We start from the raw sequence: 60,948 nt of genomic DNA on the forward strand, positions 1-60,948 counted from the left end.
CTGAGATGGTACAAAATGGCTGCGCCCGTTATATATAATAGCCGTCACATTTAACCGTTTTATTAATTAACTACACGATTATACTTGTTGATATTAAGCAATAATGTGCATTATATATCGTTGAATATGCATACCATGCCAAATGCCTTAATTGTCCCTTCCTTTAAGAACACGCTCTTGGTTGGAGCCAGTACCGGGCTGCGAACCTTGTACCTACCAGCCTGTAGTCCGATGGCTTAACCACTGCGCCACCGAGACCGGTATACTGCTAACGTGTGAGGTTGGCTTTTGTTGTGGTTGTTGTTGGTGGTGGTGGTGGTATTTTTTAAGTTGTTGTTTGGAGGCGATTGTTTGTTTGTTTGTTGTTGTTTTGTTTTTGTTTTTGTTTTTGTTTGTTGGTTTGTTTGTGTGGGGTTTTTTTTACATGCAATTTTGATTTTGTTAATGGTTTCGCCGTTTCGATTTTAAATATACAGTGAAACCAGTATGCTGTAGTAATTCATTCAAGATCTTGTAATATGATAATATCATCTGTATAATGACCTAAATTATAAACCTGATCCACTGTCTGACCGTCCGGAAGTCCGTCTGTATAATCTGTCATTGCAGCTCCAGCTCTACCACTAAGCTACTTCATATTTTAGTACATATATACTGTAGACATATAGACATGTACATTTGTCTACATATACTGTAGAGGAGGCAGGACGTATCCCAGTGGTTAAGCGTACTCCTGATGCGCGGTCGGTTTCTGATCGATCTCTGTCGGTGGGCCCATTGGGCTATTTCACCAGTGCACCACGACTGTATGTTGTATGTGCTATCCTGTCTGAAGGATGGTGCATATAAAAGATCTCTTGCTACTAATGGGGAAATGCTCTAGTGGTGTCGTTAAACAAAACAAACTTTTATATGCTGTAGACTTGTACATATAATGAAGACATGCCGTCACGCATATAGACCTGCGATGCAACGTGTCAAGTGACTGTCACATTTCACACTATGTCGGTGTGATTTCTGTAGCCAGTTAGAGTGGTGGTGCATTGCATGGTTATGCTTCTCGGCCTTTAGGCGTACAGGTTTCTCTACTCTCTTTTTTTTTTTTTTTTTTTTTTGGGGGGGGGGGGGGGGGGGGGGTGGAGTGGGTGACGTGGGGGTGTGCTGATTTTAAACGAAAATGTCCAAATATGAATAACAAAGTATATATCATATTTGCATTCCGACCAAACAGATGTGTGTATGGTTTCAAATGAATCACAACGCCTAAATGTTTTGTTTGTTTGTTTTTTTTTTGTTTTTTTAAAGCATAGATTACAACTAATATTATGAGTAGAATGATAGAAATATATGGACATTGTTAAAGGTTTCAGGCCAGCTTATATTGCCCGAATGACTCCATCGTTTTTGCCCGAATGTGAAGATTTGTTCCATCACTGGGTGGGGGTGGAGTAGGGGAGTTGACTCGATCCAGTAGGTACAGGCTACGTGTAAACCATACAAAACACCATGCAATGCTCACAGGTGTTTTTGTTATATGAATGAGGACAGAAAATGGTTTAACAGCACATTTTGAACTATTGTTATTTAGAGTCTAGCTCAGCTAAAGGTGGATTCAAGAGTGGGAGGTCAAGGACGAACCGTTTCTTCTTTAAAGTATTTAAATCTACTTTTTTTTCTGGGTTTGTTTTTTACACGTACCTTTTTTAAAACGAGGTTTGTTATAGACGAGACACTAGATAGTGATATATATAGAATCAACCACTATTTTATAGACGAGACACTAGATAGTGATATACATAGAATCAACCACTATTTTGCCAAATACCCATTCGACTCTGTGTTGTGCGGAGATACAGTCCTGATCACGTATTACGCTTTTGTCGTTCAGATTGTGACCGTTGCGATCGATTCTACAACTCGGGACCATCATATCTCATGGGTTCCGTCTCAACCAGTATACCAAATACCGTGGTATGTGATGTCCTGTCTGTGGGAAAATGCGTGTAAAAGATCCCTGTCTGCTAATGAACAAATGTCTCGGGTTTCCTACAAGTAAAAAACTACTAAATGTTTGACATCCAATAGCCGATGATTAATAAATAAATTTGTTCTATTGGTGTCGTTGAACAAAAACAAACTTTAATTTTCCATAGGCTGCAGCCCCTGATATATACGAACAGCTATTGCTGCTCATTAATAATGGGCTGGAGTAGATTATACGCGGGTTCACTGAGATGAGGTCAATCACATGAGAAGGGTAGATAATAATTATTTTATGTCTGGTAGCGCCGCCTTTTTTCTCTTTTTTTCTTCTTTTTTTTCAATATGTACATACGCCTACTTGGTTTAAATACAAATCTGAACGAAGAAGAAGAAGGTTTAAATAATAATAATAATAATAATAATAATAAAACTGTTTTAAAGTGTGCCCCTTCCACTTATATAGATTTTCCCCAAAATGGAAGCTCGGGCATGGAACTTATACTTTTTGCAGGTGGTGAGTCTACTTGAAACTATTTATATGTAAGTTGTAGTGAATGCACCTGAAAATAAGTGGAATTTTTTTTTGTTCGTCGTAAGCATGGGGTCGAAACAACTCGACCCGGATCCGCGCCTAAAGCCGGTATTACTAGAGGGACGACCCGCGCATTAACCACCTTTCATCAGGGCGGCTTCTGTTTAACGTTCGTATTTGTAATTACGATAATGATGATATCTGAGATGTCTCCCACCACAAATCGTCCTTCACAAACTGTGGCCGGCAGCACATCAAAGGTCTCGTCACGTACACTACAGCCTAACCACGGGCTCGTTAATGCTGCTCAATTGTCTTTAACTAGTGTACTGGAGGACTTCCGGATTTCTCCCATTATCTTTATCCTCTCGTGTGATTGTTACTTGCTTCCATTAAAAAAGAGGTTCATTGGAAGCAAAACAATTTTGTCTATGCAAAACCTAAGCACTTTATCAAATGTCATGGTATGTGTTATCCTGAATGACTTAATCCAAATGTCTCAACTAGGAATCAGCAATTTTTAATTGCATGAGACGTGGTCTCTTGTAGCACTTATTATGACATATAACAGTTTGTATCCACCAGAGAATATTAGTAGAGCTGCAACTGTAAACACGGTAAACAACACGAGATGGCGAGACGGACGGATGAAGAGTTGGACTGAAATATCACATACGGTGCCCCTATTAATGGCACTCATGGCACCCACTATAAAGGTGTGTTAAATCAAGGCATATACAAATGGAATGGCTCCAGAATTGCGGACATGTCGGGGTTTTTTCACGTCCGAAGTAGTGTCCCAGGACTGGTATTGTAAAGGTCATGATAAATCGTGTGCTCCCATCCCCCAAAACATAAAAAACGACAAACCACCCCCAAAAGAAAACAAAGCAAAAAAAAACAACAACAAAAACAACAACAACAAAAACGCACAACACAGCACAACACCACACAATACAACACATCACAACTAAAAAAACAAAAAAAAAAACAAAAAAAAAAAAACGGTACACGTCTTTACTGATTAATAACTTGTAAATTATTTATACCACAATAATATGATTTTGCACCTAATATATGGATATCGTACATTCATGGCAAACGTCCATGTAGCCGACGTGACAAAATCAAAATTGCATGTTAAAATATGTAATACCAGAAAGCTCATTATAGTTTAACTTTTAAGTTTACATTTTCTTTAAAAACATGATCATGTGACCTGAGTCTCTTGTTGATCCGGTGTTTTTAATCTTCATAGATAGTGTAGAGAATTAATCTTCAACCGTCTTCAAAACATTCCATCAATATTTGTTTTGCTCCCAATCCTCCCCCCCCCCCCCCCCCCCCCTTTTTGTAAAGCAAGGTACAATGCTAGCTTTGTCAGCCTCACTGAACACCATTTTGGAAAATCCTGGGAATGATCTGTACTGTCAGAGATTTTCAGTGAAATTAAGTCGAAACATAATCTGACGGGCCATTTGCATTTTACAGGTGACATTTGACTAACAGGTGTCATCACAACGAGTCATTGGTCGCTGTGCATAAGACATGTACCAACCTCTATAAATTAGGTTTGTTTAACAACACCACTAGAACACATTGATTCATTTATCATCGGCTATTGGATGTCAAACATTTGGTAATTTTGACATATAGTCTTAGAGAGGAAACCCGCTACATCTGTTCCATTAGTAGCAATATATGTGTTATATGCACCATCCCACAGACAGGATAACACATACCACGGCTTTTGATATACCAGTCCTGTGCACCAACCGCTGTGCACAAGACATGCACCAACGTGCATGTGAATCCGGCATTACATCATTTGACACACAATTTTGATTCTGTCATTATTTGTAAGGCATTGCACCTGCATGCTTGAAATTTTTACCACAAATTGGTAATACCATGTGCAAAATATTATTATCCTAGTGTAATTCCTTTCCAAGTGTTTTAATCAGTAAAAAGGAATACAGTTTATTTGGGGTCAACCGACATACTGTCTATACGAAAATGCATATAAAATAACTATCGCGTGCCTGGGTGGCTGTCTGTGTATCCACTGGTGTAGGAAGCGCGGGGGGGGGGGGGGGGGGGGGGGGGGGGGGGGGGGGGGGAGAGAGAGATTTTTTGTAAATATAAAAGTGCCCCCCCCCCCACACACACAATTTTTGGCACCTTCCTACGCCATTGCTGTCTTTCCATCCATCCATCCGTCTATCCCTCTCTCCCCCCCCTCTCTCTCTCTCTCTCTCTCTCTCTCTCTCTCTCTCTCTCTCTCTCTCTCTCTCTCTCTCTCTCTCTCTCTCTCTCTCTCTCTCTCTCTCATCCTGTCATATTAAACCAGCCGCGTGGGGGTGGGGTGGGGTGAGGGTGTGTTATTCGAGGATCAATTCAAGCGTATTTCCTTTTTATAAAAAAAACAAAAACTATTTTTCCGGGAAAACATTAATCGACCCAAGAAACTTTGCTGGCAATAGTCTAGACCCCACCCCAACCACCGCATAAATTCCTGCACACGCGCCTGTAAACAACGAACAGCCGTAATTTAAAATGTGCTGAGGTGTTGTTAAACAAACATTCTGTTTCTTTCCTTTGTTACACACAGTGCTCTCTATATTATGTTCTCCCATGGCAGGATGATTTGCCACGAGATGAGCAGCTTGTCTACAAGTAAGTACACAGGTAAGTACACAGGTAAGTCGGCGTTAGCACGAGACATATTGGATGAATATTTGTAGTCCGCTGTGAATACCGCGGCCGCCCTGGAGGCAGGTGTAACGCGGAATACTTCCTTCACGTTTCTTGTACAGCTTCGTCAGCGACGTCGTGCATGCACCATTCCTTCATCTCCTCTTTTTATGTTAGCACCACCGCCATGTGACAGTCGGCACACAACTACGACACGCATGTAACAAGAATTTCAAAATAAGCAGGTGCACTGTTAGCAAAAGAGAAGAAAAAAACCCCGTAACTTCGTGATCTCAGTGGATATGGGTTTTTTTAATTTAAATTTATTTATTTTTAAAAATTTGCGTTCTCCGCTTAGCTACGAACTTTGTAAACTGGCTAACGAAGAACGCAAAGTTTCGTTTAAAAACCCCACAATACCCGAGTTCATTAGTCACCAATACAGAATTATCTTTTACATTGCAATCATAGTTTAAAAGAACGGACGTTCACATTATCAAAATGCTCAAGGGCTAATGGAGATTTTTAATAAGAGGGTCATTTAATTTTAAATTTTGTCACTGGTAGACTTTCAAATTTTCAGTGTTGAATTTTTAATTAATTTTTTAATATGAAATAAAATTTTAATTTTGCGAAACATATCTTTATTAGTTTGTTAAAACAGTCCAAAGGATCAGTATCGCGTTTCAGAACATGATCCAATCAAAACCCTAGAAGAGATACTTTCAAATAAGACCACGTGTCAAAACTACTAAATGCTTGACATTCAACAGCCTGTGATTAATTAATTAATGTGCTCTAGTGGTGTCATAAACAAAACAAACTTTTTTAAAATTTTCAGTGTTAAATCTCTATTTAAATTTTAACAAATTGAATAAAAAATTTAAAAACCCAGAAACATTCCAAATTCTCTCTCTATTAATTTGTATAGACTGTTCCAGAGAATCGTAATACCATGTTTTGGAACTATTCTAACAAAACTCTAACCCTGAATTTAAAATTTAAATAGAGATTTAAATTTTTAAATTTTCATTTTATTTTTGTTTTTGTTTTTAAATTCAAAAACTCTAAATTTCGAAAATATCTCTCTATTAGTTTGTAGAGACTGTTCAAGAGAATAATTGTTCCAAGTTCCAGAACAATACAATGAAAACTCTAGGAGAAGAGTGGGAAAGGTTGATAGATGGACGACGAACGGATGCTGGACAAACCGGTATTAAAACAGCTCTACTGAAAACGTCATAGTGGAGCTAAAAAGAAAATGGTAACTATTTTACACTTGAAAAATCCTGTGGGTCCCCTTATGAATGTACTACATGTACAGGACAAATTGAACTCAATTCCATTCCCATATATCTGGTGAATTGTATCATTCCAAAGTATATCATTGGTGTTGATATAGGCGTATATAATCCAGTTATAAAAGATAATTGTTTTTCTATCTGAAGGTATATTATGTCTTAACCACTGATGATAAAACATGCTTATGGACTAAATATGAAGTATATATACAGGAACATGATATTCATCCACATTCACTGTAATTGAAAGAAAGAATGACAATGACGTCATAAATCCGAAACATTTTAAATCAGTTTTATGACTAAGTGAATCTACCTCGAGTAGCCTAGTGGAGCAATTACAATGCGGTCAAATATGTAAATACAACAAGATTAAATATTAAAATTACATAATAATTAGCCAGCGGGTTTATGTCTACATTTGAGACGTGTCTATCGAACATGAAATGTTTTGTGGTTTGTGAATACGAAATGTAACTGTTCAAAGTAAGCCTTTTGAAGTATCATTTGTGAAACGTCTCTGCCTGGATTTAGACGCGGTGTGGTCAGGAACGGCAAACACAACACCACGACGACCACGCGTTGTCGTCGAGTTACGAGCTCTTCAGCCAAAAAGATGAGTAAGTCTTGTATATGACCGCGAGACATCGCCCGCGCTAAGGATTGACCACGTAGCCAAACAAATTGGACAGGCGGTTAGTTGCCCGGCTCGTAGAGATTTAACAGTTGGTAGCAAGTCCTTGAACAAATCGCTGTCGCTTGTTAATGCCTGACGCTGTGTCGCCAATTGTCGGGAGATCGGGGTCTGGTATAAAAACGGTGTTAACGAGCGGGAACACACACAATAGATACTTTAGTGTGGATACACAAATCAGCGCGAGGTGCATTGTAAGTCATTGTGATTATTGGAAACATTTGTTGTCTAAATTTATTAGGCAGATCAATATGTTTGTTACGTATACGTTTGGCTAGTAATAGTTCACATATTAACTTATTAATCATGACAATATTACATATTATTCTGTATATATTTGATTAAATAGTAATGTTTAATATGTTAATTTATTATGTATGTAAATACTATTTATTGCATATTATTTTATACATATTATTAATTAGTAATATTTGATATATGAACTTTTTAAATCATAGCAATGTTATATAAATTTATTAGTTAGTAATGTTTAATATGAGAATTTAGTATACATGTGAATATCTTTTAGTTTTATAATATTTTATATGTATTACTTAATCATACTGCATATTCGTATACAACTAATAATTAGTGTTGTTTGATATATGAACTTATTAGTTAGTAAAACTGTGGTATGTAAACAGTTCAAGTATTATACTCTATCAATATTTCTTTTGACATGCATGTTATTTTTTTTTGAGGATTTGTTTCATATGTACTGAAAGGAGTATTTAAAAGAAAATTATACAATGCCATGTTTATTATTTTGGAGGACTGTTTAATAATAAGTTGATTATTGTAAATCATAAAAATAAAATGGCTGATATCTTTTTGTATTAGAATTTTAACGCGCCTTTGGAAATATGAGCATGTATGATCAGAGGTATCACTGTTGTATTTTTGTCTATTTAATTGTTTCTAATTGCAGACATCAACATGATCCTTCTATGATGTAACGTTACACTTGAAAGAGGAATCAGCTGAGTTATCAACTATTTCAACACTGATTTGTTTTGAAACGTATGTGTTGGTATTTGAATGAAAGGTTGATCAGATATAAACAACTGTTCAGAATATTGAAGACTTCCTGAATGAAACAAGCTCTTCGAAGTTTCTACGAAACAGTTTTACTGTTTTGACGAAATCATTTGTGGATATTTATAATCGAATCGCCAACCATTTGATTCCAATCAGAGGACAGCTTCAACATGTGATGTGAAATGTCGTTCAGTTGAAAACAATTTCGTTCAGTTGACAACAATTTCGTTCAGTTTCTAAGAATTTCGTCTTTGTGTAGTAAGAATTGCACGTTTATGTTGCCAAGGATTCGACAAGGAATAATACTCGATTCATCGAACAAGCAAGGCAATGGCAAAAATTGTGGGACACAATGTCAAATGGCTGGTAAGATATTATTTCTTTTAGTTTTAACACTCTCATACATAAGATCTAGAAAACAAACCAGTAAAGCTTGCATCAAAGCTTATGTTCATTAAATATGTTACTTAAAAATTAAATAGTATCATGTGTTGGTGGGGGCAGAGACACCGATTTAGTTGTTATAGCTTCTGAAATTCATGTACACGAAAAACAAAAGACGATTAAACAGAAGTTGTTGTATTGGTAACAGCCTTTGCAAACCGGATGCATTACTGAAGTGTTCACACGGTTTTATAGTGCATTGATACAAGTTTGTTGGGAATATATTAGGTTGTACTCACCCTACTAGTATCATCTTTTACTTGCATAGCTGTGCATTAGCACAGGTTACAAAATCTTCATTACTGATACAATCAGTTCAACAGTGTGTTAAAATGTGTCCACTTACGACAGGTGTCCGTTAAATGGAAGCCAGTCCATAGTATGTTAAATTATGTGAGAGTATTGTAAGTTTGTACAAAATATGAACGACAAATCCGTTGTCGCAATCAAAAATCGTTTCTCTGCACAAAACAGAGTCACGGGGAAGGATTGACAAATTCGTGGCTCCTTCCCCGGAGCACTGTCATGTGCTTTGTCTACAGGAGGACTGCCACTCCCCAGGATGGTACATCAGTTTATTTGGGCATATTGGTACTAAGGTGGAATGTTAGACAGATGGCTGGTTAATGCAGTTTAGTTCGCACTATATTAAGCTGGGAGTACAAGTAGGTTGAATCCCAATAGACAGACCCATTAGATAGATGAACTTAAAGACGTTATCTCGCAATTTTCCACCGTTGACCATTTGAACTGGACTGGCCTCGATGGCGTCATGGTTAGGCCATCGGTCTACAGGCTGGTAGGTACTGGGTTCGGATCCCTGTCGAGGCATGGGATTTTTAATCTAGATACCGACTCCAAACCCTGAGTGAGTGCTCCGCAAGGCTCAATGGATAGGTGTAAATCACTTGCACCGACCAGTGATCTATAACTGGTTCAACAAAGGCTATGGTTTGTGCTATCCTTGCTGCCTGTCGTAAAAGAGTAGCCTATGTGGCGACAGCGGGCTTCCTTTAAAAAACAGTGTTAGAATTACCATATGTTTGACGTCCAATAGCCAATGATAAGATAAAAAATCAATGTGCTATAGTGGCGTCGTTAAATAAAACAAACTTTACTTTTATTTGAACTGGCGGCAATGTTAAATGTACGCGATGATGTTTCTGCCTCCTTCCGAACATCGAGGTTAAACCTAAAATGCTCTAATTTCTCATCTTCACTTTGGCCACAAATAGAAAACAAGTTTGTCAATATTTGTTGAAGATACTACGATTTAAAACGTAATAGATCATGTGTACGTTTTACAACGTAGGTACTACATTATGTGTACATTTTACACACAGGTAATAGATCATGTGTACGTTATACACGTAGGTACTACAGGTAATAGATCATGTGTATGTGTACATTTTACACACAGGTAATAGATCATGTGTACGTTATAAGTAGGTACTACATTATGTGTACATTTTACACACAGGTAATAGATCATGTGTACGTTTTACACGTAGGTACTACATTATGTGTACATTTTACACACAGGTAATAGATCATGTGTACGTTATGTAGGTACTACATTATGTGTACATTTTATACACAGGTAATAGATCATGATGTGTACATTTTACACACAGGTAATAGATCATGTGTACGTTATACAAGTAGGTACTACTTATGTGTACATTTTACACACAGGTAATAGATCATGTGTACGTTATACAAGTAGGTACTACATTATGTGTACATTTTACACACAGGTAATAGATCATGTGTACGTTATACAAGTAGGTACTACATTATGTGTACATTTTACACACAGGTAATAGATCATGTGTACGTTATACAAGTAGGTACTACATTATGTGTACATTTTACACACAGGTAATAGATCATGTGTACGTTATACAAGTAGGTACTACATTATGTGTACATTTTACACACAGGTAATAGATCATGTGTACGTTATACAAGTAGGTACTACATTATGTGTACATTTTACACACAGGTAATAGATCATGTGTACGTTATACAAGTAGGTACTACATTATGTGTACATTTTACACACAGGTAATAGATCATGTGTACGTTATACAAGTAGGTACTACATTATGTGTACATTTTACACACAGGTAATAGATCATGTGTACGTTATACAAGTAGGTACTACATTATGTGTACATTTTACACACAGGTAATAGATCATGTGTACGTTATACAAGTAGGTACTACATTATGTGTACATTTTACACACAGGTAATAGATCATGTGTACGTTTTACACGTAGGTACTACATTATGTGTACATTTTACACACAGGTAATAGATCATGTGTACGTTATACAAGTAGGTACTACATTATGTGTACATTTTACACACAGGTAATAGATCATGTGTACGTTATACAAGTAGGTACTACATTATGTGTACATTTTACACACAGGTAATAGATCATGTGTACGTTATACAAGTAGGTACTACATTATGTGTACATTTTACACACAGGTAATAGATCATGTGTACGTTATACAAGTAGGTACTACATTATGTGTACATTTTACACACAGGTAATAGATCATGTGTACGTTTTACACGTAGGTACTACATTATGTGTACATTTTACACACAGGTAATAGATCATGTGTACGTTATACAAGTAGGTACTACATTATGTGTACATTTTACACACAGGTAATAGATCATGTGTACGTTATACAAGTAGGTACTACATTATGTGTACATTTTACACACAGGTAATAGATCATGTGTACGTTACATACAGGTAATAGTAGGTACTACATTATGTGTACATTTTACACACAGGTAATAGATCATGTGTACGTTATACAAGTAGGTACTACATTATGTGTACATTTTACACACAGGTAATAGATCATGTGTACGTTATACACGTTATACAAGTAGGTACTACATTATGTGTACATTTTACACACAGGTAATAGATCATGTGTACTACGTAGGTACTACATTATGTGTACATTTTACACACAGGTAATAGATCATGTGTACGTTTTACACGTAGGTACTACATTATGTGTACATTTTACACACAGGTAATAGATCATGTGTACGTTATACAAGTAGGTACTACATTATGTGTACATTTTACACACAGGTAATAGATCATGTGTACGTTATACAAGTAGGTACTACATTATGTGTACATTTTACACACAGGTAATAGATCATGTGTACGTTTTACACGTAGGTACTACATTATGTGTACATTTTACACACAGGTAATAGATCATGTGTACGTTATACAAGTAGGTACTACATTATGTGTACATTTTACACACAGGTAATAGATCATGTGTACGTTATACACGTAGGTACTACATATGTGTATGTGTACATTTTACACACAGGTAATAGATCATGTGTACGTTATACGTAGGTACTACATTATGTGTACATTTTACACACAGGTAATAGATCATGTGTACGTTTTACACGTAGGTACTACATTATGTGTACATTTTATACACAGGTAATAGATCATGATGTGTACATTTTACACACAGGTAATAGATCATGTGTACGTTTTACAAGTAGGTACTACATTATGTGTACATTTTACACACAGGTAATAGATCATGTGTACGTTATACAAGTAGGTACTACATTATGTGTACATTTTACACACAGGTAATAGATCATGTGTACGTTATACAAGTAGGTACTACATTATGTGTACATTTTACACACAGGTAATAGATCATGTGTACGTTATACAAGTAGGTACTACATTATGTGTACATTTTACACACAGGTAATAGATCATGTGTACGTTATACAAGTAGGTACTACTACATTTTACACACAGGTAATAGATCATGTGTACATTTTACACACAGGTAATAGATCATGTGTACGTTATACAAGTAGGTACTACATTATGTGTACATTTTACACACAGGTAATAGATCATGTGTACGTTATACAAGTAGGTACTACATTATGTGTACATTTTACACACAGGTAATAGATCATGTGTACGTTATACACAGGTAATAGTAGGTACTAAGTAGGTATTATGTGTACATTTTACACACAGGTAATAGATCATGTGTACGTTATACAAGTAGGTACTACATTATGTGTACATTTTACACACAGGTAATAGATCATGTGTACGTTATACAAGTAGGTACTACTACCTGATGTGTACATTTTACACACAGGTAATAGATCATGTGTACGTTATACACGTAGGTACTACATTATGTGTACATTTTACACACAGGTAATAGATCATGTGTACGTTATACAAGTAGGTACTACTACCTGATGTGTACATTTTACACACAGGTAATAGATCATGTGTACGTTATACACGTAGGTACTACATTATGTGTACATTTTACACACAGGTAATAGATCATGTGTACGTTATACACGTAGGTACTACATTATGTGTACATTTTACACACAGGTAATAGATCATGTGTACGTTATACAAGTAGGTACTACATTATGTGTACATTTTACACACAGGTAATAGATCATGTGTACGTTATACAAGTAGGTACTACATTATGTGTACATTTTACACACAGGTAATAGATCATGTGTATGTGTACTACATTATGTTACATTTTACACACAGGTAATAGATCATGTGTACGTTATACACGTAGGTACTACATTATGTGTACATTTTACACACAGGTAATAGATCATGTGTACGTTTTACACGTAGGTACTACATTATGTGTACATTTTACACACAGGTAATAGATCATGTGTACGTTATACAAGTAGGTACTACATTATGTGTACATTTTACACACAGGTAATAGATCATGTGTACGTTATACAGTAGGTATGGTACATTTTACAGGTAATAGATCATGTGTACGTTTTACACGTAGGTACTACATTATGTGTACATTTTACACACAGGTAATAGATCATGTGTACGTTATACAAGTAGGTACTACATTATGTGTACATTTTACACACAGGTAATAGATCATGTGTACGTTATACAAGTAGGTACTACATTATGTGTACATTTTACACACAGGTAATAGATCATGTGTACGTTATACACGTAGGTACTACATTATGTGTACATTTTACACACAGGTAATAGATCATGTGTACGTTATACAAGTAGGTACTACTACCTGATGTGTACATTTTACACACAGGTAATAGATCATGTGTACGTTATACAAGTAGGTACTACTACCTGATGTGTACATTTTACACACAGGTAATAGATCATGTGTACGTTATACACGTAGGTACTACATTATGTGTACATTTTACACACAGGTAATAGATCATGTGTACGTTATACAAGTAGGTACTACTACCTGATGTGTACATTTTACACACAGGTAATAGATCATGTGTACGTTATACACGTAGGTACTACATTATGTGTACATTTTACACACAGGTAATAGATCATGTGTACGTTATACACGTAGGTACTACATTATGTGTACATTTTACACACAGGTAATAGATCATGTGTACGTTATACAAGTAGGTACTACTACCTTATGTGTACATTTTACACACAGGTAATAGATCATGTGTACGTTATACACGTAGGTACTACATTATGTGTACATTTTACACACAGGTAATAGATCATGTGTACGTTATACACGTAGGTACTACATTATGTGTACATTTTACACACAGGTAATAGATCATGTGTACGTTATACAAGTAGGTACTACTACATTTTACACACAGGTAATAGATCATGTGTACGTTATACAAGTAGGTACTACATTATGTGTACATTTTACACACAGGTAATAGATCATGTGTACGTTATACACGTAGGTACTACATTATGTGTACATTTTACACACAGGTAATAGATCATGTGTACGTTATACAAGTAGGTACTACATTTTACACACAGGTAATAGATCATGTGTGTACATTTTACACACAGGTAATAGATCATGTGTACGTTATACACGTAGGTACTACATTATGTGTACATTTTACACACAGGTAATAGATCATGTGTACGTTATACAAGTAGGTACTACAGGTACTACAGGTATGTGATGTGTACGTTTTACAAGTAGGTACATTACACACAGGTAATAGATCATGTGTATACAAGTAGGTACATTGTTACACACAGGTAATAGATCATGTGTACGTTTTACACGTAGGTACTACATTATGTGTACATTTTACACACAGGTAATAGATCATGTGTACGTTATACAAGTAGGTACTACATTATGTGTACATTTTACACACAGGTAATAGATCATGTGTACGTTATACAAGTAGGTACTACATTATGTGTACATTTTACACACAGGTAATAGATCATGTGTACGTTATACAAGTAGGTACTACATTATGTGTACATTTTACACACAGGTAATAGATCATGTGTACGTTATACAAGTAGGTACTACATTATGTGTACATTTTACACACAGGTAATAGATCATGTGTACGTTATACAAGTAGGTACTACTACCTGATGTGTACATTTTACACACAGGTAATAGATCATGTGTACGTTATACAAGTAGGTACTACATTATGTGTACATTTTACACACAGGTAATAGATCATGTGTACGTTATACACGTAGGTACTACATTATGTGTACATTTTACACACAGGTAATAGATCATGTGTACGTTATACAAGTAGGTACTACTATTATGTGTACATTTTACACACAGGTAATAGATCATGTGTACGTTATACAAGTAGGTACTACATTATGTGTACATTTTACACACAGGTAATAGATCATGTGTACGTTATACAAGTAGGTACTACATTATGTGTACATTTTACACACAGGTAATAGATCATGTGTACGTTATACAAGTAGGTACTACATTATGTGTACATTTTACACACAGGTAATAGATCATGTGTACGTTTTACACGTAGGTACTACATTATGTGTACATTTTACACACAGGTAATAGATCATGTGTACGTACATTTTACACAGGTAATAGATAGGTACTACATTATGTGTACATTTTACACACAGGTAATAGATCATGTGTATTATGTGTACATTTTACACACAGGTAATAGATCATGTGTACGCTTTACACGTAGGTACTACATTATGTGTACATTTTACACACAGGTAATAGATCATGTGTACGTTATACAAGTAGGTACTACATTATGTGTACATTTTACACACAGGTAATAGATCATGTGTACGTTTTACACGTAGGTACTACATTATGTGTACATTTTACACACATTATGTGTACATTTTACACAGTAATAGATCATGTGTACGTTATACAAGTAGGTACTACTACAAGTAGGTACTACATTATGTGTACATTTTACACACATGTGTACGTACAAGTAGGTACTATCATGTGTACATTTTACACACAGGTAATAGATCATGTGTACGTTATACACGTAGGTACTACATTATGTGTACATTTTACACACAGGTAATAGATCATGTGTACGTTATACAAGTAGGTACTACATTATGTGTACATTTTACACACAGGTAATAGATCATGTGTACGTTATACAAGTAGGTACTACTACCTGATGTGTACATTTTACACACAGGTAATAGATCATGTGTACGTTATACAAGTAGGTACTACATTATGTGTACATTTTACACACAGGTAATAGATCATGTGTACGTTTTACACGTAGGTACTACATTATGTGTACATTTTACACACAGGTAATAGATCATGTGTACGTTATACAAGTAGGTACTACATTATGTGTACATTTTACACACAGGTAATAGATCATGTGTACGTTATACAAGTAGGTACTACATTATGTGTACATTTTACACACAGGTAATAGATCATGTGTACGTTATACAAGTAGGTACTACATTATGTGTACATTTTACACACAGGTAATAGATCATGTGTACGTTATACAAGTAGGTACTACTATGTGATGTGTACATTTTACACACAGGTAATAGATCATGTGTACGTTTTACACGTAGGTACTACATTATGTGTACATTTTACACACAGGTAATAGATCATGTGTACGTTATACAAGTAGGTACTACTACCTGATGTGTACATTTTACACACAGGTAATAGATCATGTGTACATTATGTAGGTATTTGATAATGTGTACGTTCTACCTGTAGGTACTTGATAATGTGTACGTTCTATATTATGTTTTTATTTGATAATATGTACGTTCTATATTATATAGGTATTTGATAATGTGTACGTTCTATATTATGTAGGTACTTGATAATGTGTACGTTCTACCTGTAGGTACTTGATAATGTGTACGTTCTATATTATGTAGGTATTTGATAATGTGTACGTTCTGCCTGTAGGTACTTGATAATGTGTTCGTTCTATATTATGTATGTATTTGATAATGTGTACGTTTTATATTATGTAGGTACTTGATAATGTGTATGTTCTATATTATGTAGGTATTAGATAATGTGTACGTTCTGCCTGTAGGTACTTAATAATGTGTACTTCTATATTATGTAGGTACTTGATAATGTGTACGTTCTATATTATGTAGGTACTTGATAATGTGTACGTTCTGTATTATGTAGGTATTTGATAATGTGTACGTTCTATATTATGTAGGTACTTGATAATGTTTACGTTCTATATTTTGTAGGTGTTTGATAATGTGTACGTTCTACCTGTAGGTACTTGATAATGTGTACGTTCTATATTATGTAGGTATTTGATAATATGTACGTTCTATATTATATAGGTATTTGATAATGTGTACGTTCTATATTATGTAGGTACTTGATAATGTGTATGTTCCATATTATGTAGGTATTAGATAATGTGTACGTTCTGCCTGTAGGTACTTAATAATGTGTACGTTCTATATTATGTAGGTACTTGACAATGTGTACATTCTACCTGTAGGTACTTGATAATGTGTGCGTTCTATATTATGTAGGTATTTGATAATGTGTATGTTCTATATTATGTAAGTATTTGATAATGTGTACATTCTGCCTGTAGGTACTTGATAATGTGTACGTTCTATATTTTGTAGGTACTTGATAATGTGTACGTTCTATATTATGTAGGTATTTGATAATGTGTACCTCTAAATTATGTAGGTATTTGGTCATGTGTACGTTCTATATTATATAGGTATTTGATAATGTGTACGTTCTATATTATGTAGGTATTTGATAATGTATACGTTCTGCCTGTAGGTACTTGATAATGTGTACATTCTATATTATGTAGGTACTTGATAATGTGTACGTTCTATATTATGTAGGTATTTGATAATGTGTACGTTCTGCCTGTAGGTACTTGATAATGTGTACATTCTATATTATGTAGGTATTAGATAATGTGTACGTTCTGCCTGTAGGTACTTGATAATGTGTACGTTCTACCTGTAGGTACTTGATAATGTGTACGTTCTGCCTGTAGGTACTTGATAATGTATACGTTCTATATTATGTAGGTATTTGATAATGTGTACGTTCTGCCTGTAGGTACTTGATAATGTGTACGTTCTATATTATGTAGGTACTTGATAATGTGTACGTTCTGCCTGTAGGTATTTGATAATGTGATCGTTCTACCTGTGGGTACTTGATAATGTGTACGTTCTGCCTGTAGGTACTTGATAATGTGTACGTTCTATATTATGTAGGTACTTGATAATGTGTACGTTCTGCATGTAGGTATCTGATGTGTACGTTCTACCTGTAGGTACTTGATAATTTGTACGTTCTACCTGTAGGTACTTGAACATGTGTACGTTCTACCTGTAGGTACTTGATAATGTGTACATTATACCTGTAGGTACTTGATAATGTGTACGTTCTACCTGTAGGTACTTGAACATGTGTACGTTCTACCTGTAGGTACTTGATAATGTGTACGTTCTACCTGTAGGTACTTGATAATGTGTACGTTCTACCTGTAGGTACTTGATAATGTGTACCTTGTTGGTGGCGCCGCACCTGGCGAATCTTCTCTACATTGTGTGGAACACACCGTTCATCAGCTCCGCTTGGAAGCGACAGATGCCTAATTCTACTCATATTTACCTGGTGAGTAGTAGTAGTAGTAGTGGTAGTAGTAGTAGTAATAGTAGTAGTAGTATTTAGTAGTAGATCGGTAGTAGTAGTAGTAGTAGTAGTAGTAGTAGTAGTAGTATTAGTAGTAGTAGTAGTAGTAGTAGTAGTAGTAGTAGCAGCAGCAGACAGGATTCGAACTAGGAAATAAAATATGGCCTTTTTTTGTTTTGTTTTTTTAATAGCAGTCCAAAAGAAATATGATCTGCTAAGAAAAACGTTGGTTTGGGGTGAGGGGAGGGTTTGGTATAGTGCGTGAAAAATAAGGTCCTATAAGGTATATTTTAGAGCATTATGGAATTAAAATATAACAGATTCATAATCTAAATAACAGATGACATAATCGAACATACATCTGTCTCTTGAAAACATGGCCAGTGATACTGCTATAATGTTAGTAGGTGATTTTCTGTTTCACTTGCTAGGTCTAAAATACGGATTGCTTTTGGGTTTTGGCAGGCCACTATTTCGAGCCCTGTAGTAGCAATATTAGTAATAGCAGTAGTATTAGTAGTAGTAGTAGTAGCAGCAGTAATAGTAATAGTAATAGTAGTAGTAGTAGTAGTAGTAGTAGTAGTAGTAGTAATAGTAGTAGTAGTAGTAGCAGTAGTATTAGTAATAGTAGTAGTAGTAGTAGTAGTACGGTTAGAAGTAGTATTACTTAGTAGTATAGTAGTGGTAATACTTGGTCGAGGTGTAGTAGTAGCAGCGGTAGTAGTAATATTAGTTATACTACTAGTAGTATTAGTAGTAGGAAGAGGAGGAGGAGGAATGGGAAGGAATGGGAGGAGGGGTAACTAACAGTATGTACTACATTCTTTATTTGTGTTATTCAGGGGTTGATAAGTAGCGTTATTGAAGGTGTCGCTGCGACTATATTCACCACGGAATTGTCGTCGGTGTTACCAGAGACGGTGCTGTTGTTCCTGCCAGCAGCGGTGTTTACAATCCCCCTGATCGTGAATGCTGCCCAGCAACTTAGGGTAGGTGTATGTTATTATTATTTAAAGATTTGAAGCCAGAACCAGTTCCCTAAATAAAATTTAAAAAAAATTCTCATTTGTTGTGCTGAAACGAGTGTTTCCTCATGTCTGCCAGTATTTCGATATCGGTTTTAACGCAGACATACTTTTTAAATTATAAGATTTCAATAGTACTATGTCTTGATATTGTAAGTTGTATATGAGTGTGCCTCGTGATAGACAATAAACAAAATCTGGCCCAGAAGTAACACTAACTTACAACTCAATAATGTTAAAGGGACATACCCTAGTTTTTAAACACTAAGGTAATCACACTTTACTTAGATTTTATGGTTTAGATTATCAATTTCCATACATTCGAAGTGTTTTTGGTCATCCTGGTGGTTTTAATATCACAAAATGCATTTCTTATATTTTTAAAAACGTACGTGCGTCTGAGAAGACAGTTATGGAGTCGAGTTTTAGTCCATTTTTAGAGGGTATTTCACCATTTCAAAGTCATAGACTCATGTTTCACTCAGTTGTAACGTTATCCAAATGTGTTTCAGGTTTGTAGATTAATTAAACTTAGTGTTAATTTTCACGGGTTGAAACTAGAGTATGTTCCTTTAATGAATTTAAATGACGATATGACCGTACCTAGCTGGGTAGTTGCACTCCAGCAAATTACGTAAAAGGGCCCTTTCTATTTTGAAAGTAGCCTACTCCTTTTTATCTATCTGGAGAACTGGAGAAGATAATTCATTACTGTGCCCCTATTCTTTTCGTACTGCCATCCTACATAGTTCAGGCTAAATGCGACACCGTGTTCTATCACTGGTGTTAATGTAATAATGTGCATTCTTTTGTAGAAGAAGTCTGTCTCCAAATCCGGTACCAGCTACAATCCCTTCCGCCATTTTATCGTAACGATGGTTTGTACGTACACAGTGATCGCCCCTGCAACCGCTTCGGCTGTGATATTTCTGTGGTCTCCCTTCAACATGAATCTAGGTCAGTGCATGGCGTTGCCGCTGGTCCTGTTGTTGCTGTCCACCGCGTGGACTCCCAGCATCCAGAAGCTGACCACGTGCTCAACCGTATCGTCACGACGCAACTGGAAGGCGTCCTTGACCTACGCCGCGGTGAAGATTTTCATCACACCACTCACCGTGTTTGGAATAATGGTCTTCAAGATCACGGCATTTCGTGAGGATATGGTGCTTTTCATAAAATCAGGAATATCTGACATTTCGGATACTCGCATCTGGGTACCTGTGTTGTTGTGTATGTTCTCTGGTTTCGTGGCTCTGATGGTGATGAACATTGCGTCAAAGGTCGCCCTGACCATCCCTGGTATGCTCCTGCCATCGTTTCTCTCTCCTCTTCTCGCGTTTGGAGCAGCCACTGTAATATGGGGCGACGTGGAGTCGCTGTCAGTGTGGGAACTGTCGGGAGATGACCACGCTAGCTGGCTGGCGGCTGGACTCGTGGGTTTAGCGTGGCTGCTGCCGTTTGTAACTCCCAGTCTGAGTATTATCAAAACGCCCACATATTTATTAAGGCCTTTTGCAGAAAACTTCTTTGGCTTCCATTGGAATCAAATGTTTCTTGAGCAGTCTATAATGCTGAACTTTTTCCACGAGGGGATCAGATCTAATGGTTATGCTACCAAATCGTCTGTTAACAGAAATCGCAAAACCGTTTTCATTTGTACGACGATGTTCAGAGAGACGTACGCCGAAATGACTCGTTATGTTCAAAGCTTGAAAAAAGTGTATTCATCTGACCAGTTTTGTGATGTTTCTATGGAAACACATATTTTCATGGACAGTGCTTTTGCTGAGAATGAACTGAACAGTTACGCCAACCAGCTCTTGTCTATTTTGCTTACCATTTTGGAATTGCCCTTTTCTAGCCTGCTCTGTTATAAAACGCCATATGGCTGCCAGGTTGTGTCCGTGTACAAACAGCAGTACCTCATCTACGTCCATATGAAAAACACCGACCAGTTCAAAGCGAAGAAGAGATGGAGCCAAGTCATGTACATGAATTACATTTTAAAATACAGATGCAACTTGCCTTCCACGTTGTACGACAACAACAAAGTCGGCACAGAGATTCCTGAGAATTTTGATTCCTTTCTTGAAGGACTCAGAGCTGTTGATAAAGACCGAATACAGAAAGAATCGGCGAGACAGTTCCACTCCAAACACAGCAGGGCAGAAATGGGATTTGTTACTAACGATCAGCAATATGAGATGTCTTACGATAGTGGAAGCGAGATATCAACGGAGGCATCAGATGCGTATACAGTTTCTCGAGACAGCAGCGGCTCATACAACACCAGCGAGGCCAACGACAGTGACGACTCAGACCTGTTCTACTACCAGACATGCAAGGATCGTGGACGACATGCTAAACCTTCTGCAGCAGACGACCACCTGATGATAAGGAAGATAATCAACACGGAGATCGCGAACAACAGGGACAGGGTGGAGAAAAAGACGTCACTGCCACCCGGAGTATTTTATTTCAACCCAAAGAGTATTGTGCACGGCCACTGGAGGAAGCACAGGTCCAGCGTCTACGCCGGGAACAAAATGGAGCAGACGACATTGTTTACAATCCCAGAGCAGACAACTTGCAAGGCTGACGACGTGTACATCCTGGCCACTGACGCAGACACGCAGTTCAACGCCAAGAGTGTGCGCGCGCTCTTTGACCTGTGCGAGAAGGACCGGTCTCTGGGGGCAGCTTGTGGTCGCACGATTCCCACTGGTGTCGCCAATCCTATCGTCTGGTATCAGAAGTTCGAATATTCAAAAGGTAAGTCGTTTTGAAGGTTGTCGCAATTCTTACTGACATTGTTAGGGGTCGTAATTAAGTAGTTTTAGAATCTTGACTGAAGATTTGTATGACCATTGAGTCTCATCAAGTGTGTAAAAATATTACGTCGCCATTTGAATATTTTCGGAATATTTTCTTTGACACTGAAAATGGTCAGGTAACTTTCATAACATTGTGTAATTAAAGCCTTTATTTTGTCTTCATATATGTCAAATTTCATTTACATAAACTTCAATGACATTTTCTGACTTCATTTTACAACTTATTTTGCAGTATATCAGTTCTTTCATATATATATATATATATATATATATATATATATATATATATATATATATATATATATATATATATATATATATATATATAAAAGAGTTCACAATATTATTTGTTTCGACTCTTTCAGATAGCACTACAAACATGAATTTCATTTTAATATTTTTTTCTTTAGATTTTTGGTTGGTCAAGGCATCACAAAATATCATTGGCTCTGTGACCTGTTGCCCGGGGTGTTTTAGTCTGTATCGAGGTCAGGCCCTTTATGACATCATGAACACGTTCTCAGAACCTAGCATGTCGGCGTTTGATGCACTAGTTAAAGATCACGGTAAATACGTCAAATTGATTTTATTATGGCAATAATATAACACCATGGAGAGTTATACTTTTGACAGTTATCGGTTTTTTTTTTTTTTTTTAGTTTAGTTTAGTTTTTTTTTTGTTTTTTTTTTGGTATTGGGTTTTTTGTTGTTGTTTTTTGTTGTTGTTGTTGTTGTTTGTTTTTTTGTGTTGTGTTTTGCGGGGGTGTTCTTGCGTTTCCATTTAGACCTTGGCTTTATGCCATTTTATTCCATCAAAACTTAGTTACACACAGACACACACACACACATATACACGCACGCACATATACACAGACACACACACATATACACAGACACACATATATATACACACACACACACACACACACACATACACGCACGCACATATACACTTTAAATATTTATTATAAATGCATACATGTATATATGTATTCGTTTCTATGACTGTTTTATTGTACCATTAAATGATGTTTCTTAAATATTTAGAAATAAGTAATATTCTACATTCTGTGCGTGTATGGATTAGTTTATATGTGACAGAGTTATCTCAAAATACAGTTGTATATAATTTTTCCGAGATATATATTACAGCTAGCTGTTGGGTTAACTAATGATCAAGACTATACTTTTAATACAGAGCTTTCCTTTGTATGTCTGTTAGGTGAAGACCGCTGGCTGTGTACCTTGATGATGATGCGAGGGTGGAAACTGGAGTACATCGACCACTGTCGGAACTCCACCCACTGCCCTGAGCTGTTCACTGAGTTTCTACGACAACGTCGTCGGTGGGTGCTCTCCGAATTGTCTAACATGGCGCTCATCTTCCAGCACCTCGTCACCCTCATCAGAAACAACGCCAACTTCTCCGTCATTTTCATCCTGTCCTTGCTGCAGATGTTCCTCTGGGTCCTCGTGTCGCCGTCCACGACGCTGTTCATCCTGAGCCTGTCCTACGAGATCCTGTTCGGCGTGCCCGTGTTGGTTGCGATCCCCGTGACCCATGCCGCGCTGCTTTGTTACGCTGTCGTCTGCTGCGTGGGAAGCAGACGAACACAGAACTCCGTGACGCTAGTCTTTCTCGCAGTGATCGCTCTGCTCATGCTCTCTGTTGGAGCAGCGTTCATCAAGTACGTCGTCGACTCCATTCAAGAAGGTACGCTCGCTAGCTTATGCAATTATCCACATGGTAATCTTCAAACTCATGTACATAACAAAACGTGGTCGGTACACATATCAATATATACATGATATTGTCTTCAGCGGTGATTTTGATTGATTCATTGATTTCAACTTATTTTCGTGCTTATATCCAATTAAGGTTCAAGCACGCTATCCTGAGCACACACATCAGCTATCTGGGCTCTCTGTCCAAGACAGTGAGTTAGTTGTTAGTGGTTAGTCAGGGGATTTTGAAGATGCTCTAGCCTTGGTCCAAGCCATTGGTCAGGCTAGAGACGGGGCCCAGGGTGGATATGTCCGAACCTTGATTCAGAGTTGGAGTTTTAGAAGATAAACTTTTAGAGACCAGACTCAATCTCTAATGACGTCACACGCATGCAATTTCTATGGCGTTGCCATGACGTTACTGTCTCAGACTATTCGAGTCTCGAGTCTAAGACTTTAAAAGTTTTATAAGCACCAGGCCAGGAACCGGGGAGAAATGGAGGGGGGGGGGGGGGTGCTGATAACGAACCATATATAACATTTGATGGGGTTTAAGTTGCTATCATTTGTATGTAAAGAAAACAGATATTAAATGGATATTAAAGCAAAATTAATTTTCGTAAGGTTTATCATGGTTAACACAATTATAGCAGTAAGAAGATATGTTTTGTAAATGACACCACATATATTTTTTGTGACATCAACCGTTAATATGTACGTTGCATATAGAGTGAAACCTCTAAAGACCGGACCCTCTGTACAGGACGTTTTACAAAGTCCCTTGTTAAAAACCGGTACAGAACTTAACCTCTCTAAACTGGATCCCTCTTAAAACCGGACATTTGTCTTGGTCCCAAGGATGTTCGTTTTAGAGGGGTTTCACTGTAATTAACTGTTGTGTGACTTTCAGATATGATCCAGGGCGAGTTCCAGTTCAAGCCCTACTTCCTGGTGCTGCTCCTGGTTAGCGGCACGATCTACGCGGCGCTCGTGCACCCCGGGGAGTGGCAGAACCTCGTGTACGGCGTCGCCTACGCCTTCATGTTCCCCGCCATGTTCGTCATCCTTCCTGTCTACTCCGTGGCCAACATGGTCGACCAGTCCTGGGGAACTCGCGAAAAGGTACCTAGAACTTTTACCACCAGCCTCGGTGGTCTAGTGGTTAAGCTATCAGACTTTGGGGTGTAAGGTACTGGGTTCTTATGTCAGTGCAAGCTCCCTCCGAGCTATAACGGCAAGGATACTTATAGAAATTATGCCATTTGGTGTTGTTTGTTATTGTTTTTTGTTTGTTTGTTGTTTGTTTTTGTTTAAATGTGAAATGAATAAAGAGAAAATAAAAAATGCTAATGATGACACCAAAAGAATAAAGGTTCACGATCATGAATAATGAATGAATGACTATTTAACAACACCCCAGAACAAACAAAACATCGGCTGTTGATTGTCAAACTAAAGTAAATACATGATTGAATGAAGTGATTTCCAAATCAATATAAAAATTCATAAATTAAATTACAATAAATAACAGTGTAAAAAGACTGTTCATGAAGGAAGTGATTTCCAAATCAATAAAAACATTCACGAATTAAATTATAACACTGTAAAAGAGACTACCCATTCCATACATTTTAGAACATTTCATACACGGTTTCAAACCAAACGCATAAATGTCACTAATCTGTCGGTGTTGTTTTTTCCAGGCAACTCGTTTAGGTGATTATTGGTGCGGAAGCATAAATGCCGAAAAAGGTAAGTTTATGCAGGTCGAATTTTTTAGTTACATTCTGTTGTTGTTGTTGTTGTTGATTTGGATGATGTGTGTAGTAGGGATGAAATCAGTGTGATAAAAGCATAATGAGAGAATGTGTACAAAAATACTTAAAGACAAACAGAAAGCAAGTAAAAGCATCTGCATCATTGTGATGTTTGGTTTTCAAAAATGGTAAATGTATAAAATGGTGATGAATGTTTTTCATGATTGCCTGGGTTGTTAGGATGGGTTTTTGGTCTATATATATTTGATGTATTACACTGTGTGCAATTAAGCATGACTGGGGTTTTATTTCAGAGATGTGTATTTTTAGGATGGTGTGTGTAGGTTGGGTTTTTCTTTTCTAAAATCATTAACAAAATGTCTTTCAGATTCAGAAAAAATTGAAACCGAAGCCGCTCGTCTGCCAGTGCTGACCCCTAAGACGTCAGTCGCCAAGTCTGAGCTGCAATTCTGGGAGAGTCTCAAGTCGTCGCTACTCGGCACAACCGTCAACTGCGGCAGGGAGACAGAGTGGCTGCACCACAGTCTGACAAAACTGAGAAACAAATGCATCACGCTCACCTTGCTTCTCAACACTGTGTGGCTCGGCGTTCTCTCCTGTCTGTACCTCTTTGCAAACACTGACATAATATGTTACGTTGTGGCTGGTGTATTCAGCTTTTCGCTGGTGGTACAACTCGTTGGGTTGACATCGTACAAAATAGACAATTGCTTACGTCGTCATATTATACGAAAAGTAGGTTCTAGTCATCAAATATGGGTCAAAGAAAGACACTAAACCTAGGTTGTATCGTTTTTGTTAAATCACTGTTCATTGTGTCTGTGATTTCATTTGAAGACGCAACAAGATTTTGATCCTGCATATTTACTGGTTCGAGTTACAAGGTCATTATCAAACCAGGAAAAACGTGATCTGATTGGCGTCATTAGTTTCAGTAGGTAGCGTTTAGGTCCATGCATGGAATGAATCATGAGTGGTGTTATCCCGGATGTACTAAAGAATAAAAGCGTTGAACATAAAACCAAGGTTAATACCTTATGTGATTGATGCTCCGGTCGATGGTTCATTTCATCGAGTTTAAGGCTGGTGGGTATCGGGTTCGTATCCTAGTTCAGACCCCTACCCCAGTGTGCACAGCTGAGTATGATGTGCAAAGGCGGCTACACACATCGCTCCTGGACAGAAGGCCCGGATAGCTGTATCAGTGTACTTGAATCGTGGTTGGACATATGCATGTAAACAAATTAAACGAAAAAGGAAGGCTTGGTGTCCAGAAATAAGACTAGGAATGCTCCCTTTTCGACGACTGTTATTGATGACACGGGATATTATCCGTTTAACAGCCACAGAAATATTTAATCCGAATTTTTATTTAGTTCATGACAGAAATGAAAAGTATTTCCCATTAGCTTATTTATGTAAAATGGCGTCTTCATCGTGACTTTCAGTATTACATTTTGCTCAAATTAAAATGTATCGCCGTTTGTTCCAAAAACAAAAGTAATATACAAGAATATTATGCTAGCAAATAATATAAGGGCAATATTAGTATATAACAATACTGTGCTATAATATATACATTACAATCAGCGTTGTAGCTTTTTATTGTGCTCTTGTAGTGTTTGTAGTAAACAATAACTTGGGGTCGGGGGAGAGGAGGCTGTTTAATCCCAGTTGTACATTTTAAATTATGGTTATTGTCGAGAAAATAATCCAATGATTGTGTGGGATCGATTAAATTGTCTTTATTTATCACAAATAGATGTAAAAATAGCAAGGTGTGGCATATATAACTTCGATAAAGCATTTTAAGAGAGCATCAAAAGACACGTGAAGACTCGAACAAGACTATTTAAGAGATAATTATTATTTTTAATTTGCTATGACTTCATCAAAATACTCCCTTAGACTTCGTTTTTTATTGATACGATTTCGAATGTGACGACTTCGTAAAACTATTTATTAAAGGGACATTCCCGAGTTTGCTGCATTGTTAGATGTTTCCGACTAATAAAATATTTCTACGATTAAACTTACATATTAAATATATTTTCTTGTTTAGAATATCAGTGTCTGTATGTTCAATGTGTTTCTGGTCATCTTAATATTTGTAAGAAGCCCAAACTGGATTTTGTCTTCAAATAATTTCGTACGTACGAACAAATATATTTTAAGAACTAAAATGAAATTTAACCTAGTACAAATATTAGAACGATCAGAAACACGTTTAATATACATCCACTAATATTTTATGCAGAAAAATATATTTGATATGTAATTACACTCGTTAAAAAGTCTCTGTTTGTCGATAACATCTTAAAACTTGCTGCAAACTCAGGAATTTCCCTTTAATGTATTTACATGTGTTTAACTTGTTGAATAAAATAAATATGGGAACTAATCTGGTATTGAAAAGTGCGTCTGTTTTGTTTTTGTTTTTTTAGATTGGTTATTTATTTATTATTTTGTTTGTGCTCTTTTGTCTAAGGGAAAGTGCATATAAAAGTTAGGGCTCATTTACAATGGATGCAGTGAGTAAACGCGGTACGGCCACAAAAAAAAAAATACACCGTTTCCAAAGCATGGGAGCATTCACACTATGCGTGCGTTCTCAAACCGCATGTGGCCTGGCGCAACAGAATAACACACAGCTTTTGTCTGTCATAATTACATGAAGCAAACGTTATTTAATAATAACAACCAAGCGCAACAGGTAACGTATAACGACCAAAAAAAACCCCAACAAACCGTTCATTGCAACTATGTAGTGAGATACTTACTTTCACAAACCATAACATCAATTGATCAATAGAATAATGTACACGCTCTTTGAATTTTTGATACAAATAATGTACCGTACACACAAAACGTATAAATGTAAGCATTGATTACTCTACTTTTAAAATGTTTAATTAAAAAATGCATTGCATTGAGCTTAATTATTGCGGCCGAAACGCAGCTGGTGTAAATGCTTCGAACTCAAACAGCAACCGCAACAACCGCAGGATTGGACCACACTCACGCGCCGTATACAATGTAAACGAACTTAACTGTTGGTTTTAACCGATAAATACATATTTAATCTATATACTAGTACATATAGGCTTGAAGGGTCAATATGTAACCTGCAAATTACAATAGGCAAATATTTTGCCAGTACATGGGTCGGTATTTTATTTTATTACAAGCACAATGCTCGAAACAAACCAATATCAAAAGCCTTGTTATGTCAGCAACAACTTGCTAGCAGGGGTTCAGTTAAAATATTTTGTACACGTCAAAGTTGGGAATATTGGTTTTCGTTCGTTTTTTAGTTGTGTAAAACAAAATAATATACACACACACACACACACACGTGCATGCATGCACATACACACCTGCGCAAAAGTTAAGCACCAAACAAATTAATAGTAAATTATAAAAATTTACATTAGGCTGTCATACCTTTTGTCTTAATTTTCCTGGTGGTATACTTACAGTATACATTCCACGCGAGACCCGTGCCACGAACAGACAGACGCAGGGGGTGACATGTGCGAAAGTGCAGTTCGAGGTTTATACCATTACATAGCGATTTAGGCGATCTGAACTGGGCCCGGTTGTTCGAAACCTGGCTTAGCGCTAACCCTGGGTTAAAGAAGTTAACTCACAGTTAGTGTTAATCAGTGATCAAGTTAACCCAGGTTTCGAACAACCGGGCCCTGTTCTTTTTGTGTATAAACACTATGGAAAGTCGAAGGTTGCATGTTGCCACGAAAAGGCAGATTATTGGCATGCATAACACTGGTATGTCACGCAGAGAGATTGACAGACAATTGAACATTAACCATACTGTCATCAGTCGTTAAATTCAAAAACATGTCCAAACTCATGATATCAAGGTTAGGGCAAGATCTGGACGACCGAGGAAGACTGATTCCCGTTAAGATGGGGTCCTAGCACGCGTTGCAAGACGATCCTCATTGACCAACAGCAGAGTGCTAAGAACCCGATGGGATCCCGTCAGGAGGAGGCTGCATGCTGCTGAGAATAGAGCTCGGAGACCAATCAGACGTCCGCTACTCACTCCACATCACAATCAGGAGCGTCTGAGGTGGTGCGGCGCAAGAGTCCAATGTAACCTAAGGACCTGGAGAAGGGTACACTGGTCAGATAAAAGTCGGTTCCTGCTGCACACAACTCGAGAATGGAGATCTAGAGGCTAATGGCCAAAGGAACATTCTGGAAGACGTTCCTTTTGGTGGAGGTTCATTTTTGATCTGGGGGTGCACCTTCTTTGACTGTAAACTTGATGGTGACTGTGCCCGGAACACTCAGTGGGCAGAGATACCAGAATGTCATCTTGGATAGAGTTGTCGCTCCTCATTCTGACAATCACGTACTTGCAAGTCGCCTTGTCTTTATGGATGATCATGCCCCGACATGCAATTGAAACGCTACCATGGCCTGCAATGAGCCCTGATCTAAAACCTATAGAACATATCTGGGATGTTTTGGGACGCTTGGTGAGGAGAGAGATTTACATGAATTTACTAATGCACTTCACGAGGAATGCCAAAGAATATTGCGTTTGGTGATTCATCCACTGGTGTCCAGTCAGGCATCCAGGCACAGGGTAACTATACCCGATATTGATCAGTGACAGACTCAAAACCGTGTTGAGGTGTTGGCTGACATTTATAGATAACGTTACCGACCATCAGGTCGTTTGTATCAGCTGTGGAACAATAGTTATAAATTGTTTGGCAAATGCTAATTTTCATGTCACTTGTTCCAAGTGTTAATAAAATCCTTCAGTATATCCATGGCATCATCTCAAGCGTTTCTTTTCTTTCAATATTATCTATTGCAATCATTTTAAAAATAATATTGGTATTCTCGTAATACATGGCGTGTCCGTGTCTGTGAAAACAAATGTATACATGTATGTGTGTGTGTGTGTGTGTATATATATATATATATAGAGAGAGAGAGAGAGAGAGAGAGAGAGAGAGAGAGAGAGAGAGAGAGAGAGAGAGAGAGAGAGAGAGAGAGAGAGAGAGTTAGTTTAATACGGGGATTCTATGTCATCCCTTCTTTGAAGCTTATTCACAATTCCACGAAACACCAGTATTAACTGTTAAACATTTTATTCCCTCATATTAACAAATGTAAAAATAAAATATATAATAAATAATCTTTGCCAAGTCACACTGGCTACGCTACCAGATCCCTCGATTGTATGTACACAGAACAGTTGTCTGAATCCCACACTAAAGTACTCACATCACTACACAACTGACAATATTTCAGAATTTTAAAGCTTTTATGCCATTTGTTTTGCAATAGAAATTTTAAACTGAAAATGTTATATATTTGAGTAAATACTACGTGTATTAAAAGCAATAAAATACTTGTCTTGTTACCAATTAAAACATGCTAACTATACATCAGTTTGGCATTAAGCAGAAGTGCAGAGATGTGCAAAGACCTGATGTGAAAAAAATAGTGATTTTTCTGTACTACTAAAATGACAAAAACATTTTTTTCCCCTGTAGTTTGAATATATTAACAAACTGAAATAATTGTTGACTGACAAAATGTTACTGCCAAGCAAACTGTCTAAACTGGTCAAGGAGCCAGGTACTCTTTATTTGTCGACTGCCCAACAAGAACATCATGGCGTAGAGTCTGTATACACAGCCCCAGTGGTATCTAGCAAACTAAATGATTAGCAAATATACATATGTACTGTCTATTATATCTACACTGTCCTTTCAGTTAACTGAAGGTTGGGTGTTTTGGGTTGGGGTGGAGTGTTTTTGTTTGGGGTTTTTTTTGGGGGGAAGGGGGTCAAAACAAAAATAAACATGATTTTTTTGTTGTTGAAAACTCCAGATCAAAGATAAAAGTACATGTACTAATAACATATTTGAATAGATAAAAAATTAAATATATTTCAATATCATGTTTATGGACCACATTGCGAGTTAAAATGAAAAGCATTAATTACAGAAATTTTAAAATAATACTGGATAATAAAATCACTTTGTTTTGTATACACTACTTTAAACTTTCAGTTATCAGTAAAAATGCATGTAATGGGCAACTTGTTCAAGATTTACAGTTTCTACACTTACATTATATAAACAAAATTAATACTTGGAAAGAAATATAAGGCACATGTTGGGACTTTTCAGAAATGAAAACGGGTATGAAATATAGACATTTAAAACTTTTACAAAGAAATCATCTTTTGATATTATCCCTTTTTATCTGACCTGCATCTGTGACCGTGTACATGCTTTGATTATGGTACCGATTAAGATTTATGGTTGACAGCAATAACAGACCTGCATCTGTGACCGTGTACATGCTTTGATTACGGTCCAGTTAAGATTTATGGGTGACAGCAATAACAGACCTCTGAATCCTGCACATGAACTAATGCTTATAAACAATGATGACTAGATAAGATGCTAATATTTTTAGTTTATCTACAAAGCAAACTATAAAGCAACATATATATCGGTAAACGTTTGTTGAATGATGTTCACTGGTCATGAGACCAAAGGATATTATAATGTTGTGTGGATGAAAATGGCCATGGACAAAACAGTCCATCACAAAGAATACATTAGCTAGTGGGTGTCAAGCAAAGGTAAGTCCATGAATTAACAACCAGGAACAGGAACAGTTTCTAGGTTCAACTCTGACCAAGATGAGAATAAAAAGAAACATTACAGACTGTTATAAAATTAAACAAAAAGCATCATTTGCGGGAAATTATTTCTTAGAAGTAATTTGTTTCTTACCAGTAGTGGTCATAAATCCATTAAAGGTTAGCATTATATAAAGTTATTTAAATGCTTAAAGCTTAAATCCATAAGTGTTTTGGAAGATTAATGTTTTGATATATTATCAATTCAGCTTATGTATATGACACTATTTGTTATTAACTTTTTTTTATAGATTAGAATATTGATTTCATTTCATAAAAAGGTTTTAGATTATTATATGCTTCAGAATATTTAGTACTAATAAATTATTTCATATTTTAAAAAGTTCCATGTTAAGTTTAATTTATATTATGTGCTTGAATTCAGTTGTGGTTTAAGCATGCTGTTTTGGGCATATCAGCAACAGAGGCTGTCAGTCCAGAACCGATGTTAGTGAGAGAGAAGTTAGTGTAACTGTAATACAGATATCAAAACAAGTCAATACCCGTCGTTCATGGTTAGTGAGAGAGAAGTTAGTGTAGTCGTAATATAGATATCAAAACAAGTCAATAACTGTTCGTCTGGTTAGTGAGAGAGAAGTTAGTGTAGTCATAATATAGATATCAAAACAAGTCAATAACTGTTCGTCTGGTTAGTGAGAGAGAAGTTAGTGTAACTGTAATACAGATATCAAAACAAGTCAATAATTGTTCGTCTGGTTAGTGAGAGAGAAGTTAGTGTAACTGTAATACAGATATCAAAACAAGTCAATAACTGTTTGTCTGGTTAGTGAGAGAGAACTTAGTGTAGTCGTAATACAGATACCAAAATAAGTTGATAACTGTCATTCCAGGTTAGTGTGAGAGGAGTTAGTGTAATCATAATACAGATATCAAAATAAGTTGATAACGGTCATTCCAGGTTAGTGTGAGAGGAGTTAGTGTAGTCGTAATACAGGCATCAAAATAAGTCAGTAACTGTTGTTCATGGTTACCAGGATGTCAAGAAAGTCGAAAATGGTACTTCATTCTCTACAAAATCATGTTAAAGTAAAACTACAGCACCTAAATTTGAATCAACTGAGTGTTACTTAGATACAGTATCAGTTCGGTGAGAACAATTGGATGAAGGAATAACAAAGTATTAGTGGCTCTGTCAATGGATTTTATAGTAATAATGGAAATATAAATGTGCCGTAACCTATAAATGATCATGTATAGGTTATCATGTCTGTATTTTGTGGTATCCTGTACACGGGTTACCAGACACATTGCTTATTTCAATGCCTGTACATTCTCTGTGTTAGATACTAACACCTCCCAGCTTTGAAACCAGCTAGCTTAATGAGTTTATTTGTGGCCAGTAGATGTATGAAGCATCGCTGGGTTTATTGATTCTGTATTCAGCTGTATGATGATTGCACTTTGCATAAAATGAAACTAAATAAGTGTGGTGTGATTTTAAAGACATCATAATAAGCAGGAAGCAGCTTAACCTAATGGTTAGATTTGAAGTTTCTAACTGCTGCAGGACACACATAATGGATAATGAAAAATACACTTAGCTGATTCACAAGCCATACAGGCCACTGGGAACAAAATAACCTAGAAAGTGCTAAAAAGGAACAATACCTTTCCATGAAAAGAGGTGTCTTTAGTTTTTTTAAAATGAGGTTGTAACCCAGCATGGAATATTTACAATACTTTCCAGCTATTTCATGTACTGCCTTAACTGCTGAATACTATATGCAAGCATACATTTCTGATGGTACAAAAACCAAGAGGGTGGAAAACCTGAGTTTAGAGTACTGCATACCTGTATGTTTAAGTTCTAAACTACGGGCATAAAGCAGTTTTACAAGAAGCACACATTTAACAAGCACACCAAAGTCATTGTAAAATCTAATGCAGATTAACTGACAGGCACAATGTCCAGTTCTATGATCAACCTCCACCAAACTAGTAACCAGTCTTAAGTTTGCACCTATGAAATGATATCGCAACAGTGTAATAACCTGTAGATTTTTTTCTTCTCTCTTTGTTTTTGATTTGCATTGTAAATTTGTTAGTCAAGTATAATTAATAAGTCAACATAAGTCTATTTTATAGCAGTCTTAGTGAGTCAACATAAGTCTATTTTATAGCAGTCTTAGTGAGTCAACATAAGTTTATTTTATTACAGTCTTAGTGAGTCAACATAAGTTTACTTTATTACAGCCTTAGTGAGTCAACAAGTCTATTTTATAAGTCTTAGTGAGTCAACTAAAGTGTATTTTATAACAGACTGTGAATCAACTAGTCTATAATATGCATTGTAAATAACAAATAAAACATGCACGTTACAACAGGAGCAACTATCATGCTGTCATGTGACCTTAGAGAGATAACGCAACACAACTAAATACGACACTAAGATAAACCACATAACGTACCCAGACTATAAGAGTTTGATATGATTTATGTCATCATATAAAATGAAGTTGACATACAAATAAAACAACCAACAACACAGAAATGAAAATAAACAACAACAATTGTTGTCACAATTTAACAGATTTAAAAAAAAAAAAAATTCTTTGAGAAATAAAACTGGTATGTGAAATTTGATTAAAATATGATTATAAATGGTTGCTTCTGAGAGTTACACATAAAGATATTACTGGTTAGTAACAAGGTATCACTGGTTACTAACGAGATATCACTAGTTAGAAACAAGATATCACTGGTTAGTAACAAGATATCACTGGTTACTAACGAGATATCACTGGTTAGTAACAAGATATCACTGGTTACTAACAAGATATCACTGGTTGGTAACAAGATATCACTGGTTACTAATGGGATATCACTGGTTAGGAATGATATATCACTGGTTACTAACGAGATATCACTGGTTAGTAATGAGATATCACTGGTTAGTAACGAGATATCACTGGTTGGTAATGAGATATCACTGATTGCTAAAGAGATATCACTGATTGGTAATGAGATATCACTGATTGGTAATGATATATCACTGATTGGTAATGCGATATCACTGACTGGTAACAGTTTCTTGGTGGACAGACACACCAGACAAAATAAGAGATTTGAAAAGTGTGGAGAAGACTTGGGAGTATGTTAGCCAGATGTGTGTAACAAGACTGTCAACGTTTACACATGCATGAGATCACTGTCGGCCTCCACGCAGTCTGTCGCCGTTGCTGTAGTTGCTGTGTCCATCAATGCTGTGTTTGCGATTGTCTTCACAACTTCCCTCAGTGCATTTACTTCTGATTCAATAGATCTGGAGCAAACAAGAATATCAGTGCAGTAAGGAAAAAAGAGTGTTGGGTTAAAAACACCTCAACACTTTGTTTAATCAACAGCTGTAGGTGTCAAACATAGTGGCTGTGATGTTTGTCTTGTATTAGAGAACAAACCCACTACTCCTTCATGGAATACTATTCAGTAGCAACAGGTTTTTAACAAAATACTCCAGACAGGACATCACCTACCATAACCATTGATATATGGATCAAGGAGCACAGGATGGAATATGAAGTAATCAAATGATTCCATCATAGGGCATTCTTTAACATATTTCATCTTGAGTTAGCACTTAAGAATCAAGCTATGTCCCAGGCACTTAAGCAGAAATTAAGGACAGTTTATCTCTCTCCTTAAAGTTTTAACAGACAAGTGATTTAAATCAAGATTTTATAACTAACAATTTTGTTATGCATCCTATGTTATAATTGTTTTTTTCTACAAAAATTAATTCTGCAACTTGAGACGTGTGTATTGTAAAGAAAACCCTTGTAGAGATCTCCTTACCTCCAGTTCTCAGTTGAGGTGTGCACGACCGTGGTGTGGACGTCCATCTGTTTCTGTAGCCCACTGATCTCAGCACGCAGGGAGCTCAAACATGTCTGCAGGTTGTCCAGGGGCCTGAAATATACATTTTTTATAAAATACACACTACAGTAAACACCTGTTGATGTAGCACAGACACATCTGCAGGTTGTCCAGGGGCCTGAAATATACACATTTATAAAATACACACTACAGTAAACACCTGTTGATGTAGCACAGACACATCTGCAGGTTGTCCTGGGGCCTGATATATACACGTTTATAAAATACACACTACAGTAAACACCTGTTGATGTAGCACAGACACATCTGCAGGTTGTCCTGGGGCCTGAAATATACATGTTTATAAAATACACACTACAGTTACTGTATACACTGGTAAATGAAATATACATCGTAGCATTTATCTGTCCATGAAAGAATCATCACAGCAGTTCATTCATTTCAACTTATTCTCGAACTTATATCCAATTAGTGTTCAAGCACACTGTCCTGGGCATGCATCTCAGCTATATGGGCTGTCTCCAGGACAGTGTTAATGGTTAGTTGTTAGTGAGAGAGAGAAGTTAATGTAGTGGTCATACTACCCATCAAGTCGTTAAACTTCACTCTGGATGGGAGTCGGTACCATGTTACGAACTCAGTATCTGCCAGCCTTATGTCCAATGGCTTAACAACTACTCCACCAAAGAAAATACTTGTTTATGAAATGCAAATAGCCAACAAACAAAACCCAAAACAATCTTCCTGACAAAACACATCACCTGTGCAAAATATTTCATATGGTTTCTATCATGACCCATATTGTTTCCTAAACAAGTAATATGATAAATGTTTTTAAAATGATAAAATAATGATTGTGCACCAACTAGAGTTGTGATGACTCGTACCTGCTATCTAGGGTCCTGACTGCAGTGTCCTCCAGCAGTTTTTCCACGGCCTCCAGGTCGAGAGGTAGTGGGGGTATCGTGATCATGTCGTCCAGGTCCACCTGAGTCTCCTTGTCTTCCCCATTCACACACTTCACATCCTTCTTCCGCGACTGAAGCTTCTTCGTCAGCTGTCAGATAGATCATGTGTTTAATGTGCTAGGAGTGTAACAATCATAACTTGTTATCATAGTCGATTAAGATATGCTACTTTAGTAGAGTAAAAAGCAAATCAAAGGCAAATACAATATAATAACAAAAGTATCAGGCTTTAATGGTGGTGAAATGGATGATTTTTTGTTGAAAGTCGACTCAAGTTGCTAGCAATACTGAAAATTGGAAGTTGCCGTAGTATTTTGGCTCCAGACTGTACATCAAAGCATGTTGCTCCATCTGCAGTGACCAGTCATGCGTTATTTAGTTTTTGGTCTGATTTCAGTAATATAAAATATTTTAATTATTACATTCAATTGTACATTACAATGACACAGTACCGTATATCGCTGTGTATTAGCCGACTTTTTTATACAAAAATTATCAAGTCAAAGGCTGGGGTCGGCTTATCTAAGGAGTCAACATTTTATTGGAAATGTAAAGTTAGAATAGTGACGTCACGGCTCGACTCGATCTATTGTCATTACTGTGCTCTGCATTTCCGCTTTCATAAAGGTTTAATATTGCATTTTAACACAAGCTATTACAAATAAAAGATATTAAAATTGTATATATATGTTCATCTTTAATAAATGTTGGTGTTTAAAAGTTATTTAGTAATATTTATCTGTTTAAACAACAATAAATAGTGACCGATCAAAACAATTTCGGAAAACTTCGCAGGTCACGTGTCATTACAAAACTGCTTACTAAACCGGTGAACACGTTAATTGTTCCAGCTTCATTTGTTTGGTTTGTCGGCTTGGGATTAATCGACACGGGTGGTTGGGTATGGTAGGGTATAGCCGACTAGTAATGAAAAGACCGATTAGCACAATCAACAATGCAAACAGTCACTGTGTTTTTAACGTGTGGCTGCAATCAAGAATGTTTAGGTATATTTCGCTATTTTGGTACTTATATTTTACGAGAAATAAATTAACCGGACACCGTTTCTATAAATAGAAATCGGCTACTGCTTCCGGATAAGTTTGCTGTGACAAATCACGTTTGAAAGCAGATGTACTTTGTCATTTTGTAGACCACACAGACATCTGACTTGGTTAGTTTTATATAGGGGGGTCGGCTTATATACAAGGTCTATAATTTTAAAGCCGATTTGGAGGGTGAAACTAGGGGGTCGGCTAATGCATGGAGTCGGCTAATACACAGCGATATACGGTAATTATCACTTAGTTAATACTGTCACATTCTTTTAATGAAAATATTCACATGTTTTCACTGAGTTTTATAACAAGAAGTAATAGTATTTGATAACGAAATATTATGATTTCAACTGGATGTATAATTTGGAATGTTTTGTAATGAACATTACGAAATGTATTGATAAATGTCAATTTTTCCTATTTTGATCACACTTCTCCCCTTTCTTCTAAAAAAGGAGAAGTCACTTGTACTTTTTCAATTCTAGATTAGGGCTGCTTCTATACGGTATGTGGTCATGCAATTATCAACAGAGTGTGATAAAAAATTTATTTCATTTCTGTGCTTAAATTCAATTATGGTTCAAGCATGCTGTTCCTGACACACTCCAGCTATAATATAATCAGAGTGAGAGAAGTTGGTGTAGTGGTCTCACACCTCCCCACTGAGTCGTTAGAACTCTCAGCAGGTATCAGACGTAAGTCCAATGGATAACCACTGAAGTACACCAGCGAGGTGGTTAAATACTACCTATTTATGGGTACTCACTTTGTGGTGACTGACGGTGGACTTGAGGGCACTGCGTAGTTCTGTGACACGAGAGCGCTGGTTTATCTTCTCCTGGCGAGAAGAGGCCAGCTCAGACTGGAGGGCGTCCACTTCATCCTGTTTATCCTGAAAAACGTTTATACATTTAAAATACACAGTACTCAAAGTAAACATGCTGCAGTGGCCGGGTGAATAAGGTCATGGACTGTCAAATGTAAATCGGTGAAGTACGTTTGAATCCCATCAGATTATACTTTGTGTTAACATACTGGTATTCAGAATAATTCACTCTGCATATACGCGGAATTTGATCGGCTAATCAAATCCATTTGTTGCAGCAAAATGAGCATGAACCTGTCAGAAATTTGGGGGATTCCCCAAGAGCCTATTTATATATTCACACGCTACTTCTCGCTGTTTAGTTGGATGTACTTAGTTTTAAAATACCAACGGTGAATCTTTTTCTGAAGCAAAATGCATTTATTGAATTAGAATGAAGATACCTATGTTGTATTTGACCATTTGTGAACGTTCAGGCTGGTTTTAGTCGCAAATAACCATTTTACCGTCTTAGCTCCGCGTCACCTGTAAACCTCAATTTGCGACTGCAAAAACAGCATGAACATCCTCAAATGGTCAAATACAACAGTCATCCCTTAATTATAAATAATACATAAATATCTATGTAATGTACAGCTTTTTATGGTATGTCAAATTTACCAACTTCAGCATACTAGAGATGCCTACAGTCATTAACATATTAACAAAAAGAAAATGTGTTTTGATAGGTCCATAATCTAATATTAAACTCATTTGGAGAAGAAAACAATATGTAATTGGCTCTATAAAGCACACATGATCATCAACTATTTCCATATTATACTATGTGTCGACCAACAAAACCAATATGAAATAAATACTTGTTCTAACATAGTTTTATGTTAATAGTGAAGTGGCATACTCACATACATTTAAAAATATAACAGGACAACTGAACAAGATATTCAATGAACCCAAAAGGACATGTGTTAATACCTGTAGAGTTTTCTTCATAATTTCCAGCTCGGATGTTTGCCGCTGTTCTGCCAGTCTCATCTGCTCCTGGACCTGTTCAACATCCTTCATCTTTTGGGCCAACTGCCACTGCAGCGACTGAAACACGCAATACCACACATTATAAATACTGCAGGGTTTATTTCACTTCAATTGTAACAGAATAAAGTAAGGACTTTGTAAGCACCATCTAAATGAAAAAGTACCTATCTAGAACTCAACAGTTTCATGAGGTTAAATCAAAAACCAATATCAAGGGCCTGCAAAACCTAAACGGAACAGTAGAAATCATTTAAGTTAACAAAATATTGAAGGAAGGAAATTTTAATTTAACGATGCACGCATCACATTTTATTTATGGTTATATGGCGTCGGACTTATGGTTGAGGACAACACAGATATTGAGAGAGGAAACCAGCTGTCGCCACTTCATGGGCTACTCTTTTCGATTAGCAGCAAGGAATCTTTTATATGCACCATCCCACAGACAGGATAGTACATACTACAGCCTTTGTTACACCAGTTGTGGACCACTGGCTGGAACAAGAAATAGCCCAATGGGTCCACCGATGGGAATTGATCCTAGATCGATCATGCATCAGGTGAGTGCTGTACCACTGAGCTATGTCCCGTTCCAGACAATATTGAGAGCCAAAAACTAGATACATTTAAGTCAAAAGTCATGCTTTTCAGAAAACTATGTTTTAACATTTAAAAAGTTTAGAAAAATATGAGGAGACAGCAATTTGTATTTACTTATTTATATTAAATAGCTTTACATCATTCCTACTACATGTAAATTTTCTTTTAAAACCTTGCATTAAAAAATAAGGTGAAACGGTGGATTACTTTTATTGTCATGAAGATCTGACATAACGAGTTCTGGCTGTCAAAGTAACTAGTAAATACAGAGATACCTGTATCTGCTCCATGAGAACAGGATTTCGAGCCAGGTTATCTGCCAGCTCCTGTTTGACTCGCTCCAGCTCGTGTTCTAGTGAGTGACTACGAGCCTCCAGGTTGGCCACCTCCCCCTGACATGACAGCGCCACCTGGCGGCTGTGTTCGATATCGGTCTGTAACTGGGTCACCTCCTGCTCCTTCACCTGCAGGTCGACCTTCAGCTGCTCCTGCTCCTGACGGATTGTGTCCGTCTGCTTCCGCAGGCGTTTGTTCTCCGTTATCTTTGTGCCAATCTGAAATAAAGCAGCAGTCATAACAGTAAGTTCTTATTCATCCTGAAAACTGCTGAGTTTTCAGTAAGTAGTTATTGTGACCTTTTCATCAAAGGACAAGAAGAAGAACTTTTGGGATGGTGTTAAAATGCAGAAAAATAACCGGGATAAATTTTCCTTCTCAAGGCATTAACTTTTTATGACTGTCAAATATATAGCTCAAGATTATGCCCTGATACCAATGAACCCTCTAATAGGGGTAACACACTGGGGATGGGGTGGAGGGAATGATGAATATCGTTGCACACACCATCCTTATCCACTAATGAACCCTCTGTTATTGTAATAGACTGTGGGGGGAGGGAGGGATGAGGGTGAAATGCACTAATACCACAGCATACACCATCCTAGTCTACTTATGTCTGTGCTAAGGGTAACAGACTGTTGGCGACAGTGGGAGGAAATGTTCAACTACATTATCTTTGTTTACTAACAAACCCTCTGCTAATGGGAAACTGAGAGTGATGGTGGGGGAAAATGATCCGATATCAATGCACACACCATCCTTATCCACTGATGAACCAAGGGTAACAGACTGGGGGTGATGGAAGGTGGGGGCTGTACTGATACTGCTACACACACAGCACTCTCACCTGTTTCCTGAGGTCACGCTGACTGGCCTTCTCCCTGTGCAGCGTCTCCTCGATGCCCTGGATGCGAGCGATGTAGTCCTGTTCCCTCTGCTCGGCGCTGGATACCGTCTCCTGCAGGCGGGTATGCAGCTCCACAAGGGATGACTCACGCCTCGCCAGCGCCTCCTCCACCTGTCCCACGTGATGCTTCAACGCCGAGTTGTTCTGAACTAAACCTATTGTTGAAACATTACGTAGAGGTAAACTTTATCAGAACAATTATTAACTATGAGCTAAACAGTTTATATCTATTTTACTGTATACTATGCATTCCCAATAATGAATAAAAAGTATTATTACCCCAGTGGTCACTCATAACGGGGAAAATATTTTTCATATTTTCTCAGCTAGAAATATTCTGTATCAGTGTAACATACACTACTACTGGTTGATTTGACACTTACAAACCAATGACCCTGTCGATACTAAATATGATGTCATAACAATTTGGCATGCACAAAATGCACATATAAAAGACCCTTTGAAATTTCTATATGTCAGAATTATCAAATGTTTAACATCCAATAGCCGACTATTAAAAAATCAATATGCTCTAGTGGTGTCGTTAAACAAAACAAACATTAACCTTTAACTTAGCATATGTGTTACCTGCAAGCCGTCCCCGTTCTTTCTCCAGCTCTAGTTCCAGCTCAATGTGTAACGCCTCCTTCCTCTCGGACTCAGCCTGCCGTGTCTTTAACTCCATCAGCTCGCTCTCAAGAGCAGACAACTCCTGTCTGAGGTCACTGATCTCAGCATCCTTGCTCTGCTGAAGGAGGTGTAGGTGGTTCACAAGTTCGTGTTCTCGGAGACGTGTTGCTTGTAGTTCTGAAGCAAGTGTCTACAAAACAAAGATCAAACAATTTATTAGACAAGGATATACATAACCATATATTTAAACTCATTATAAATGTAAATCTTTATGTTTTGTTTATTTAATGTGAACTAATCACAGCATTTATTATAAATAGGGCAGGACGTAGCTCAATGGTATAGTGCTCAACTGATGCACAATCAATCTACGATCAATTCCCATCGTGGGCCAATTGGGTTATTTCTCGTTCCAGCCAGTGCTCCACAAATGATGTAACAAAGGCCGTCGTATGTATTATTCTGTCTGTGGGATGTGTATATAAAAGATCCCTTGCTGCTAATTGAAAAAAGTAGCCCATGAAGTGGTGACAGCAGGCTGCCTCTCTCAATATCTTTTTGGTCCTTAACCATATGTCCGACACAATATAACCATAAATAAAATGTTTTGAGTGTGTTGTTAAATAAAACATTTCCTTCCTTCCTTATTATAAATAGTTAATAATTTACAATAAATACAGGTATTTAACCACATATTTATGACATAAATACAATTCAAAATTAATATGTACTTATAATAAATGCACGGTGATAACTTCCCACAAATTCTGCTCATTAAGTATATAGACAATAACTTACGAGTTACGAGGAAGTACGGATTATCTGTCCCGAGTGAAATTAATGTTGTTAGTCACGAGCTTTAGCGAGTGTCTGACAACATTAATTTCATGCGGGACAGATAATCCGTAATTCCGAGTATCGAGTTGGTTATTGTATTTATTACCCATAATGTAAATAGTTTAGAAACTTAAACTTCTTACATGACACAAACTATATAATATACAAGATGTGAAAATCTGAGGAAGAAAATATATTCACCAACACCTCACTGCCCATATGGGTAATAAACGAAAGTTATAATCCACAATTACCTGTAGTTCTTGTTCCATTTGACCTTGATGTTGACCTGTGCTCAGTTCGAACTTCCTGTGAGTCATCTCGAGCTCTGTCTCCAGTTTCTGCTTCTCCACGACAACTTCGTTGAGCTGGGATTTCAGAGACTCCATGTCAGCATCAAATTGTCTTTGTTTCTCACTCAAATCATTCTTCACAAGTGAGAGATCATTCTGAAGTTGGACAATCTTTTCAACATTCTCAGCATCTAATCTTTCATGTTGTGTTTCAGTATGAGATAGTTTTCCTCTTAAAGCCTCGTTTTCAGCCAATAACTGTTGATAATTATCAGACATAATAGCAGAAGACTGCTGCAGTTGCATCGATTGAAGTTTTTGATTTTCAGAAACCACAGCACTGGACTCTGTAAAATGTTCTCTCACTTCATCCAGTTCAGCTGAAACCTTTGTGGTCTCCTCATGTGCAATCTGTAGAGATTTCTGAACCGTTTCAAGTTTTTCCTTCAAAGTGCTGACTTCATTTTCCAGAGCAGCTTTCTGCATCTGCATCTGCTGCACAGCTAAGGACTTTCCATCGAAGTCACGCTGCATTGTGTCGTAGCTCTTGTTTTTAATGCTCAGATCTTTTCTTAATCTTCCCAGCTCTGTTGAAAGTTCTTTCTTGTTCACTGACAGTCTTTCCAGCTCCACATCTTTGACACCAAGTTCCTGTTTCATCTGTTTGAAACTCTTCTCCACCTTGCTCAGATCTCCCTTCAACAGATCGAGTGCGCTGTCCACTGCAGCCTTCTCCTGAAGTGCAGACTTGAGAGCAATCTCTGTAGCTGCCTTCTCCTCTTTCAGCTTTAACACTTCCATGTCCTTGGAGCTGATGCTCGACTGGAAGGCACGCAACTGATTCTCAACCTCAATGAGTTTTTGATTAAGCTCCTCTGTGACTTTGTCTTTTTCTAGAATATTCTCCTCATATAATGTCAACTTCTTCATCAATTCCATTTGTTCATTTTCAAGTGAATAAATCTGTGTGTGCTTCTTCTTCAGGTTTTCCTGGGTTTTGTCCAGCTGGGTTTCAAGGTCATTGTTGATTTGCATTAGGAGTGACAGACGTGACTTTTCATCTTCTGCCAGCTGAAGTTTAGTATTAAAGGTTTCTTCAATCATGGACCTCTCTCTCTGGATTTCTAGATAGGAGGCTTCCCTTTCCATCATATCACTCTCAATGGCCTCCAAATGCTTTGCTAAGACCTCTTTCTGTTTCAAAGCCTTCTGATGGGATTCATTCAGCTGCTGTCGCAGCCGCCCGTTCTCCATCTTCAGCCGTTCAACGATGGTTGTCTGGGAAACAGTCTGAGCCTGAAGCATGGTGAGCTCTCTCTGCAGTTGAGATCGTACCTCATGTGCCAGCTGGAGCTGCTGTTGGTACCAGTCCTTACTGTTCATCAAGGACGCAATGTCGCTCTTCACAGCTCGGATCTCTGCCTCAGAGTCCATCTTGTTCTGCAGCACGGTCTGGACCTCAATGTACAACTCGGCCACTTTGTTCTTCAAAGCCTGGATCGTTATTTCCTTGGATTTCAGATTATCATGGACATCCTTCATCTTCAGCTGCAGTTTGTCTGTGGATTCCTGTGACATCTGCAGCTCATCACTAAGTATCTTAAGTTCCTCAATCTTCTCCTCCAACAGCTGCTGGGTTCCCTGAAGCGACTGCTCCAGCAAATCGCGGGATTTCTTAACATGCTCCACTTCCTGCTTCATAGCATTTTTTTCGGGGTCACCCTCTCCACTTTTTCGAGACAGGATCTTGAGTCTTAGCGAAGCTAGCTGAGCCTGAAGATCAGCTCGTTCCTGTAACGTGGACTGAGCCTCATTGGTGAGAACTTCCAGCTGGCCTTCCAGCTTCGCTTTCTCCTTCATCACAGTATTCAGCTTCTTCTGGATGTCACTGCTAGATGACAGGTCAAAGACATTTGGCGGTTTACTTTGGTCCAGTGGTCTGTGTTGTCCTGGAATCTTTGGAAACAATGGCTCAATATCTGGAAGAACATAAGTTGGTGTTCTTGATTTTGTGCTAAAGGGTGTGGAACTTTTCACAGGATGGTTTATGCTCAGATTCAGATCGACCCCAGAATCCGTGTGTAGATTATCTGCTGCTGATTGATGTGCAGGTGTAAAAGATGGATCCTTCACATATGGAGTGTCTTCAAAACCAAATGAATTCATGTCAAGAGACTTCTCAGACAGCACATCAGAGCTGTTGACATGGTCACTGGAAACACTGGAACCTGTTACATCTTGTTGACCGTTACCAGTCTTCTGAAAACCTGAGAGATCAGAAGAGTTATTCGACAGACTGTTAACATTTCCTTTCTTGTGGTGTTTTGGTTTTGAAGTTTTGTCAGACTCTGATTTCAACTGCAAACCTTTGGCATCTTTAGAGGAAAACCAAGAAGCCTTTTCTTTCATTGTAGTAAGCTGGGCTGCTGGTATTGGAATCAGCTCTGGTTTTCGTGGCAACATGTCCCCCCTGTCATGTGGGGGATGATGATTGTTGTCTAATGATGCATGAACACTGGCAGACTTCTCACTCACTACTGAATTATGATCTACTTGCAGCTTTTCAGAAGGGGAAGTAAAGACTTTTATTTCTTTATCTTCATCTGCAAACCTCTGCAAAACAAGTAATCCATTAATACCCAAACAGAACAATTCAGTACATCGTCTTATTTCAATACTGCAGGGACTTATTCTTCTGGTTTTCTATCATTTGGTACAACTTTTACAGTGGAACTAGATGACTTTTCAATACATAACCGAGTAAGGCTAAACCTGATAATTTCATCTTTTTCTCCACTTTGGCCACTATGTGTGCTTCAACAATAGTGTTTAAAAGCATTAAGGTACCTTCTTTAATACATAAGAGATCACAACCATCACAGCTCTGGGAAAAGATCTGCTACTAGGATATGTTATTTGTTTTCATAAAAAATATAATTAGCAATACTGTATAGCATCATTACCTGATCAATTTAAGCTGGACCCTGCCAAAAGTATAATTTACTATTTTGTTGTTGAATAACGAAATCAAGAGCAATAATTTACTGACCTCCTGACTCTCTGTCTGTAATCCACTGACCGAGTTATCAGAATTGGCTAAACCTGACAATTTCATCTTCTTCTCCGCTTCGGCTACTATCTGTGCTACAACGTCGGGTGGAGCTGGGGCAATGTCTTTGTTTCCTGTCACAATCACAGAAACAAGAGTCAGTGACAATCATAGTAACAATCACACTTACATGTGCTAACCAAGTCTGGAGTTATACAGTTTTATAAGCACTGGCCCAGATCTCTAAATTATACAATATCAACTACTCTTACGCAAATCATAAGACAATGAATATAGCTACTGACAACACAGGGTATGCATATGGGGGGCTGTCCCATATTACATAATGCTATTTTTGTAAAAATTAGACGCCATCATTAGATTACCAAACCCCTGCAATTCTCCATAAAGATAGACCATCAATATTATTATGTAATGCTTGGTGACAGATTGTTTTACATTTTTGGAAATTCATGAGTATGCATATCGCCTTAATTTTAGGCTTTATTTATAATCGTCATTGTTTGTATGTTATTATGTACGGGAAGCTCAGCCGATGATAGGGTAAAGTGATTTTGAGTTGGACAGCTAAAGTCTGTTTTTATCTTTGGTGCATTAAACCATTACTATACAAAAGCTAGTATTCCTTAGACTTCATGTTCTGTATATTGTTTTAAATAAAGTCAGAATTATCAAACATTGTACAACCAGTGTATTTCAATATTCCTTTTAAATGTACAGTACATAGATTTTCTCAAAGTAGTTTGAACATTCGCAATAGGGTAAACAAACTTTCTTTCAAACGTGCTATATAGCAGACAATAAACATAAGTAAATGCTCGTAACTTCAGAGTTGAGTTTTATCTTGATTAATTAGGAAGTGGTTGAATAATGGGTCGTTGTCTGGTCAATTATTGCATACTGTTCATTGCTGCACTCAAATCATGCTCTAACCAGGGTATAATACATAAACAAACATTCTATTTCATTCTCTCTACAGTGGTTGAAGACTGGGGGCACTGCCATACATTTGTTTTATAAAATTATATATTAGGTAAATCTGTGGCGAGTGGACAAAGAGATTTGGCTAATGAACGTATGTCATTTACTAGCCAGCAACAAAGTGAAATAAAACATACATTGAACCCTGCATTTACTGAAAATAGGAATAACTGACCATGGAACATTAAACCGTGACACTGTCAGTTTAATCTGGGGATAATGACAAAACAATTAAAAAGAAAAAGACCAAGGGACATTTACTAACCAAGAAACATTTGACTTATAGGTATAACTGACCAAGGAACGTTCACGGACCAATAAACATTTATTGATCTATAGGTATAACTGACAAAGGGACATTCACTGACCTACAAACCTTTATTGACATATAGGTATAACTGACCAAGAGACATTCACTGACAAACTTTTATTGACCTATAACTGACCAAGGGACATTCACTGACCAACAAATATTTATTGACCTATAACTGACCAAGGGACATGCACTGACCAACAAATATTTATTGACCTATAACTGCCCAAGGGACATGCACTGACCAACAAATATTTATTGACCTATAACTGACCAAGGGACATGCACTGACCTATAACTGACCACTGCAATCGCAGAGCCTCGGCCACCGTTTCAAACGTGTTGCTGCCATCTCCTTCCTTATCGGCTGCCAGACTGGCCTCCGATTGGCTGTCCTCGGATGACATCACCTTGGCCGTAGTGACAGCCGCTGCAGCTGATGACATCACTGTTGTTCTGCCGACAAATCTCAGCTTCTTCTGAGGTTTAATATGTCTTGATACAGCACTTGTGTTGGCCGATATCTGAAATATTCAATACCAGTGATGAAAATGACCAAGGACTAAAGGTTTAAACACTTTGCAGGTTTTGAAAAATTGGGGGTTATTGTGACCTCTTATTTACAGGAGGAAAAGAAATGTTTTGGCGTACAATTAAAACTAGAATTGCAGAGAAGTCTGGAGGACTCATTTCTGATTCTTAATGTACTGCAATTTACAGAGCAAGTTTAAATTGTTAATGTGTTTTGCTAACCCACTTCCAAAATGTACATTTTGTTACTGGCTTTAAGTTTTAACAGATGGGTTTTTTTTTATGAAAAACCTTCCTAGAATTTTATTTTTTAAATTTTAGTCCAAGTAAGAACATTTGGTTTTCGCAATTCTGATTAGCAACAGTTGATTATCAAATTTTTAAAATGATTAGCAAGTACTCTTTATCATTTTAGAATGCTTGCATCAGGACATGATACATGGCGGGACATAGTTCAGTGGTAAAGTGCTTGCGCGGTCATTTTGGGATCGATCTCCATCGGTGGGCCCACTGGGCTATTTCTCTTTCTAGCCAGTGCACCACAACTGGTATACCAACGGTTGTGGTATATGCTATCCTGTCTGGTATGGTGCATATAAAAGATCCCTTGCTACTAATGGAAAACTGAAGCAGGTTTCCTCTCTAAAACTATATGTCAGAATGACCAAATGTTTGACATCCAACAGACGATGATTAATAACTCAATGTGATCTAGTGGTGTCATTAAACAAAACAAACAAACATGACATGATACTTAAACAATCTGATCCAGACCTGGTTGAGAAAGGCTACATCTCGAGATTCAGTCCGACACGCTGCTGCTGTCTCAGAACTACTCAGACAGTCGTTGTTTGGGTTGACAAGGAACTGGTCACAGTCCAAGTTCTTTTCCACAAAAGCTATACCCTGAATGGAGTTTCTAGAATGTTGAACACTCGATATTGAGCTGCTGAGAGTAACTGTGGATTGTGTGTACACTGGACTGGTGTACTGGGAATTGGAGTAACAGCCACGGACTGCAAACAAAAACAACATAATATATACCCCAAAAAGAAAACAAAAACAGTCTGTCAACACATTATTTCCAAATAAAACAGTTCCAGTCATAATACAAATATAATAACTTGGACAATTTGCTTGAAGGAGATAGTAGATCAGATTACGCAAACTATTAATACTAAAAGTTAAAACTTTGTTTTAGTCCTCTATTTACCATCAAACTGAGAGCACCAGGTGAAAACAAATCATAAGCTTTTAGTTAAAAATTTGCAGAAACCAACCATAGGTTATGTCAAGGAATCCATTTCTTTTTTGCATAACCCATTCTATGACCATGTAAATGATGTCCTAAACTGAATGCACGAATGAAAAGTAGGTCACGCATAACTAGACCAGGTGAACAAAATTATTGGTCTCACAATTTTCAAAGACCTGCTTTAACATTAAATATATTTCTACTTACGATCAGATTGTGAGCTTCCAGAGGAATCCCGACAGTCTGAATCCTGGAAAGATGAATCGTAGTTGACAACGGCGTCGAAGGAATCTACATACAGGTGCTGGTGCTGTGCTGGGTCATTCTCCTCAAAGGTCACCTGTTCCAAAGTCAACCTAAATGGCTCCATGGGGGCTGCCAAACTGCCGCCCCATTATCCCGAAGTCATTTATAGTAACCTACAAAATGATAGTAATATCGTGAACACATAAAGACAGATTGTCTCAAAAAATATATATCCAAATTAATTTCTCTTAAAAGTTGACAGTTTTTGTCTTGTCATATAAAATTAACTTTAGAAGGTCAATCTATTTAAAAGCTATCATCATAATTGCATGAATACAGTGTCAAGTTTTTAATTGTTGCAGAGTGTACGATTTTGGTTTAAAAAATTTAAGTGTCATAAGGTCTCCCTGTTTGCAAATCTTTAGAGTCTGTCACCAACTCAGCGAGCCCTGCTGTGCATGTCCAGTAGAACAGAAGATACACTAAATGTTTTGCATGAAATTATGGAAAAGATCCCAGGATTTTGAGATATATACGTTGACAGTGTCATTTGAAGAATCAATGTAATTTGTACATTAATTTTTATGAGCCATGCGGGCTAGTATGCTAGCCAAGCTAGATAGTCCTATATGATTTTTGTGAGCCTCAGGCTCCTGAACTCTCCTCAAAATTGCACACTGTTGCATATATACTGACGCAAAACAAGTTAATACTTAATTTCTTTTTTAAATGTTTTAATCCATGTAATTAATTTCATCCCCAATTGCAGTTTTAATTGCAGAAATCTGATGGCAATGTGTGCATTATATGTTCTTTCTGTCAATAAAATAAAAATAAAAATTCTTTATATTATATTGCAATGTAATATTTAAAAAATATATTTTATTATAACAACAAGATTATTTCATGATTATGCTTGGTTTGTTTGTATTTCTTATCACATTGGCCCATTTCTTGTCTTCTTTGAATTCCAAATTATTTCTTCCCAATTTTGCAGATCCACATCTCCACATATCGTTGTTGTTCCATCATACTCGCCTCTTGTGGCCACACACCTGCAATTTTCCCTATCAGCACTACTTGTGAGTTTAGTTTGACTACTTGCATAAATTGTTTCCCCCATTTAGTCATGATCTAATATACATACACACACACACACACGCATGCACGCACACATCATTCCCAATGTTATTTACGCTGTAACATGCTCAGGTTCTAATGAAAATTAAATTGGAGAAACAGGCATGGAGCTTAGATATAGAGTAACGCTACATAAGCAGCACATTAGAAACCAGTCTAGTAGAATTCTATGGGATTTTTGTGAGCCATTAATTAAAACATGTGGAAAGGGTAAATTTACTATATTCCCATTTTATAAAATGATGATAGATGACAGACATTTTAGACAGGCACAAGAAACCAACTTTATTAAAATCTTCAAACCCAAGCTCAACAAACGTTAATTTATCTTAATTTTGTTGACTCGCCTATGGTATTCTAGCAATTTATCAGGACTGTGTTATCAACATTGTAATAAAGTAATAAAATACTTTTATTTAATATGTATTATTCTAGTGTAACTAAGTATAAAAGTTGTATACCAAGAAATAAATGTTACAACAACCAATATACTGTGTTTACAGGGCATAAAATTTGAATTTTTCAGACAACCAATATGTCGTTCTTGTGATTTTTCTGTTTACACGAACCATTTTCTTCAGTAGTTGAGATACAAATGAAAAGGACAGCGATATAATCAAACGAGAATCTAACATGACCAATTTTTTTGGCTTTTCTCCATCAAATTTTCTATCATAAATACAAAAATATACTGTTTGTGTGCTAGTACTAACTTAAAAGCTGCCAGGCGAAAATAAAAATCTTTTTTGACCTCTTTTGGGCAGATTTTGTACCACATTGTTGTACCAGTGTTAAATACATGCATTCATTGATTGGATGCGGATCAACATGATCATGTGAACATGTAGCTCAGTCGGGACAGGGTTTGCCTGACGTGCTTGGTTTATAAGATCAAACCTTAGTGGACCAAATGCGTTGTTCACCATCCCAGCCAGTGCCCCATGACAGGTTTATCTAAGGTTGTAGTGTGTGTTATCCTGTCAGTGGGAAAAGTTAAAGTTTGTTTAATGACACCACTAGAGCAGACTGATTTCTTAAGCACTGCTTAATTATGGATATCAAACATTTGCTAATTCTAACATAGTTTTAGAGAAAACCCACTACATTTTATATTAACAGGAAGGGATCTTTTATATTCACTTTCCCAGATATGACAGCATATTTCACATTCGATATACTAGTTAGGACTGGGAAAACGTCTGTAAAAAATTGAATATAAAAGATCCTTTGCTGTTAATAGTGTAACAGGGTGTTTTATCAGACATTATATGACAAACATGCATTATTTTAAAACACTATTCATGTATTTTATTCTTTATTATGTTTCTGTTTAAGTTGTCTTGGTTGGCTATTCTTTTGTTTCACTCTGTATTTGGCTGAGTCAGCTTGGGTAGTACTCACGGACTTTCTGTGGCCTGGCCAGGTAACCAATTCAATGACAAGCCCAGTGTCATTGTTTCTGGGGTTTTCAATTTACCTCGTCAGAGGCAATTCAGTTTTAGACCAGAAAAGAAGTTTTTTGGTTTAGCTCCAGGTTTTCAAGTTTCATTCAGCACAAATACTAACAGCACATAGCCAAGGTAATTGCATCCCGTAATGTACTATCAATTTTAAATGAATTAATGTTTAAAGTGTGTGTTTAACTAGTTTCATTATCAAAGGATAATTAATTAGCTAATAATAATTTTATTATGTTACATATAACATGACTCAAGTTATGTAGTTAATGGCTAAATGTTTAGTGCATTCTTATGATGATAGGTTTAAGTAAAGATTTTATTAATAACTCAATTATATGTAGTATATATATAATATATTTATCAAAGATAAGTATAAAATGGATGTTTATAATGATAATAATTAAATAACTAATATATTTTATTTATTGAAGAATGTGTAATGTACTTTTGACTATTTTATAATAGTTAGTACCTAAGTTAACAAGGCTTTATTTTGTTAACAGTTATCATCCCGTAATGTAGAGCACAATCAGCATCTACTTAAAGACCTGACCCACAGTTGGTAGGTACAATAGTTGAATGTACATATAATATGCATTTCAGTATTTATTTAACATTATGATATAAGCACAATGCTGTGCTTTTTAAAAAGTTACATTCAGTAATGTGTACTGTAAATGTTTATGTAAAAACAATTGAATTTAAGGTATTTATATATAGTGGCAGTTTTGTATTTATGTATTGATACATTTGAACGTGTCAATCCTATTCATTGTGTGATAATACTAAGATAATGTTATAAAGATATATTGTATTTGTGGAAGTAGATGACTGTGATATGTATATTTCGATATGTTATTGATTATGGTTTTTAATATTATTTCAGTGTCTTTTTGAAATCCTTTTGATGATGATGATGTGATGACCTCCAGGATCCTCACATCCTGTTGGTTAGGGTATCCAATAAAAGAATCCTAGACTGCACCGAGTTGTCCTTTTGTCATAATATATAATGTCTGTTAAAACACCCTGTTACAGTAGTAAAATGTAGAGCGTTTTCTCTGATTACGTGTCAGAATTACTAAATGTTTGACATCCAACATATGGAGCCGAATTTACAGTGCCTGTTCATGTCTTAACCGTGTGTAACTATATACATTTACAATGAATGGTTAAACACCAGACTTTTAAGAAAAATAGGCTTAATAAATTCTGCTCCTATAGTTCATCCCATCCTTCTACAAAACTTTTTTTTTTGTAATTTCAATTTTGTTTGACATAAGTCTGATAAGAAGAAAATTAAGTGTTTTGGATACTAATTTTTGGTGTTGAATATAGAAAAAAATGGGCTAAAAAATAATGTGTTATGTAGTAAATTCCATAGTTTGAAAAAAAAAAGGCGTTTCCAGTGGGAAGGTCTATACTATAGTATAGATATCATAATAGTCATGTTGTTAAACAAACTTTTAACACCGATTCGGCGATTGGATTTATTAAGCCATAACCTGATAACATGTCAACATTAAAGTGTTAAAATACCATTTTAAACATAACAGTTTTGTGTGAAAACATTAAAATGAGGTGTGATAGAAATTCGGTTTGCTTTTCTCTGGTTAATAACTTACCAATGTTTTGATTACAACTCATTAATGACATTTGTTGCTTACTTTTGGCCCAAAATGTACATAGCCCCATTAACTGGTAATTGTCGTTATACAATACAGTGCATTTGCATAAGGCTGCGTATCAGTTTATTATGTTCAGTCTATAGGTTCAATCTCACGGGACGAAACGAGAATCTACTCTTTACGAGAACCACGTGGCAAACTCACTCGGAACTCTTCGGACTATTTTAAATCCACGAATCACACTTCGGATATATGACAGTCGCCGAAAATAATGATAGGAGCATCTGGCAATCTTGCAAATTTAATAAAAGATTGAGTATCATGTGCGGATTGGTCACTAATCTCCCCACTGTTTTTTTTGTTTTTTTGTTTGCTCTACAAAATATAAGTAGTTGTACAATCAATTTATTGGTGGTGTCGGTGGCCATCTAGCGATTGTTTTATGTATCATACTTATCCTGTTCAATTATTTAGACCCAAAGTTTTTTGCAAATGTTAGGTTTATTTCCTATTCGATATTTGTTTTCTTTGCATTTACATGAAAACAAACCCAAACCCCGACAGGTTTTATATACAAATCATCATATAAAATGCACGAAGTTGACTTAATTCCACTTTTTAAAAATCTCTGTGTTCGGAATGCACGTTATTTCTCCTATAAATAACTACGGTCATTTGCATATCAAAAGCATCATTCTATAGTGCGTTTCAAACTAATGTTCGGTTCTATCGTCCTATCCGCACAAATCGTAGTATGACCTATATTTAAGAAAATATCTGCAAACATGAAGCAGGCGCGGATTCAGGTGGGGAGTTCAGTTTGAAAAAAATATATGTATCAAATATTATAATTATATTGTGGAATACACAAGCGCGCGCTAGAGAGAGAGAGACAGACAGACGGACACAGAAAGACAGAGAGAGAGAGAGAGAGAGAGAGAGAGAGAGAGAGAGAGAGAGAGAGAGAGAGAGAGAGAGAGAGAGAGAGAGAGAGAGAGAGAGAGGCAGAGGCAGAGGCAGAGGCAGAGGCAGAGGCAGAGACAGAGACAGAGACAGAGACAGAGACAGAGACAGAGACAGAGACAGAGACAGAGACAGAGACAGAGACAGAGACAGAGAGAGAGAGAGAGGTGATTTATGTAACGACGTACTCAACATATTTTAATCTATGGTTATATGGTTATAGGGAGAGAGAGAGAAGAATATGGTATGCATGCGATTGGTGGAGGTGTGACCCTCTGCACAACCCCAACCCCACTTAAGGCTTCTTTTGTATATGGAGCGGGACGTAGCTCAGAGGTAAAGCGTTCGCTCATGGTAGGTCGACTGATCGATCCCACATGGTGGACCCATTGGGTTGTGTCTAGTTCCAGCCTGTGCACCACAACTGATGTATAAAGGCTGTGGTATGTGCTATCCTGTCTATGGGATGGTGCATATAAAACGTCCCTTATTGCTTATCAAAATTGCTTATCGATTTTCTTTCTCACTGTCATAATGGTCCTTAACCGTTTTGTCTGACGCCACATAAACGTATATCAAATGCGTTGAGTGTGTCGTTAAATAAACATTTCTTTCGTATGTATGTGTAGTCTATATGCATTTCTAGTCGATTAGTTTATTTTATTAGGTTGTTAGGTTGTTTGATAGTGAATGATATGGAAATAAATTGATTTTGGTGTTAAATAGTTCATGCATACATTAAAGTAATACTCCTGATGGGTATGGAGAAATAACTTAATCAGTCGACGAACTCATTTCTTCATCACTATCTTCGTTAAGGGGGACTATCACAGGGGGTATTTTATTTCTTATAAAACTATTTTGTTTTCTAAAATCTTCTTCGATCTTTATTACATGTTTAACTGCGTCAGAGAAGTGTGTAGGTGTGGCAGAGTTCAATGCATGTGCAAGTTCTCTCCGCACCGTGCTCATTTTACCATCATTATGACGAGCTATGTGCCCTTTGACTTGACTCCAGATCAGTTCTATCGGATTGAGTTCAGAATGTCTTGGCGGCAGTCTTAGACACAAGTGCCCATGACGTTCAGCAATATCATCAGTAACAAATTGCTGTGCACATTTGTTACTTTTCACAAGTTCATAAAGAACTGGCTTTGTCATGTTACTCTCAAAAGGTATATTTTTGTTTCGTAGCCACGACTGAATTTCTTCCTTTTTAGCGTTTAGTGCAGGACATCGTGTAATCTCAGTTAATTTGTTGTGGTAGCTTGCGTTATCCATGACGATAACAGAAGGTTCTGGTAGAGAAGGCATAAGTTGTTCTTCAAACCATTTGATGAAATTGTCATGATTCATCTCACCATAATAGTCTCCGTCTGGGTTTTTTTAGCCTCAAAGATCAATTCACAGCCATCTATCAATCCATATTTATCACAGCCAGCATGACAAATAATAAGTCTTTTTCCCTTCCCAGTCACCGAACAGAGTTTAGGAACTCGATCAGCAGCGTCTGATTTCGGCAGGTGATTGGCGGTACTTGTGCCCGGGTGGATATCTGTCCAGTGGTGGGATGTTGTGTGGTTGACATTCACCCAGGTCTCATCTTGATACACTATTAAATACCCCTGTTCTCGTAAACTGGATATTTCATGAAGATAGGACAGTCTCCTGTCTGATATATTGGCGTCCTCAAAAATCACTTTTCCGGTTGTAGACATATGTTGGTATTTAAAATCGAGGTCATGGAGTGTTCTTCGTAAAGTTGATATGGATATGTTGATTCCACATTCCTCCCTTAAAGCCACGTTAATCTTATGTAATGTAGATAATTCGCCCTCTCTATAAAATCTGTATACTCGTCGTCTAATAACATCTTTATCAAATAAATCGATGAGTTTTCGGTCGCGTTTTTTAACAGTGATTTATGTGCTCGGATTCGTAGAGCTTAGATTTTTCACAGTTCTTTTTACTGTTGAAACCGAAACTTTAAGTGCAGCGGCAACTCGATCGACAATTCGATAAGAAGCATACCTAGGTCTACCGCTCTGATATTCATCTTCAAAATAATCGAAAACGTTCTTAATACACGATTTTACATCAACTGAAGTGTTTTTCGATTTACCCATATTTCGCTCGCTCGATACGCAGTCGGTTTGGGAACGATCCCCGTCGGTGGGCCCATTGGATTATTTCTCGTTCAAGCCAGTGCACCACGACTGGCATATCAATGGCCGTGGTATGTACTACCCTGTCTATGGGATGGTGCATATAAAAGATCCCTTACTGCTATTCGAAAAAGAGTATCCCATGAAGTGGCGACAGCGGGTTTCCTCTCTCAATATCTGTGTGGTTCTTAACCATATGTCTAACGCCATATAACCATAAATATAATGTGTTGAGTGCTTCGTTAAATAAAACATTTCCTTCCTTCATGCATATGAATAGAAAATAATACATTAGTGGCCATTAGATACAATTTGTCTCACGAGTTGTTTTAAAATGTATCTAACGAGCGAAAGTGAGTTTGATAGTTTTTAAACGAGTTGTGAGATAAATGGTATCTAACGGACACTCATGTATTATTCTATTTCTTATACATCCTCAAAATCAGGTTTTAAGCAAATTGTAATATCTTTTTCGACTAAAAGTTAGTTACAACCGTTGCACTTGTAGGCCTAGCTGACTTACGCGTCTCAGACACATGAATGTTAGGTTAACTATACGTCACAGTCTAATCGATTTCCATCATGTAGTTTTTCATTGGTTGTATATCATTGGTGACCTGGTCATCACCTAGGAGCAGCCAGTCGTATATCTTGAAATTGTTAACACACGTGTATGTATTAACAACCATGTGTAACGAAAAATAACGCATGGTGTTCTCATCAACGGGTGTGTAAGAAACTGTATTAGCTACCTCCTCAGTTAAGCTGTCTTTGCAATTACAGTCATCACTTTACTTAAATGCTATGTTTGAAAGTTGATACTGTTGTGTAACATGCCTTTTTACAACCATACATGACATCTTTTGTGGAGTGAATTGTGGAAGACCCAGCTGGTTTTCGTCTTGTTCTTCCAATAACCTTATGAACAAATATGTTAAACGGTTAAATGTTTCCATTGATGCAGAACGATACCAATAGTATGCTTGTGTCTAGCATAATGTAGTGCGTATAAAGGCGATCCGTATTTCAGAATCTCTTTATCCTTGGTTTAATATGTCACTATCTACTTTCAAGTGAGCGTATCAGTTCCCATTCTTATATTGTATGGACGATGAGGAGGCTGACTTTATTAGTGATGTACTAATTTGATTTGATTTGTATTAATAATGTTTATGGTTGTTAGGTGAAAATTAATTAAATCCATTAAATTTAATTATAAATTGATGGATTTTTTTTTTATTTTTTTTTAAAAATATGATGAGTATTAATTTAAGATTCCTTTTTTAAAAAGTTGCATTTCCACCTCTGTGGTAAAAAAAGCTAACTATCACCACCAAGGCACATTTATTCACTAAATGGACTCGCACCTGTCATACAGTGCATTGGCTAAACCAGACTTCATCAACGTTTTCATGACCAAACACTGAAACTATTGCTCGGCAAGCTCTGATCGATTGTAATATATGTTGGCCGAATCCATTTGTAGATATAATGTGCATATAGAGTAGATGACGGTTGGCCCCTTTACTACAGAAGATGGAACTCAACACTTATGGGGAAAGTCTGGACAAGTACTCAGCAAACCGTAAACACTAATTTGGCCAGCGTACTGTTATAGTTGATGGAAACCCTGATGTTTAATCTAAGGATCATACACACTATATCAGTTTCCAGCCACCATGAAAGAAGTACACCCATCATATCGTCTGAACAGGACACGTAGTTCGCTAAAGTCACAATTAAAGGTGCTTTCATTGCTGTGCTCATTCACGACTTGAAACAAAAGCAGATGCTGATGAACAGATTGCTTTTACTACATTAGATTTAGTAACGAATCTGCAAACTGTTAAATAAATGTAAATGATATGAGTATTTTGAGTGTTTTGATATTGTTTCTGTATTACCGAGAAGATGATAAAACAAACATACATTTCCATACGATCATCAGATGAACAAAGCAAAAAATAGTGGGCTTTTCTACAATTCATTTTATAAACAATGTTGACCGAAAAAATCTCTATTCATGCTTGGAATGAAAAATTAAAGTTTCTTTTATTAAATGACACACTTAGAGCTCATTCGAATTAATGTGACATGACATCTTCAGCATTTGGATATACCAAGGCTAACATAATGAAAACCACACGAATACCCCAATTCAGGAAACAGGTGACTTATTTTATTCAGCTGATACATAGGACACTAGGGGGACACTTTTTATATAGCTTTATTCATTTTAAGGACTGCTACGAAAGTTTGCTTTTACAAGCCTAAGACAATGATTATACAGTTAAACATTTTTGAATAGCAAAGACTCCACCGTCGGTATATTGATATACACAAACTATGCAGTGGATGAACTTGGAAGATGACATGTTTGATCAATGTTCATTCGATTAGCAGCATGATCGTTTTGGACATGAATCAGTGAAGGCGGACACGGTCATAACATTAGTTAGTACTAAACTCCACTAGATGCACATATAAAAACCCTAATTGTAACCAGTCTGGTAAGAAACTGTTTTCTTGATTCATCCATGGGATAGATGTTGTAGAGGCTTCAATTGTGAAGGCTGCCACTTTGTGATCTATTAAAACTTCTGCCGCAGTCGGTGAAAAGGCTGACAACATATTGTCATCTTCAAGATTCAAATCTATGTCACCACAGATTAATGACCCCCCACAATCCAGACTAACCTGTAACGATGTATTTGAGAGATAAATTGAGTTACATTACAAGCTAATTTTAAATGTTTTACGCGAATTAGAATGACGTTGAAAACACCATTTTTGTTTTTCTCTCCAAAATGGACACCATCTTATAATTAATCCGGACATCATATCACATCAAACTGCCCGATGTACTTAGTAAAGGTAATTTTATTTTATTTTAATTCTCTATCACTTTTTATTACTATAGGATGACTAGAAGTGACGGAAAAGTTAATGTGTTGGCCCTTTATAATTGGTGCATAAAAAGGTTGAAAACAATGTAAGGGCATATCGACATCATAAGGATTTGAAC

At 36.9% G+C, this 60,948-nt stretch overlaps 3 protein-coding genes across 3 annotated transcripts; 2 read left to right on the forward strand and 1 right to left on the reverse strand.

Moving 5' to 3' along the window:
- Nucleotides 1-22,237: 22,237 nt before the first annotated feature.
- On the forward strand, nucleotides 22,238-23,456 carry LOC121367313 (chitin synthase chs-2-like). Its single transcript, XM_041491424.1, has 2 exons — nucleotides 22,238-22,558; nucleotides 23,031-23,456. The coding sequence occupies exons 1-2, from the start codon at nucleotides 22,333-22,335 to the stop codon at nucleotides 23,219-23,221; spliced, it is 417 nt and encodes a 138-aa protein (XP_041347358.1). The 5' UTR covers nucleotides 22,238-22,332; the 3' UTR covers nucleotides 23,222-23,456.
- Nucleotides 23,457-23,708: 252 nt separating this feature from the next.
- On the forward strand, nucleotides 23,709-28,198 carry LOC121366845 (chitin synthase chs-2-like). Its single transcript, XM_041491128.1, has 4 exons — nucleotides 23,709-24,334; nucleotides 25,256-25,467; nucleotides 26,049-26,097; nucleotides 26,491-28,198. The coding sequence occupies exons 1-4, from the start codon at nucleotides 23,869-23,871 to the stop codon at nucleotides 26,898-26,900; spliced, it is 1,137 nt and encodes a 378-aa protein (XP_041347062.1). The 5' UTR covers nucleotides 23,709-23,868; the 3' UTR covers nucleotides 26,901-28,198.
- Nucleotides 28,199-31,235: 3,037 nt separating this feature from the next.
- Nucleotides 31,236-54,878, reverse strand: LOC121369330 (golgin subfamily A member 3-like). The gene is made up of 14 exons (XM_041494319.1): nucleotides 54,793-54,878; nucleotides 50,529-50,740; nucleotides 49,841-50,082; nucleotides 48,828-49,059; nucleotides 47,221-47,354; nucleotides 44,133-46,784; nucleotides 43,000-43,231; nucleotides 42,352-42,566; nucleotides 41,441-41,719; nucleotides 40,506-40,622; nucleotides 39,471-39,596; nucleotides 37,566-37,735; nucleotides 36,637-36,750; nucleotides 31,236-36,106 (listed from the first exon to the last, which is right to left on the reverse strand). Exons 2-14 carry the CDS (start codon nucleotides 50,689-50,691, stop codon nucleotides 35,974-35,976), a joined length of 4,809 nt encoding a protein of 1,602 aa, XP_041350253.1. The 5' UTR covers nucleotides 50,692-50,740; nucleotides 54,793-54,878; the 3' UTR covers nucleotides 31,236-35,973.
- Nucleotides 54,879-60,948: the final 6,070 nt, after the last annotated feature.

Source organism: Gigantopelta aegis, chromosome 3 (genome assembly GCF_016097555.1).
Source record: "Gigantopelta aegis isolate Gae_Host chromosome 3, Gae_host_genome, whole genome shotgun sequence".
In the NCBI taxonomy this organism is placed as follows: Eukaryota; Metazoa; Mollusca; class Gastropoda; order Neomphalida; family Peltospiridae; genus Gigantopelta; species Gigantopelta aegis.

Bases quoted from the DNA above. Each gene is read 5' to 3' on its own strand.
- LOC121367313 (XM_041491424.1), top strand. From the start codon at position 22,333: ATGGAGCAGACGACATTGTTTACAATCCCAGAGCAGACAACTTGCAAG. The intron at 22,559-23,030 runs GTAAGTCGTTTT...TTTTTTCTTTAG, and splicing joins GAAGTTCGAATATTCAAAAG to ATTTTTGGTTGGTCAAGGCA.
- LOC121366845 (XM_041491128.1), top strand. From the start codon at position 23,869: ATGATGATGCGAGGGTGGAAACTGGAGTACATCGACCACTGTCGGAAC. The intron at 24,335-25,255 runs GTACGCTCGCTA...TGTGACTTTCAG, and splicing joins CGTCGACTCCATTCAAGAAG to ATATGATCCAGGGCGAGTTC. The intron at 25,468-26,048 runs GTACCTAGAACT...TGTTTTTTCCAG, and splicing joins CCTGGGGAACTCGCGAAAAG to GCAACTCGTTTAGGTGATTA.
- LOC121369330 (XM_041494319.1), bottom strand. From the start codon at position 50,691: ATGGAGCCATTTAGGTTGACTTTGGAACAGGTGACCTTTGAGGAGAAT. The intron at 40,623-41,440 runs GTATCTCTGTAT...TGCGTGTTTCAG, and splicing joins TTCTCATGGAGCAGATACAG to TCGCTGCAGTGGCAGTTGGC. The intron at 37,736-39,470 runs GTGAGTACCCAT...TCTATCTGACAG, and splicing joins CCACCGTCAGTCACCACAAA to CTGACGAAGAAGCTTCAGTC.